Source organism: Pristiophorus japonicus, chromosome 12, assembly GCF_044704955.1.
Source record: "Pristiophorus japonicus isolate sPriJap1 chromosome 12, sPriJap1.hap1, whole genome shotgun sequence".
NCBI classification, from domain to species: domain Eukaryota; kingdom Metazoa; phylum Chordata; class Chondrichthyes; family Pristiophoridae; genus Pristiophorus; species Pristiophorus japonicus.
The window spans coordinates 3,112,169-3,184,257 of record NC_091988.1 but is presented as its reverse complement, the minus strand read 5'-3'; positions in this window follow the sequence as shown (position 1 = coordinate 3,184,257).

The following is a 72,089-nucleotide window of genomic DNA, read 5'->3' as shown; positions in this document are numbered from 1 at the left end:
ATTGCTGTTTGTGGGATCTTGCTGTGTAGACATGGCTGCTGTGCTTCCCACAGTACAACTTCAAGCACTTCGGAACATCCTGAGGTGCCGAATGGTGCGATACAAATGCAACTTATTTCTTTATGCTAAGCAAGACTTACTCTCAAGCTAGCGAACATTCTTCTGTTATGGGCTATTTGTATCTGGGCATATCTATAGCTTTCTGTCAGTCTGTGACTGACCTGAGTGAGACACAGAGAGAGAGAGAGAGAGAGACATACAGACAGAAGGACAGAGAGAAAAACAATGATAATTATCTGACTCCTCCTTCATCTGTAGGTTGAGGATAGTCTGCCATGCTGCCAATCAAAGTTACCGCCTTGAATAAAATGCCCCCCTGCCATCTAAGTCTAAGGATAAGGGGTAAGCCATTTAGGACCGAGATGAGGAGAAATTTCTTCACCCAGAGAGTGGTGAACCTGTGGAATTCTCTATGTGGGAACTCATGGTATCTGTATGTCATGTTCAGTTAAGCCCCCTGCCAATCACATGGAATGAAATAATTCTGTCACACTGGTGAGAAATGCTGAAAATTACTGAGTCATCTTACTTGACTTTAAAAGACAATCACTCCAACTAAAATCTTGTATTCTCTTTCTGAGCCTGGCCACATGTGACTTTGCCACGTTTATTTGCCACTTGACTAACTGCCTCTGTCTTTATCTAAATTTGTATCTCGTTCTGTTCACAGTCAGAAAGGAACAAAGACTTCCTAACATAATGGGTGTAAGATATTTATCGACTATCAAGACAGACTATGAAATTATTTATTAATTAAGGACTATGGGCAAACAGCATCCAAAATTGCTCATTAGTATTTGAGCCACCTATCATCCCAGTTCCTTTCTTTAACTTTACACTTTGTTTAAGAAAAATGTAAAAGTAGCTCTTTTATCCAAATCCTTCCTGTGGAAAACTGTCAAAAGGATGCTATGAGGCTACAGAGTGACTTGGATAGGTTAGGTGAGTGGGCAAATGCATGACAGATGAAGTATAATGTGAATAAATGTGAGGTTATCCACTTTGGTGGTAAAAATAGAGAGACAGACTATTATCTGAATGGTGACAGATTAGGAAAAGGGAAGGTGCAACGGGACCTGGGTGTCATGGTACATCAGTCATTGAAGGTTGGCATGCAGGTACAGCAGGCGGTTAAGAAACCAAATGGCATGTTGGCCTTCATAGCGAGGGGATTTGAGTACAGGGGCAGGGAGGTGTTACTACAGTTGTACAGGGCCTTGGTGAGGCCACATCTGGAGTATTGTGTACAGTTTTGGTCTCCTAACACGAGGAAGGACATTCTTGCTATTGAGGGAGTGCAGCGAAGGCTCACCAGACTGATTCCCGGGATGGCGGGACTGACATATCAAGAAAGACTGGATCAACTGGGCTTGTATTCACTGGAGTTCAGAAGAATGAGAGGGGATCTCATAGAAACGTTTAAAATTCTGACGGATTTAGACAGGTAAGATGCAGGAAGAATGTTCCCAATGTTGGGGAAGTCCAGAACCAGGGGACACAGTCTAAGGATAAGGGGTAAGCCATTTAGGACCGAGATGAGGAGAAACTTCTTCACCCAGAGAGTGGTGAACCTGTGGAATTCTCAATCACAGAAAGTTGTTGAGGTCAATTCACTAAATATATTCAAAAAGGAGATAGATGTAGTCCTTACTACTAGGGGGATCAAGGGGTATGGCGAGAAAGCAGGAATGGGGTACGGAAGTTGCATGAACTCATTGAATGGCGGTGCAGGCTCGAAGGGCCGAATGGCCTACTCCTGCACCTATTTTCTATGTTTCTAATCCCAAAGCATGACATGAATTCAAACAAACTCTCTTGCAGGCCATATAGCTAAAAATCACAAAATGTTAGAGATGGGCATCCAAATATTGGAGGAATATTCTATATTCCTAAAAAGACAAGTTTGATTCTAATATTTTGCTTTAAAAAATCTTAATTACAGTGGAACAAATATCATTTAAATGAATTTCTGTTCTGAGAAATCAATCATAATTTAAACCCAAACTTGAAAGGTACCAACCGTTATGTAATTTAGCTGGATGAGGTAATTATATCGTAGAAAGTCTCGGAACGTACTTGCATGCAGGTCACACCATCGTGCTTCCGAGAGCTCCTTATACGCAGGCTCTCCCTGTTTACGATACAAATTCAATTCTGAAGGAAAGTAATGAAATATTCTGTGTTTGACAAAAAAGTTAGTGAAATAGTTTTATCCAAATGGAAACGGCAGCTGCTAATCAGTTTTGAAAGACTGCCACGTTACTGATGGATTTCATAAAAGCTGATCTGCAGTGAACCATTTATTAAACAGGGAGCTCAAAGTAGACATTACGAGTGATTATGATTATGCATCACTTGCAGCAGAATATGGTACATCATACATTTGATGTGCAATAAAAGTGTCAGAGGAATAATGATTTATCGTCAGAGTATTGAATCACATTTCTCTTTCACCTGATTTATGGGTCAAATCACCACAATTTTCACAATTATTTTTGTGATTGCAATTAATTTCTCTGTCATTGGTCGTATGGTGCCTAGATGCATTCCTTTTTTTAAATCCAGAAACCTTGGAATTGCAGTGCATTTGACAGACTAATTTAAATAGCAAGGACCGAGGGATTTGATATGAACACATTAAGCTTTTAGACAATAATACTGAACAGCGTAATTTGCAGGCTAATGTATTTTCATTTTGAAATGAATAAGAAACGTGAAAATGTTCTCCCCCTCTGCACCAGGTTGTGTTAGTTCTCGGTAAAACCATCTTCTGGCAAGCTTCCCGATGATTCAGCAAATTGATCCAGTGCGTAGCTGAGCCGGCAGATTCAATCCCCAATCTGTACCAAATCTCAGTGTGGGTGATGGTCGAGACATTGCATTTGGCCTTGGTGCCCAAGGTCAGGGAGAGGGAAAATCAGCCATTGTTCCTGCTTCTAACTGCTTTCAGCAATTCCTGCTGGCTGGACATGTGTGAACATTGTGTGAGAACAGGAATGGCTTTATTCGCAAAGAGCTACCAGCCCACTCGTGCGCAGGCACTCACCATCAATGTTCATGCATGATCTTATCGAAACGTATAAGATTATGAGGGGGTTTAACAAGGTGGATGCAGAGAGGATGTTTCCACTGATGGGGAGACTAGAACTAGGAGGCATGATCTTAGAATAAGGGGCTGCCCATTTAAAACTGAGATGAGGAGAAATTTCTTCTCTCAGAGGGTTGAAAATCTGTGGAATTCGCTGCCTCAGAGAGCTGTGGAAGCCGGGACATTGAATAAATTTCAGACAGAAATAGACAGTTTCTTAAATGATAAGGGAATAAGGGGTTATGGGGAGTGGGCGGGGAAGTGGAGCTGAGTCCATGATCAGATCAGCCATGATCGTATTAAATGGCGGAGCAGGCTCGAGGGGCCGTTTGGCCGACTCCTGCTCCTATTTCTTATGTTTATGTTCTTATGAATAATAACTGTTAGGGAGAATAATGGTGGCCAAACCAGTAGCAGTGGGATCGTACCCCAGCATAAAGATAGACAAGAAGGGAAAGGAGGTGGTGTAGCTCTGTTAATAAAGGATGATATCAGGGCAGTTGTGAGAGACGATATTGGCTCCAATGAACAAAATGTTGAATCATTGTGGGTGGAGATTAGAGATAGTAAGGGGAAAAAGTCACTGGTGGGCGTAGTTTATAGGCCCCCAAATAATAACTTCACGGTGGGGCGGACAATAATCAAGGGAATAATGGAGGCATGTGAAAAAGGAAAGGCAGCTGCTCTAGTGTCAGCACAGGTAGGAAAAACAAGACAAAACAGTACCTGCCACCCCCCGTTTGCCCGAACTCACCCACTTACCAAACTCACAAATGCCACTCTATGCTGCTGCACTCCGTGCTCTGCACGGGCTGTCTCCCGGGAGGGGGGGGGAGACCCACGGGGAGAGACCTGGGGGGGAGATCCAAGGGGGGGAGGGAACAAGAGAGGAGAGACCCAGGGGGGGTAGACCCAGGGGGTGGGGAGACCTGGGCGGGGAGAGACCCAGGGGGGAGAGACGCGGGGGGAGACCCAGGTGGGAGAGTCCTGGGGGGGAGACCCGGGGGGCGGGGGAGGAAGACCCAGGGGGGAGAGAGACCCAGGAGGGGACACCCAGGGGGGGAGACCCGGGGGGAGAGACCGGGGGCGGGGGGAGACCCGGGGGGGGGGAGACCCGGGGGGGAGACTCGGGGAGGGGAGACCCAGGGGGGGAGACCTGGCGGGGGGAGACGCAGATGGGGGAAACCCAGGGGGGAGACCTGGGGGGTGGGAGACCTGGGGGGGGGTGTTGAGGGGGGAGACCGGGGGGGGAGAGACCCGGGGTTGGGGGGGGGTGGCGGTGGAGACACACAAGGAAAGACCAACAGACGAGCCATGGTCATACAGGTCAACACAAAGTGCACCAGATACCTGGCTTGTCCTTCCGCATGATCTTGTTGTAAGATCGTTGTATGTCGAATCTAGCACAGCGATCGTTCCTCGAAATGTATCCTTGGCTACGCGATGCTGGACGACCAATCAAATGCCTGTTTCGGAGACCCCAAAATCTTCGATGCTTTAGATGTCCCAGATCGAGTCTTCCCGTATGAGCAAGCCATCTGTGGCAGAGACAGGATCACGGCCAAGGGGAGACGAGCAGGCGGTCTAATCGTAGAAGCGGCAGATGGGAAGACAGAATAGCTGCTACCATCCTCGAGAATACCCACACCCCCGGAGACAGAAGCGAGATCCCACATCCCGATTTCTGCGAGAAGTTCCCCCACCTCAGGTCAGCGGCGAATAAGATACCCGAGCCGAGGGAAGATGTCCCCATCACCTTCCTCATTGAGTCTCGCAACGAGCCGAGAGGAACACCGTGGGCACAACGTACGGACCAAGGCTGGACCATCTCCGGACAGGTTGGCCCAAGCGGGGCAAATGAGACAGTCCAGGCCTCCGTCAATGGTACTATCCTTCAGGCCCCGAAGACTATGTCCATCCGACACCAACACTCAGTGAAGAGCATGACAGAAGGTGCTCACCTCAACTCGGAGGGAAATTCGGAGTTCCCTCCACTCCTCCACAATGAATCTCAGGCGCTCACTCCCGCCACGCTCATGGCTCTGAAAACTCAGCCCCTCCAGGCACCAGCTGGCAACTTGGCGCAACCGGATCCGTACGGACGACAATAACGGCGACAGGCCCAACGACCTGCAGGTTGAATCCGGATTCGACGGCGGAAGAAACACCGGATGGGCCAGCAGCCTCGACACAAGACGAACAAGACTGAGCCAGACACCGCTGTCGGGGATGCCGTTCTCCTCCGGCAGAACCAACTTCCCCGGGATGACTGGCCACTTGCACGCGTCACTAAGTGCTACCCCACCGATGACGGAAGGGTACATAAGGTGTATGGTACAGTCTGCAGCAATCGCATGCATTGCAGCTACCCGAGACTGAACACGCACTCATACAGACGATGCCTGCCTCGAAGCCACCGCACAAACTAAGAGGAACTGAACTCTAACGAGTAAAAATTTCACTCCGTGTTATTTTTAGACGGGGAGTGTAATGGTCGGAGCTTTCTGACGGTTTGTGGCCACCGTATGCTGTCTTACTGTTTTCCTGCCACTAGGTGGCATTTTCCGATTGGACACAGACAGGCAGAAAGACAGGGAGAGAGAGAGCGGAAGCAAGGACCTGCCTCCATTTTAGCTAGAACTATCTTTAACTTTTGTTAATCAGAAATTGATCTTCGGTGTTTGTGAACCTTCCTAGAAGTACATTTATGTAAGTACTTCTCCTTATCTAATCGCTCTAGAATTATTGTACTTTATCTTTGATGTACAGTAAGAGATAATTAATTTCTCTTTATTGCTGTTTTTATTCGATTGTTGCTGTTACAAGAATTCTAGATCTGTCTTTATTCTTTACCAACAGTGTTACACTGCATTTATTAAAGGATTTGGATTCTGAGGCTCTGATCTTTAGCTATATTTCTTGGTGTAGTATTGAAGCTAGCTGGGGAATCAGAGTTATCGCTCGCCATACGCTACACTCTGACAGAAACAGTACAATAAGTTTAGTACCAGAAACTAAAAAACAAAGTGAAACCATCAGTGAGTACATTGTAACTCTGAAGAACCTATCTTTGCATTGTAACTTTGGCACATTTTTGGATTGTGCGTTGCGAGATAAGTTTGTGTGTGAACTGGTGGATAGCGCACACAGTCCTAGTTACTGAACACTTTGAACCTAGCGTTTGACATAGCATGCAAAATTACCCTATCAATGGCAATGGTGTCTAAGAATTCTAGGGAGCTCCATCCAACTCAAGTGACGAGTGCAGCTGAGGTCTACAATTAAAAGCCACAGCTAGACCTAAAGCCCTGAGACCGAGATAAAATCATGTTGGTGAGAGCAGTTCAGTGAATTGTTATTGTTGCAATGGAAATCACTCACCACAGTCCTGCCAACTCAGAATTGCAAGTGTTTTCACTGTCAGAAGTGAAGCCATATTTCAACAGCTTGCAGAGCGAGATCTAACGCAGGAAGTAAGAACCATTCTAGTGGCTATGCAAAACAGCAACAACAAAAGGGAGGAGTTCACAATATTGAAGTGAACACACCTGATGTTGAAGAACTCAGCATCTACAGTATCTAAGCTACTAGCAGCAATGTTAGCATGGTCCAGTATTACGCACATTCCTTACCTGAGTTAGCGACCATATTATGTAAATCATATTATGTAAATATATTATGTAAACCATATTAGCTCCATTGCAGCAGCTCCCCAAGAAAGATGTCTAGTGGAAATGGACAAAAACGCAACAGGAAGCTTACGACATTTGTAAGAGAAGTCTTTTTAGCGATGCTCTACTTGTGCACTGTGACACAGAGCGTGAGCTTAAGTTAGCGTGTGATGCTTCCAGCTCGGGTGTGGGAGCTGTTATAAGACACGTAATGGATGATGGCCAAGAGAAATCAATTGTGTTCACATCACGAACCCTCACACGGAACGAAAGCAAATTGAAAAGGTATTACTCGCCATTGTATTTGGAATCAAGAAATTCCAACACTTCCTGATTGGCAAAAAGTTTACCCGGATAACCGATCACAAACCGCTCCTGGCAATATTTTGGCCCAGATCTGCCATACCCTGCAATGGCTCCATCAGAAATGCAATGTTGTGCAGTGCTGTTGTCACAATATGACTACGCGATTAAATATCGCACTTCAGAGAAAAACGCAATTGCAAATGCTGTGTGCAGGTTGCCATATGAGGACTCATGTTGGGAGTGAAGGTGAGGTTTTCACGCTAGGTGCAGCTGACAAAGACTTTCCCGTGAATGCGACTGAGATTGCAGATGAGACTCAAAAGGACTCGGTACTGACGAGAGTGTATGTAAACACCTTGAATGGAGAGACTGATCAGTGTATTAAAACCATTCCATAACTGTCATATTCAATTACCTTGTGAGCAAGTTTGTATCGTGGATAAACAGTGTGATGGTAAGAGATAGAATTCTGGCTGAACTTCATACTGAACATCTAGGGATCATCAGTATGAAATCAATTGCAAGAAGCTTTGTTTACTGGCCTGGATTGGGCCGCGATCGTGAGTCACCTGTTAGTAAAGGCAGCGTTTGCCAAAATTGCGGAAAGAAACCGCCCAACACTCCACTACACCCCTGGTCATGGTCAAATAGACCTTTTCAGAGAGTCTATATAGCCCTCTGTGAGAAAGCAAATGATTTCCTGGTACTTGTAGATAGTCATTCAAAGTGGATTGAAGTGAAACACATGGGTTCAAATACTACAACTGAATGTACCATCGATGAGTTGAGGTCTACCTTTGTACGTCAAGACTTACCTGAAGAGCTTGGGGCCAAAATTGCCCCTCTCCTTAAAGCCTGTTACCCCCGCAAATCGGCAGGCCCGCTGCGGAGTGGAGTGGCTGCCGACTTTTCGTGGAATGGCCGCTGATAGGCCAATTGTCTTTCCGAGGTTTCCCGGCGAATCTCCCCCACCGCTCCACTGCTGCCAATTGGTGTGTCACCACCGTGCGCACCGGCGATCTACCCCCACCACGGCGAAATTCCCCTCGGAAAATCTTCAGCCCGCCCGGTGGTGACAAAACATGTTTTTCCCCAGTGGTCCGGTGAGGTTGCGGCCTTCTGCAATGGTGGGGTGGCTTCCCTTAAAGGGGCGGGCGCACTGCCACTGCCGCCATGTTTTTTTTTGTCGGCCGAGTGCCATGTCGGCTAAACAATTATGCCCCCGAGTTCAACCAGGCTGCCAACAAGCGGCCTGGCACCCCATCTTGGGTGCCAGGCCGCTGGCCCAGCCGAAACCCTCCCTAGTGGACCAGTGGACTGAAGTTTTAAAATCGTAAAGGCCCTTTAACTGAAGGGGAGAGCCGTGGTGACACGGCGCTGTGATGATGTCATCGCGGTGGTCAGTCTGCTCTGCCCCAAAATTCCATCTCTCTCGTGTCGTCACCACCCTGTATCCACTTCCTATGTAGTCACCACCCTGTATCTGCCCCTCTCGTGTAGTCACCGCCCTGTATCTGCCCCTCTCGCGTAGTCACCACCCTGTATCCACTTCCTATGTAGTCACCACCCTGTATCTGCCCCTCTCGTGTAGTCACCACCCTGTATCTGCCCCTCGCGTGTAGTCACCACCCTGTATCCACTTCCTATGTAGTCACCACCCTGTATCTGCCCCTCTCGTGTAGTCACCACCCTGTATCTGCCCCTCGCGTGTAGTCACCACCCTGTATCTGCCCCTCTCGTGTAGTCACCACCCTGTATCCACTTCCTATGTAGTCACCACCCTGTATCTGCCCCTCGCGTGTAGTCACCACCCTGTATCTGCCCCTCGCGTGTAGTCACCACCCTGTATCTGCCCCTCACGTGTAGTCACCACCCTGTATCCACTTCCTATGTAGTCACCACCCTGTATCTGCCCCTCGCGTGTAGTCACCACCCTGTATCTGCCCCTCACGTGTAGTCACCACCCTGTATCCACTTCCTATGTCGTCACCACCCTGTATCCACTTCCTATGTAGTCACCACCCTGTATCTGCCCCTTGCGTGTAGTCACCACCCTGTATCTGCCCCTCACGTGTAGTCACCACCCTGTATCCACTTCCTATGTAGTCACCACCCTGTATCTGCCCCTCTCGTGTCGTCACCACCCTGTATCCGCCCCTCTCGTGTAGCCACCGCCCCGTATTACCTCCTCTCTTGTACTCACTGCCCCGTGTCCGCCCCTCTCGTGTAGTCACCGCCCTGTATCTGCCCCTTGCCTGTAGTCACCGCCCGTATCCGCCCCTCTCGTGTAGTCACCGCCCTGTATCTGCCCCTCTCGTGTAGTCACTGCCCGTATCCGCCCCTCTCGTGTAGTCACCACCCCGTATTACCTCCTCTCGTGTAGTCACCGCCCTGTATCTGCCCCTTGCGTGTAGTCACCGCCCTGTATCTGCCCCTCTTGTGTAGTCACCGCCCTGTATCTGCCCCTCTTGTGTAGTCACCGCCCTGTATCTGCCCCTCTCGTGTAGTCACTGCCCTGTATATGCCCCTCTCGTGTAGTCACTGCCCTGTATATGCCCCTCTCGTGTAGTCACCACCCTGTATCTGCCCCTTGCGTGTAGTCACCACCCTGTATTACCTCCTCTCGTGTACTCACTGCCCCGTGTCCGTCCGTCGCGTGTAGTCACCGCCCTGTATCTGCCCCTCTTGTGTAGTCACCACCCTGTATCCACTTCCCATGTCGTCACCGCTCCCATTAAGAACGACTTCTGGATCCAATTTTTTTAAAACACCATTTTGCTGAAGAGGCGACCTCAACCACAGTTGCGGTAAAAACCATTGAACTGGGGTGCATGCGCCTTGATTTGGGCGGGGATCCATTTCTACACCCTTGTTTCTGACAATGGCCCTCAGTTCCGTTTTGCTCTATTCCAAGAATTTATGAAACGGAATGGTATCAAACTCACTCACATTCCACCATATCATCCAGCTTCATACAGAGCAGCCGATAGGTCAGCCAGAATCGTGAAAGAAGCTCTCAAACAGCAAGTGTTGCTGGGTTGTTCGGGATTCAGCATGAAGCAACGTTTAGCAAATTTCTTGCTGAAGTACAGAAGTACTCTAAACCCTACAACTGGACATACCCCAGCAGAACTCTTGATGAAGAGTAGATTGAGAACACGATTGAGTCTTGTTCAACCAGAGTTGAACAGAAACAGTTGAGTCAGAAACATTATTATGACACCAATCAGAAAGAACACAGTTTCAATCTAAAACGTGTGTTTGTGTTCTCAGTCCCACAGCAAGTCGAGTTTGCACGAGGGGGATGTAGGAACCATAGTAGAGGTTGGTGGAACCAAAAAATATTTGATTGAAATAGATGACAGAATCCAAAGTGATCATGTAGATCAAATGATCTCAGCGAGAGATGAACCATGGTATGATTGAGAACCAATCGATCACGAACACATACATGGGTTTGACTAAGTTCAGACTTCAATAACTGAGGTCCAAGGTTCAAACAAGTCCGAGATAGAAACACGATCGTCTTTGAGTTCAGAACCAAAGCAAAGCAGCTTGCAAATTGGTTCAATACCGAAACCTTCAGCAGAGAGATCAGGACAGCTCTGCAAACCTGTCATTAAACTGGATTTGTAGATCATTTAAAAGAAAAAAAGCCAAGAGTTTTTGTTATGTGGTACATGTAATGCTGGGAAAAGTGGGACCATAGTTTTGTTGTATTTGAGAATGGAATACATACATTTTTCTAAAGCAGTGTAATGTATCATCACATGATTTGTTATGAGCATGCTCAGTTCGCTCTGGCCGAATAAAGCAAGCACCTGGACTTGCAACTCACCGTGTCTCTGTCCTCCATTTGCTCTAGCCATGTATACTACAACCACCTTCTAAACAATGAACAAACCCATCTCATCGCTGAATTGGAGTGGGGTCAGTCAGAAATGATAAGCTTTTCTCATCCCTAATTCTCATGTGTTCTTCCCATCACTGAGACGTCAGGCATTCTCCACCCTCTCTTCCCGCTTCTCCGCTCGGGAGCATTCCGATCTGTCCCAACACACGGCAAGCGTTCCGGGCAATTACTCTTCTCCACATCATCCAGATTGCTCTGGCTCTTTTGTGTTCTTTATATCACAATTTAACTAACAGACGGAATACAGAAAATATGGCAAACATTAAAAAATTGTTTCAAAAATTAACAATGTCATTGTTCAGAGATGACCATGTGGTAGGCAACTCTATAGTTTTTTAATACTCTGCTTTGTATTCCTCACTTGTTCTTTGCTGTTATAATCTATTGGTAACAACAGTCAATCTTATTCAAGTAGCGGAAATAATATCCATTTTCTTCACGCTTATTGATATGAGGCACTGGATACATGAGAGGGATCTATTGCATCTTATTATGAGGATACTTAGATTCTATCTTTCAAATTGCCTCTTATGTATGCTAATAGCTAAAACGATTAACTGGGGGAACTGTGTGTAAACTTCCATTCATTGTCTTCATTTTATGGTATTTTTCTTATATATTGGAAAAACAGCCAAATTTTAAATGTACTTGAAAAGCAGGCCTCTCCATTAGCGTAGTTTTCCTAAATCCCTTCTCTTTACAAAGTTCGACTTCACCAGATGCAGCATCTGTTATTTTTTAATCCATCTGAACTGCAAGGATAATGTATTATATGAATTGTATCGACCAGCCTGAAGAAATGTATTCAGAATTATAATTGTCAGTGGGCTTCACGGTATAATTTCGTAATCCTGTCTGCTTGTGATTGTGGAACCTTTCTGACAGCTTGGTGACAAGAACAAACACCATATTTTTGACGAAACATCTTTTATTAATGTAGAGCAACAAATCTCCCTGTGAGGCAACAAGCAGCTTTTGACAGGATAGGCTTTAAAATGTTAGCAAACGAGTTGGAAGAATTGTTACTAGTTTGGCTGGATCAGCACTGACAAAGGATGAATTATTTAGAAAATCTACAGGAATATTTTTAATTACCAATGACAGGGATAGTGTTGAATCCAAGGAGGTGGGACCAGTACAAACCGGACGGTCTGCACCTAGGCAGGACCGGAACCAATGTCCTAGGGGGAGTGTTTGCTAGTGCTGTTGGGGAGGAGTTAAACTAATATGGCAGGAGGATGGGAACCAATGCAGGGAGACAGAGGGAGACAAAAAGGAGGCAAAAGCAAAAGACAGAAAGGAGATGAGGAAAAGTGGAGGGCAGAGAAACCCAAGGCAAAGAACAAAAAGGGCCACTGCACAGCAAAATTCTAAAAGGACAAAGGGTGTTAAAAAAACAAGCCTGAAGGCTTTGTGTTTTAATGCAAGGAGTATCTGCAATAAGGTGGATGAATGAACTGTGCAAATAGATGTTAACAAATATGATGTGAATGGGATTACGGAGACGTGGCTCCAGGATGATCAGGGCTGGGAACTCAACATCCAGGACTATTCAACATTCAGGAAGGATAGAATAAAAGGAAAAGGAGGTGGGGTAGCATTGCTGGTTAAAGAGGAGATTAATGCAATAGTTAGGAAGGACATTAGCTTGGATGATGTGGAATCTATATGGGTAGAGCTGCAGAACACCAAAGGGCAAAAAACGTCAGTGGGAGTTGTGTACAGACCTCCAAACAGTAGTAGTGATGCTGGGGAGGGTATCAAACAGGAAATTAGGGGTGCATGCAATAAAGGTGCAGCAGTTATAATGGGTGACTTTAATATGCACATAGATTGGGCTAACCAAACTGGAAGCAATACGGTGGAGGAGGATTTCCTGGAGTGCATAAGAGATGGTTTTCTAGACCAATATGTCGAGGAACCAACTAGGGGGGAGGCCATCTTAGACTGGGTATTGTGTAATGAGAGAGGATTAATTAGCAATCTCATTGTGCGAGGCCCCTTGGGGAAGAGTGACCATAATATGGTGGAATTCTGCATTAGGATGGAGAATGAAACAGTTAATTCAGAGACCATGGTCCAGAACTTAAAGAAGGGTAACTTTGAAGGTATGAGGCGTGAATTGGCTAGGATAGATTGGCGAATGATACTTAAGGGGTTGACTGTGGATGGGCAATGGCAGATATTTAGAGACCGCATGGATGAACTACAACAATTGTACATTCCTGTCTGGCGTAAAAATAAAAAAGGGAAGGTGGCTCAACCGTGGCTATCTAGGGAAATCAGGGATAGTATTAAAGCCAAGGAGGTGGCATACAAATTGGCCAGAAATAGCAGTGAACCCGGGGACTGGGAGAAGTTTAGAACTCAGCAGAGGAGGACAAAGTGTTTGATTAGGGCAGGGAAAATGGAGTACGAGAAGAAGCTTGCAGGGAACATTAAGGCGGATTGCAAAAGTTTCTATAGGTATGTAAAGAGAAAAAGGTTAGTAAAGACAAATGTAGGTCCCCTGCAGTCAGAATCAGGGGAAGTCATAATGGGGAACAAAGAAATGGCAGACCAATTGAACAAGTACTTTGGTTCGGTATTCACTAAGGAGGACACCAACAACCTTCCGGATATAAAAGGGGTCAGAGGGTCTAGTAAGGAGGAGGAACTGAGGGAAATCTTTATTAGTCAGGAAATTGTGTTGGGGAAATTGATGGGATTGAAGGGCGATAAATCCCCAGGGCCTGATGGACTGCATCCCAGAGTACTTAAGGAGGTGGCCTTGGAAATAGTGGATGCATTGACAGTCATTTTCCAACATTCCATTGACTATGGATCAGTTCCTATCGAGTGGAGGGTAGCCAATGTAACCCCACTTTTTAAAAAAGGAGGGAGAGAGAAAACAGGGAATTATAGACCGGTCAGCCTGACCTCAGTAGTGGGTAAAATGATGGAATCAATTATTAAGGATGTCATAGCAGTGCATTTGGAAAATGGTGACATGATAGGTCCAAGTCAGCATGGATTTGTGAAAGGGAAATCATGCTTGACAAACCTTCTGGAATTTTTTGAGGATGTTTCCAGTAAAGTGGACAAGGGAGAACCAGTTGATGTGGTATATTTGGACTTTCAGAAGGCTTTCGACAAGGTCCCACACAAGAGATTAATGTGCAAAGTTAAAGCACATGGGATTGGGGGTAGTGTGCTGACGTGGATTGAGAACTGGTTGTCAGACAGGAAGCAAAGAGTAGGAGTAAATGGGTACTTTTCCGAATGGCAGGCAGTGACTAGTGGGGTACCTCAAGGTTCTGTGCTGGGCCCCCAGCTGTTTACATTGTACATTAATGATTTAGACGAGGGGATTAAATGTAGTATCTCCAAATTTGCGGATGACACTAAGTTGGATGGCAGTGTGAGCTGCGAGGAGGATGCTATGAGGCTGCAGAGTGACTTGGATAGGTTAGGTGAGTGGGCAAATGCATGGCAGATGAAGTATAATGTGGATAAATGTGAGGTTATCCACTTTGGTGGTAAAAACAGAGAGACAGACTATTATCTGAATGGTGACAGATTAGGAAAAGGAGAGGTGCAACGAGACCTGGGTGTCATGGTACATCAGTCATTGAAGGTTGGCATGCAGGTACAGCAGGTGGTTAAGAAAGCAAATGGCATTTTGGCCTTCATAGCGAGGGGATTTGAGTACAGGGGCAGGGAGGTGTTGCTACAGTTGTACAGGGCCTTGGTGAGGCCATACCTGGGGTATTGTGTCCAGTTTTGGTCTCCTAACTTGAGGAAGGACATTCTTGCTATTGAGGGAGTGCAGCGAAGATTCACCAGACTGATTCCCGGGATGGTGGGACTGACCTATCAAGAAAGACTGGATCAACTGGGCTTGTATTCACTGGAATTCAGAAGAATGAGAGGGGACCTCATAGAAACGTTTAAAATTCTGACGGGTTTAGACAGGTTAGATGCAGGAAGAATGTTCCCAATGTTGGGGAAGTCCAGAACCAGTGGTCACAGTCTAAGGATAAGGGGTAAGCCATTTAGGACCGAGATGAAGAGAAACTTCTTCACCCAGAGAGTGGTGAACCTGTGGAATTCTCGACCACAGAAAGTAGTTGAGGCCAATTCACTAAATATATTCAAAAGTGAGTTCGATGAAGTCCTTACTACTCGGGGGATCAAGGGGTATGGCGAGACAGCAGGAAGAGGGTACTGAAGTTGCATGTTCAGCCATGAACTCATTGAATGGCGGTGCAGGCTGGAAGGGCTGAATGGCCTACTCCTGCACCTATTAAACTATGTTTCTATGTTTCTATGAAGAGGCATATAAATTGGCCAGAAAAAGCAGCAAACCTGAGGACTGGGAGAAATTTAGAATTCAACAGAGGAGGACTAAGGGTTCAATTAGGAGGGGGGAAATAGAGTATGAGAGGAAGCTTGCAGAGAACATAAAAACTGATTGCAAAAGCTTCTGTAGATATGTGAAAAGAAAAAGATTAGTGAAAAACGTAGGTCCCTTGCAGTCAGAATCAGGTGAATTTATTGAAACATGGAAACATAGAAAATAGGTGCAGGAATAGGCCATTCAGCCCTTCGAGCCTGCACCACCATTCGATAAGATCATGGCTGATCATTCACCTCAGTACCCCTTTCCTGCTTTCTCTCCATACCCTATTGATCCCTTTAGCTGTAAGGGCCATATCTAACTCCCTCTTGAATATATCCAATGAACTGCCATCAACAACTCTCTGCGGTAGGGAATTCCACAGGTGAACAACTCTCTGAGTGAAGAAGTTTCTCCTCATCTCAGTCCTAAATGGCTTACCCATTATCCTTCGACTGTGACCCTGGTTCTGGACTTCCCCAACATCGGGAACATTCTTCCTGTATCTAACCTGTCCAGTCCCGTCAGAATTTTATATGTTTCTATGTACCATGACACCCAGGTCTCGTTGCACCTTCCATTTTCCTAATCTGCCGCCATTCAGATAATATTCTGCCTTCGTATTTTTGCCCCCAAAGTGGATAACCTCACATTTATCCACATTATACTGCATCTGCCATGCATTTGCCCACTCACCTAACCTGTCCAAGTCACCTTGCAGCCTCTTAACGTCCTCCTCACAGCTCACACCGCCACCCAGCTTAGTGTCATCTGCAAATTTGGAGATATTACACTCAATTCCTTCATCCAAATCATTGATGTATATTGTAAATAGCTGTGCTCCCAGCACTGAGCCCTGCGGCACCCCACTAATCACTGCCTGCCATTCTGAAAAGGACCCGTTTACCCCGACTTTCTGCTTCCTGTCTGCCAACCAGTCCTTGATCCACGTCAATACATTACCCCCAATACCAAGTGCTTTAATTTTGCACACCAATATCTTGTGTGGGACCTTGTCAAAAGCCTTTTGAAAGTCCAAATACACCACATCCACTGTCGTTGTCCACTCTGTAGTTACATCCTCAAAAAATTCCAGAAGACTTGTCAAGCATGATTTCCCTTTCATAAATCCATAAAGGGGAACAAAGAAATCGTAGAACAATTGAACAAATACTTTGGTTCTATCTTCACTAAGGAAGACACAAATAACCTTCCGGAAATACTCGGGGACCGAGGGTCTAGCGAGAAGGAGGAACTGAAGGAAATCCTTTTTAGACAGGATATTGTGTAAGGAAAATTGATGGGATTGAAGGCCGATAAATCCCCGGGGCCTGATAATCTGCATCCCAGAGTACTTAAGGAAGTGGCCCTAGAAATAGTGGATGCTTTGGTGGTCATTTTCCAACATTCTATCGACTCTGGATCAGTTCCTATGGATTGGACTGTAGATAATGTAACCCCACTTTTTAAAAAAGGAGGGAGAGGGAAAACAAAGAATTTTAGACCGGTTAGCGAAAACATCGGTGGTGGGGAAAATGTTGGAATCAATTATAAGAACATAAGAACATAAGAATTAGGAACAGGAGGAGGCCATCTAGCCCCTCGAGCCTGCTCCGCCATTCAACAAGATCATGGCTGATCTGGCCGTGACTCAGCTCCACTTACCCGCCCTCTCCCCATAACCCTTAATTCTCTTACTGGTTAAAAATCTATCTATCTGTGACTTGAATACATTCAATGAGCTAGCCTCAACTGCTTTCTTGGGCAGAGATTTCCACAGATTCACAACCCTCTGGGAGAAGAAATTCCTTCTCAACTCGGATTTAAATTGGCTCCCCTGCATTTTGAGGCTGTGCCCCCTAGTTCTAGTCTCCCCTACCAGTGGAAACAACCTCTTTGCCTCTATCTTGTCTATCCCTTTCATTATTTAAAATGTTTCTATAAGATCACCCCTCATCCTTCTGAACTCCAACGAGTCAAGACCCAGTCTACTCAATCTATCATCATAAGGTAGCCCCCTTATCTCCGGAATCAGCCGAGTGAATCGTCTCTGTACCCCCTCCAAAGCTGGTCTATCCTTCCTTAAGTAAGGTGACCAAAACTGCACGCAGTACTCCAGGTGCGGCCTCACCAATACCCTGTACAGTTGCAGCAGGACCTCCCTGCTTTTGTACTCCATCCCTCTCGCAATGAAGGCCAACATTCCATTCGCCTTCCTGATTACCTGCTGCACCTGCAAACTAACTTTTTGGGATTCATGCACAAGGACCCCCAGGTCCCTCTGCACCTCAGCATGTTGTAATTTCTCCCCATTCAAATAATATTCCCTTTTACTGTTTATTTTCCCAAGGTGGATGACCTCACACTTTCCGACATTGTATTCCATCTGCCAAACCTTAGCCCATTCGCTTAACCTATCAAAATCTCTTTGCAGCCTCTCTGTGTCCTCTACACAACCCGCTTTCCCAATAATCTTAGTATCATCTGCAAATTGTGTTACACTACACTCTGTCCCCTCTTCCAGGTCATCTATGTATATTGTAAACAGTTGTGGTTCCAGCACCGATCCCTGTGGCACACCACTAACCACCGATTTCCAACCTGAAAAGACCCATTTATCCCGACTCTCTGCTTTCTGTTAGCCAGCCAATTCTCTATCCATGCTAATACATTTCCTCTGACTCTGCGTACCTCTATCTTCTGCAGTAACCTTTTGTGTGGCACCTTATAGAATGCCTTTTGGAAATCTAAATACACCACATTCATCGGTACACCTCTATCCACCATGCTCGTTATATCCTCAAAGAATTCCAGTAAATTAGTTAAACATGATTTCCCCTTCATGAATCCATGCTGCGTCTGCTTGATTGCACTATTCCTATCTAGATGTCCCGCTATTTCTTCCTTAATGATAGTTTCAAGCATTTTCCCCACGACAGATGTTAAACTAATTGGCCTATAGTTACCTGCCTTTTGTCTGCCCCCTTTTTTTAAACAGAGGCGTTACATTAGCTGCTTTCCAATCCGCTGGTACCTCCCCAGAGTCCAGAGAATTTTGGTAGATTATAACGAATGCATCTGTTATAACTTCCGCCGTCTCTTTTAATACCCTGGGATGTATTTCATCAGGTCCAGGGGACTTGTCTACCTTGAGTCCCATTAGCCTGTCCAGCATTACCCCCCTAGTGATAGTGATTGTCTCAAGGTCATCCCTTCCCACATTCCCGTGACCAGCAATTTTTGGCATGGTTTTTGTGTCTTCCACTGTGAAGACCGAAGCAAAATAATTGTTTAAGGTCTCAGCCATTTCCACATTTCCCATTATTAAATCCCCCTTCTCATCTTCTAAGGGACCAACATTTACTTTAGTCACTCTTTTCCGTTTTATATATCTGTAAAAGCTTTTACCATCTGTTTTTATGTTTTGCGCAAGTTTATCTTCGTAATCTATTTTTCCTTTCTTTGTTGCTTTTTTAGTCATTCTTTGCTGTTGTTTAAAATTTTCTCAAAGCTCTAGTTTCCCACTAACCTTGGCCACCTTATACGTATTGGTCTTTGTTTTGATACTTGTGAAAGATGGAATAGCCAAATATTTGGAAAGCAGTGACAGGATCGGTCCAAGTCTGCATGGATTTATGAAAGGAAAATCATGCTTGACAAATCTTCGAGAATTTTTTGAGGATGTAACGAGTAGAGTGGACAAGGGGGAGCCAGTGGATGTGGTGTATTTGGACTTTCAAAAGACTTTTGACAAGATCCCACACAAGAGATTGGTGTGCAAAATTAAAGCACATGGTATTGGGGGTAATGTATTGATGTGGATAGAGAACTGGTTGGCAGACAGGAAGCAAAGAATAGGAATAAACGGTCCTTTTCAGAATGGCAGGGAGTGACTAGTGGGGTACCGCAAGGTTCAGTGCTGTGACCCCAGCTATTTACAATATACATTAATGATTTATACAAACAAATTGAATGAAATATTTCCAAGTTTGCAGATGGCATTAAACTGGGTGGTGGTGTGAGCTGTGAGGAGGATGCTAAGAGACTGCAGGGTGATTTGGACAGGTTAGGTGAGTGGGCAAATGCATGGCAGATGCAGTATAATGTAGATAAATGTGAGGTTATTCACTTTGGTGGCAAAAACAGGAAGGCAGAATATTATCTGAATGGTGACAGATTAGGAAAAGGGGAGGTGCAACGAGACCTGGGTGTCATGGTACATCAGTCATTGAAAGTTGGCATGCAGGTACAACAGGCGGTGAAGAAGGCAAATGACATGTTGGCCTTCATAGCGAGAGGATTTGAATATAAGAGTTGTACAGGGCCTTGGTGAGGCCACACCTTGAATATTGTGTATAGTTTTGGTCTCCTAATCTGAGGAAGGATGTTCTTGCTATTGAGGGAGTGCAGCGAAGGTTCACCAGACTGATTCGCGGGATGGCAGGACTGACATATGAAGAAAGACTGGATCGACTAGGCTTATATTTAGAATAATGAGAGGGGATCTCATAGAAACATATAAAATTCTGACGGGATTGGACAAGTTAGATGCAGGAATAATGTTCCCAATTTTGGAGAAGTCCAGAACCAGGGGTCACAGTCTAAGGATAAGGGGTAAGCCATTTAGGACTGAGATGAGGGGAAACTTCTTCACTCAGAGAATTGTGAACCTGTGGAATTCCCTGCCGCAGAAAGTTGTTGAGGCCAGTTCGTTAGATCTATTCAAAAGGGAGTTAGATATGGCCCTTACGGCTAAAGGAATCAAGGGATATGGAGAGAAAGCAGGAAAGGGGTACTGAAGTTGCATGATCAGCCATGATCTTATTGAATGGTGGTGCAGGCTCGAAGGGCCGAATGGCCTACTCCTGCACCTATTTTCTGTGTTTCTGTGTTTCTATGTTGGAGGTGCTCATACCAAAGCACACTCAGTTTACAAAGATGGCGAAAATTTAGCGATAACTGTATGGTAAAAACATATATGGCTAACAATTCGGGTCCTTTGCGCCTTCTGATCGTGCTCCTGGGGGCACTAATGGGGCACAAACAACTTAACACCCAGGCACAGCGCGCTAAAGACTCCCACTAAATTCCTTGAGAGTTTAGCAGTGGCGGTAACTGGTGGCGTCCTGCTCCTCTGCACCGCCAATCATAAAGTCATCACCGTGCGCAGTGTCCCGTTTTCGCCCCGACACAAAAATTGGCCCTTGCCCCTTGGGGCTGCGCGGAGCGATGACAGCGGCAGGGAATGTGAACGGGGCGGCAGCAGGCTCGCGGGAGGGACGCTACTTAAAGGGGAGGTGTCGGCCATGTTGGAAAAAACTGTCGCCATTTTCCCGAACACCCCGCTGCAGCTTTGAACGCGATGTCCCTGCCGCGATCTGGCAACTCGGCACACCGCGTGAGTGGTGGGCTAATGGCACGGCACCCCGCTCCCCAGTGGTATAGGTGGGACCATGCAGAGTGGGCAGCTTGAGCTCTTACCTTTAATGAAGGGGTGAGCCCCTCCTACGCGGCCCAGTGTGTAGCGCCACGCCCGTCTCCCCACGCTTTTGTCTCATTAGCGCCCCAGGGAGGAAATGCAGCTCGTCACTTTGCTCCACTTCCTTTTGGGGGCGGTAATCCCAATTTAGAGAGCGGGGCAGGACTTCTGCACCAGCTGCAAACTGTCTCACCTCACGGATATTCGCATCGACAAATGAGGCGCAATGGAACTTTTTCCTGATGTACTTTAGTCCAAAGAAAATTACAAATGCAAGTAAGTCTGGAGTGTTTTCAGAAAATGCTAGATCACAACAGAAAACTGAATTCAAAGACCAGACAACTGTCCAAATTAAAATATGAATGCACCAGCGTCTTCTTTCACAGTAATGCAGCTCTGTGGTCCATACTTTCAGTGAGGCAAAGTAAAACAGAAACAAAGCACTGTGGATGCTGGAATCTGAACTAAAAACAGAGAACGCTGGAAATCTCAGCGGGTCAGGCAACATCTGTGGAGAGAAACAGTTAATGTTTCAGGTCGATGACCCATCGTTAGAACGTTCTGACCAAGGGTGATCGAGCTGAAATGTTAACTCTGTTTCTCTCCACAGATGCTGCCTAACCCGCTGAGATTTGCAGTATAAGAAGGGTATGAACTTGGCAGCCAGCACAAAGCCTGCTGAATCGTTGACACCAATTGGTGATGTGGACAGAAAAGTGGAGTATATGGCCATTCACATCATGGCTCATGCACTTCTATGTCAATATAAAGGAATGCTTTCATAAATAGACTGTCAGGTTGCTCCAACACTGGAACACTAACAGTTAATTTCATGTGTTTCCACTGTGACATGAGAGTGGAGGAAGGCACATTTCATTTTATAAATTGGGTCAATGACTCACGTAGGGAGGTATCAGGTGAAATGATTGATGCGCCCACCATCAATCATGCATCACATGCAATGTGGTGACGTTATTTGACTGATGTCCCACTACTTGGTGACTGCTGGGTTCATTATGATATAACTTCACGCCAGGAGCAATGTTGGTGCACGCACGGATCCATTGTCAAAAAATAAATCAAGATCAGTAATAGAAGCAGAACTAGTTCTTGTGAAGTGAATGGGGTGGAACCAAAGCCGAAGAAAAACCCTGGCGAATACACCGAATGTTCTATCTCTTCTAGTTTGATTTTATTGATGATCTCAGCAAGGTTAGTTTTATAATTTGCTATGTTCAAAACGTTCACACAATTCCACCTGAAACATGGTTGTAAATGTAAGAGTTGGTCTTTGCTGAGGTAGAGGAATAAGCATGATGCATGGATAAATCACAAATAACACATAATATTATACAAAAATAATTTGGAACCGCTCTTAAAAATAAAGTAATGCAAAATAATAATTTTGTTAAAAAGTTAAAGAAAGCTAATTGAAGAAAAATCATATAAGCAAATTTCAATTGCATAAAAAGCCCAATAGTATACTGTACCATCCTTATTTGTCACATAACTGCTACACTGGCCCTCCTTCCATTTTGGGGAGATTATTACCCATAGAAAATATGCTCCGTGAAATATTAATACTTGTTCTATGAACAGAATATACCAAATGTGAATTCACAAACTCAATACGTCCCCATATTTGAAATGTTTGAGATAAGTCTTTTTCTCCCCCCTTGACCAATTATTGAGGAAAATGCATTGGACGTCATCATTTCTGTCTACGGTTTCATATCTGATGCCCAGATTAGGCCACTTCTAACTATCTCTTACAAACTTTGGATATGCGCAATATATTCTCTCTGGTTCGGCAACATTGGTCGCTCTTGCAAATGGACCCTTGCATTGCATATAATCAGCAGTTATTGTTATTATTATTCATTCTTGAGATATGGGCGTCACTGGAAAGGGCAGCATTTATTGCTTATCCATAGTTGTCCTTGAGAAGGTGTTGGGCCCTTTTTGACCCACTGCAGTTCATGTGGTGAAGGTACTCCCACAATATTGTTTGGTGGAGAGTTCCAGGATTTTGACCCAAACTTCAATTAGTAACATCATAGGTCGGAATTTTCTGGGGTCTGTGCAGGCGGGAATGGAGGTGGGTTGGGTGGTAAATTTGAGAAAAGTGTGAGTGGGTCGGAAATCCATCGTCATCCCGTTCCCACGCGCCTTTCCTGCGGGCACGTTTGCCGGTACGACAGCGACCTGATCGGCAAAGGCGGGTGGCCTAATTGAAATCATTAACACCTTGTTTACAGACACTAAAGAACCTTTTCCCCCCGCTACATTTTAAATTTCCCTGGATGGCCAGGGGAACCACTCTGCTCAGGAACCACATCTGTCAGCCTGAGGCAGAAGGTCAGTGGCCATTGCTCCAGCTGATTACCCGACAGCTTGAAATGTACTGTAAAAACTCCCACCTGACAGATGGTACTGTCCTCAGTAGAACCTGTTGCTCAATCCATTCCCAGTCCATTCTGCAGGCTGTAATCTTTCCAGCAAAGTCCCCATCCAGTGTCACCTCATTGGAAGAAGCTCTCCAACCATTGACAGGTTGCATCTCTCATCACAACTACATTTACCATCTATGGTGAGAAAGCAGGAATGGGGTACTGAAGTTGCATGTTCAGCCATGAACTTATTGAATGGCGGTGCAGGCTAGAAGGGCCAAATGGCCTACTCCTGCACCTATTTTCTATGTTTCTATGTTTCTATGTTTCTATTCCATCGATAAAGGTGCCGTTTATATTGTTTCACCTTGGTCCTCAGAATCCGACCACGATGAGCCCCAACACCAGCAGCACCAACAACAATACCACCAACCTTCTCCTTAACCATCTAATGTTGCACAGGACACAGGACATCAGCCCGACCACATTGCTGCCTGGGAGACCGAGGATAGCCTCACCTTGGCCACATTTACTTCACTTGACGCTGTACACCCTGGCTGCCACATGATGCACCAGGTTGTCACCACGCCAGACTAACACCCTAAAGCATCCCTGCAATGACCAAGCCATTCCTTTCACATTCACCACTATTGCTGGAAGTATGTGACACCATTCACTGCAACTCACTAGGCCACTTCCAAAGGTGCACACAGATCTGTTCAAGTGTTGAAAAGATTTTAATGTTATTTTTATTCGTTAGTGGGATGTGGGTGTTGCTGGCAAGGCCAGCATTTATTGCCCATCCCTAACTGGCCTTGAGAAGGTGGTGGTGAGCCGCCTTCTTGAACCGCTGCAGTCCGTGTGTTGAAGGTACTCCCACAGTGCTGTTAGGGAGGGAGTTCCAGGATTTTGAGCCAGCGACGATGAAGGAGTGGCTGATATATTTCCAAGTCAGGATGGTGTGTGACTGGGAGGGGAACGTGGAGGTGGTGGTGGGTGTTCCCATGCGCCTGCTGCCCTTGTCCTTCTAGGTGGTAGAGGTTGTGGTTTGGGAGGTGCTGCTGAAGAAGCCTTGGTGAGTTGCTGCAGTGCATCTTGTAGATGGTGCACACTGCAGCCACGGTGCGCCGGTGGTGGAGGGAGTGAGTGTTGAAGGTGGTGGATGGGGGGGCCGATCAAGAGTGATGGGGAATCAAGGGGTATAGCGAGAAAGCAGGAATGGGGTACTGAGGTTGCATGTTCAGCCATGAACTCATTGAATGGCGGTGCAGGCTCGAAGGGCCGAATGGCCTACTCCTGCACCTATTTTCTATGTCTATGTCTAAGAGGGCTGCTTTGTCCTGGATGGTGTTGAGCTTCTTGAGTGTTGTTGGAGCTGCACTCATCCAGGCAAGTGGAGAGTGTTCCATCACACTCCTGACTTGTGCCTTGTAGATGGTGGAAAGGCTTTGGAGAGTCAGGAGGTGAGGCACTCTAGAAATGAGTGACTATAATATGGTTGAATTTCAAATTCAGTTGGAGGGTGAGAAAGTTGGATCTCAAATCAGTGTCCTACGCTTAAATAAAGGAGACTATAAAGGTATGTAGGCAGAGTTGGCTAAAGTGGACTGGGAAAATAGATTAGTGTGGGACGGTTGATGAGCAGTGGCAGACATTTAAGGAGATATTTAATAACGCGCAACAAAAATATATCCCAATGAGAAGGAAAGACTGTAAGAGAAGGGATAACCATCCGTGGCTAATGAAAGAAATAAAGGATTCAAATTGAAAACAAGGGCATACAATGTGGCCAAGATTAGTGGGAGGACAAAGGATTGGAAAATGTCTAAAAGCCAGCAAAGAACGACTCAAAAAATAATAAAGAGAGGGAAGATAGATTATGAAAGTAAACTAGCACGAAATATAAAAACATAGTAAGAGTTTCTGCAGGTACATAAAAAGGAAAAGAGTGGCTAAAGTAAATGTTGGTCCCCTGGAGGATGAGACTGGGGAATTAATAATGGGGAACAGGGAAATGGCAGAGACGTTGAACAAATATTTTGTATCGGTCTTCACAGTAGAAAACACAAAAACATCCCAATAGTGGATAATCAAGGGGCTATAGGGAGGGAGGAACTTAATACAATCACTATCACTAAAGAAGTAGTACTCGGTAAAATAATGGGACTAAAAGCCGACAAGTCCCCTGGACCTGATGGCTTACATCCTGGGGTCCTAAAAGAAGTGGCTGCAGAGATAATGGATGCAATTGTTGTAATCTACCAAAATTCCCTAGATTCTGGGAAGATCCCAGCAGATTGGGAATCCGCAAATGTAATGCCCCTATTTAAAAAAGGAGACAGACAGAATGCAGGAAACTATAGCTTAACATCTGTCTTTGGGTAAATGCTGGTGTCCATTATTAAGGAATTAGTAGCAGGACATTTGGAAAAGCATAATTCAATCAAGCAGAGTCAGTATGGTTTTATGAAAGGGAAATCATGTTTGACAAATTTGCTGGAGTTCTTTGAGGATGTAATGAACAGGGTGGATAAATAATGTTATATATGCAGGCTATAGATATACTCTCTGTGTAGTCACTGTATAGTTGCTTAAGATGGAGACTTGTTACCTGATGTACTTTCAAGAAGGTTTACACTGTGTATATACTATGCTGGTAACAATAGAGGGTGCAACTGGTGGAGACCGGGGTTTCCTGCCCCTGTGGCAGAGGCTGTCCATCAGAGGGCATTGTGGTGGGAGACCTGAGGGTCACCTGTATAGGTATGCAGGACCCAGTATAAAAGTCTGCTCACCATGCTTGTGCCTCACTCTGGAGTTACAAATAAAGGACCAAGGTCACTACAGTTTGAGTACAACACATTGCCTCGTGGAGTCATTCATAAGTGCATTACAGATATAATAAAGGGGAACCAGTGGATGTGGTGTATTTGGATTTCCAGAAGGCGCCACATTATTCGATAAGGTGCCACATAAAAGGTTACTTCACAAGATAAAAGTTCATGGAATTAGAGGTAATATATTAGCATGGATAGAGGATTGGTTAACTAACAGAAAACAAAGAGTCGGGATAAATGGATCATTTCTGGTTGGCAAACAGTAACTCGTGGGGTGCCGCAGGGATCGGTGCTGGGTCCTCAACTATTTACAATCTATAAACTATTTACAATCTATATCAATGACTTGCATGAAGGGACCGAGTGTAATGTAGCCAGGTTTGTTGATGATACAAAGATGGGTGGGAAAGCAAATTGTGAGGAGGACACAAGAAATCTGCAAAGGGATATAGACAGGGTCAGTGAGTGGCCAAAAATTTGGCACATGGAGTATAATGTGGGAAAATGTGAGGTTATCCACTTTGGCAAAAAAAATAGAAAGCAAATTATAATTTAAATGGAGAAAAATTGCAAAGTGTTGCAGTACAGAGGGACCTGGGGGTCCTTGTGCATGAAACACAAAAAGTTAGTATGTAGGTACAGCAAGTAATCAGGAAGGCTAATGGAATGTTGGCCTTTATTGAAAGGAGATAGAGTAGAAAAGCAGAGAAGTCCTGCTACAACTGTACAACATCATCATAGGCAGTCCCTCGGAATCGAGGAAGACTTGCTTCCACACTTAACATGAGTTCTTAGGTGGCTGTACAGTCCAATATGAGAACCACAGTCTCTGTCACAGGTGGGACAGATAGTCGTTGAGGGAAAGGGTGGGTGGGGCAGGTTTGCCGCACGCTCCTTCTGCTGCCTGCGCTGGTTTCTGCATGCTCTCGGCGACGAGACTCGAGGAGTTCAGCACCCTCCCGGACGCACTTCCTCCACTTAGGGCGGTCTTTGGCCAGGGACTCCCAGGTGTCAGTGGGGATGTTGCACTTTATCAAGGAGGCTTTGAGGGTGTCCTTGTAACGTTTCCTCTGCCTACCTTTGGCTCGTTTGCCGTGAAGGAGTTCCGAGTAGAGTGCTTGCTTTGGGTGTCCGTGTCTGGTATGCGAACGATGAGGCCTGCCCAGTGGAGCTGATCAAGTGTGGTCAGTACTTCAATGCTGAGAATGTTGGCCTGGTCGAGGACGATAACGTTGGTGAGCCGGTCCTCCCAGGGAATTTGTAGGATCTTGCAGAGACAACGTTGGTGGTATTTTTCCAGCGACTTGAGGTATCTGCTGTACATGGTCCAAGTTTCTGAGCCATACAGGAGGGCGGGTATTACTACAGCCCTATAGACCATGAGCTTGGTACAACTGTACAGGGTATTGGTGGGCCCACACCTAGAGTACTGCGTACAGTTTTGGTCTCCGTATTGAAGGAAGGATATACTTGCATTGGAGGCTGTTCAGAGAAGGTTCACTGGTAGATTCTGGAGATAAGGGGTTGACTGATGAAGATAGGTTGAGTAGGTTGGGTTTATACTCATTGAAGTTCAGAAGAATGAGAGGTGATCTGATCAAAACATATAAGATAGTGAGGGGGCTCGATAAGGTGGATGCGGAGAGGATGTTTCCACTGATGGGGGAAACTAAGACTAGGGGATATGGTCTTAGAATAAGGGGCCGCCCATTTAAAACTGAGATGAGGAGGAATTTCTTTTCTCAGAGGGTTGTGAATCTGTAGAATTCGCTGCCTCAGAGAGTTGTGGAAGCTGGGACATTGAATAAAATTAAGGTGGAGACAGACAGATTTTTGAGTGATGAGGGAATAAAGGGCGTAGTCAGGGAAGTGGAGCTGAGTCCATGATCAGATCAGCCATGATCTTATTGAATGGCAGAGCAGGCTTGAGGGGCCAAATGGACGACTCCTGTTCCTATTTCTTATGTTCTCATGTTGACAGCACATTAACGGAAACTCTATATAAACATTGGAGAAAACACCCACGATGCCACCTTTGTGGATCTACTTGTGTGTCATCTCTCTCTTCCATGTGATCCCACCAGGTGCAACCCCTGTGGCTGCAGCAGCGGTAGAGACAACCTGCTCACTGCCCTGTTAGTGAGGAGCTGGAGAGCATCTTGCTGCACATCGGTGGGGCCCTGAGCACCCATGTCTACGCTGACATCCCTCCCAGAGAGGAGGTGTATGAACCTCTACCATCTATTCCCCATACATGGCCATCTATTCCCCATCGAGACCATGTGCTCCTGTGAGTGGTGCATTAGCTGCTCCAGGCAGGGGGCCATCCTTTCCATGGAGAAGCCTACAGTCGCCATCGCCTGCGACACGGTGGGGCTCATGTTGGAGATGGTCTCCTCCATTCTCTGCACATTTGCAGACATCACGGTCACAAAACCTGTCACCGCCCCCTGCACTTGCTGCCCCTCCAGGATCGGCCTCTCTCTGGATGGCCCCCGAGTCTCAGCGTCTGCATGCAGCTGAACCGAGCTGGGAGGGTCCTGAGCCCCCCAGCGAGAACTCTCCACTGCTGTCCCTGTCTCCAGCCTCTGCTCTTGCTCATTGGCGAGTTGTGACGGACCCAGTGATGACACTACTCTATCTCGCGTGGGACCCACCGAGCTGTGTGTCTCTGCGCTGGTGCTGGGTGTGTTTATGTCAGGTGACGGTGCGCCCTCAGAGGCTGGAGGCTCCTCTGTGGTGTCGCCTTCCTCGTCCTTCTGGACAGTGGGGGGTGGCGGGGGGTGGGGGGGGGCTCTTGATGGAGCTGTGGGAGAGTGAAGAGATGAGTTAGACACGTCATATGTAGATTGGGTAGAGACACCATTCTGCACATGATGACCATTCAGTGGCTGCTGACATCGGTCACCAGATGAGTGTCTGATGTACACCATGTAGCTGTATGAGATGTAATTCTGTCACCAGGTTGCTGTGATGTCCCCCTCTCTCCATCTCCCACCTCCAGCTGCTTGGAGGCTCCAGATATTTCTAAAGCAGCTCCTCTGCTGTCGTAAGGTTTGCAAATGATGGAGAGCCACGGCCGGTTCTTCCCCTCTCCCTCTTATTGTGGGCTGTCTTTTCCTGCAAGGAGCAAATGATGAGATGTTTGAGTGAGAGTGATGGAATGAGTGTAAAGAATGGATGGGTTACATCTGTAGAGGGAGACTATGCTGGTGAGGTATGTTAGTTGGTATGATTTCATTAGGATGAGGGTGGCTAGTGAGATGGGGATATGATAATATAGATAGAGAGAGAGGGATGGGTGGATGAGCAAGGTATGTTGGTGTGAGTAAGGATAGGCAGGAGTAGGGTAGGGTAGGGGATATGATGAGAGGCACAATAGGATGAATTTGAGTGGGACTTTGCACTCACGTTTCCTGATCTAATAAGATAATTGATATGTCTGCAGCACTGCACCCAGATTCTCCTGACCACATCCCTGCTGGTCACCTCCTCTGCACTCACCAACCAGGCTGTCTTGGTCTTTTGGGAAAAGGACCTCCCTGCATATGGAGGGAGTCATTGGAGGGTGCAGCCTTCTGCCTCTGTGTGGTCATTGTCAATGTGTATGCAGCACTCCAATACTCTTGTTACATTAATCTTCAAATGAAATGTGGCCATGGCCCCTTTAAAGATCCCATCTGTAAACGTGTCACGACTGATGTCACCAGACCTGCACCATTAAAGTGGGCGGGGTAACCCACAGGGCAGGCTCAATAGGCCCTATTAACCTAAAGTCATTCTATTGAGTGGCATGGAGCCAGCAACATGGTCGTGACCCCCCATCACCACTGCCCGTACTGGAGCCGCCGAGTTAGGGGAAATTACGGCCATAATGTTTAAAATCAGAGATGAGAGAAAAGGTAACGCTTGCTGAATCTAAAATTACAGATCTAAATTATCATAAGCGTAAGAATTGTAGGGCAGGATGTCCCTCTTTGCAGTGGCATCGTGGCAGGATTGTACATCCACCTAACCCTCTGACCCTTCCATAACCGCAACCTATTTTCCAGGGTCGGAGTTCATTTGTCATGCACGGTAGGCTCCCAGTAATATTTCTGCCAGCAAGGTGGAGCAGACCACTGCCAACAAGGAAAGTCCTGGTGGTGTCCCAGCTTGACTTCTGCTGAAGTCCCTAAAGTGGTGTAGCGCCAGATTAAAGTGGTATAAGGTTGTCGAAGATATCAGCCAAATGTTCATTGGAAGCTTGGCTAAAACTGAGGCTTTCAATAAATAGGTGTTTCAGCTGAAATGGAGGGAGAGGAGGCCTCTACTCAGCTCTCTCCCTCCAGTTACAAAATTTGGAATCATTACTGCTGAGACTTCGTGCCAGTCACCATCGTTCAACTGCTGGCCTTGCAGCTCGGCAATAGGAGAGACGAACAGGAGGGGAATCGGCTGTAAAGTCGAGCTCCTCGCAGATAATCCCTCAATCCAGCCAACAGCATTTACATGTGGCAGCAGTCCCTGCAAGGACTGGGGCTCATGGTGGAGACAGTGGTGAGCTTCGCTGCTGAGTTTGGCTGTTATCCTGCCTGACTTTGAAAATCCATAATATGTAACACTAGCTGGACTTTACTTAATAACATAACAGCATTCAATGCCTTTGAATGCAGCACAGACTTGGAAAGGTTCATAGTCCACGTTCGAAGTGGTGCTGATAGCCAGTTGGTTCAGTTAATGGCATCAATACCAATGTCCGAGGGGGAGTTTTTGCTAGTGCTGTTGGGGAGGAGTTAAACTAATATGGCAGGGGGATGGGAACCAATGCAGGGAGACAGAGGGAGACAAAAAGGAGGCAAAAGCAAAAGACAGAAAGGAGATGAGGAAAAGTGGAGGGCAGAGAAACCCAAGGCAAATAACAAAAAGGGCCACTGTACAGCAAAATTCTAAAAGGACAAAGGGTGTTAAAAAAACAAGCCTGAAGGCTTTGTGTCTTAATGCAAGGAGTATCCGCAATAAGGTGGATGAATTAACTGTGCAAATAGATGTTAACAAATATGATGTGATTGGGATTACGGAGACGTGGCTCCAGGATGATCAGGGCTAGGAACTCAACATCCAGGGGTATTCAACATTCAGGAAGGATAGAATGAAAGGAAAAGGAGGTGGGGTAGCATTGCTGGTTAAAGAGGAGATTAATGCAATAGTTAGGAAAGACATTAGCTTGGATGATGTGGAATCTATATGGGTAGAGCTGCAGAACACCAAAGGGCAAAAAACGTTAGTGGGAGTTGTGCACAGACCTCCAAACAGTAGTAGTGATGTTGGGGAGGGTATCAAACAGGAAATTAGGGGTGCATGCAATAAAGGTGCAGCAGTTATAATGGGTGACTTTAATATGCACATAGATTGGGCTAGCCAAACTGGAAGCAATACGGTGGAGGAGGATTTGCTGGAGTGCATAAGAGATGGTTTTCTAGACCAATATGTCAAGGAACCAACTAAGGGGGAGGCCATCTTAGACTGGGTGTTGTGTAATGAGAGAGGATTAATTAGCAATCTCATTGTGCGAGGCCCCTTGGGGAAGAGTGACCATAATATGGTGGAATTCTGCATTAGGATGGAGAATGAAACAGTTAATTCAGAGACCATGGTCCAGAACTTAAAGAAGGGTAACTTTGAAGGTATGAGGCGTGAATTGGCTAGGATAGATTGGCGAATGATACTTAAGGGGTTGACTGTGGATGGGCAATGGCAGACATTTAGAGACCGCATGGATGAATTACAACAATTGTACATTCCTGTCTGGTGTAAAAATAAAAAAGGGAAGGTGGCTCAACCGTGGCTATCTAGGGAAATCAGGGAAAGTATTAAAGCCAAGGAAGTGGCATACAAATTGGCCAGAAATAGCAGCGAACCCAGGGACTGGGAGAAATTTAGAACTCAGCAGAGGAGGACAAAGGGTTTGATTAGGGCAGGGAAAATGGAGTACGAGGAGAAGCTTGCAGGGAACATTAAGGTGGATTGCAAAAGTTTCTATAGGTATGTAAAGAGAAAAAGGTTAGTAAAGACAAACGTAGGTCCCCTGCAGTCAGAATCAGGGGAAGTCATAACGGGGAACAAAGAAATGGCAGACCAATTGAACAAGTACTTTGGTTAGGTATTCACGAAGGAGGACACAAACAACCTTCCGGATATAAAAGGGGTCAGAGGGTCTAGTAAGGAGGAGGAACTGAGGGAAATCTTTATTAGTCGGGAAATTGTGTTGGGGAAATTGATGGGATTGAAGGCCGATAAATCCCCAGGGCCTGATGGACTGCATCCCAGAGTACTTAAGGAGGTGGCCTTGGAAATAGCGGATGCATTGACAGTCATTTTCCAACATTCCATTGACTCTGGATCAGTTCCTATCGAGTGGAGGGTAGCCAATGTAACCCCACTTTTTAAAAAAGGAGGGAGAGAGAAAACAGTGAATTGTAGACCGGTCAGCCTGACCTCAGTAGTGGGTAAAATGATGGAATCAATTATTAAGGATGTCATAGCAGCGCATTTGGAAAATGGTGACATGATAGGTCCAAGTCAGCATGGATTTGTGAAGGGGAAATCATGCTTGACAAATCTTCTGGAATTTTTTGAGGATGTTTCCAGTAAAGTGGACAAAGGAGAACCAGTTGATGTGGTATATTTGGACTTTCAGAAGGCTTTCGACAAGGTCCCACACAAGAGATTAATGTGCAAAGTTAAAGCACATGGGATTGGGGGTAGTGTGCTGACGTGGATTGAGAACTGGTTGTCAGACAGGAAGCAAAGAGTAGGAGTAAATGGGTACTTTTCAGAATGGCAGGCAGTGACTAGTGGGGTACCGCAAGGTTCTGTGCTGGGGCCCCAGCTGTTTACATTGTACATTAATGATTTAGACGAGGGGATTAAATGTAGTATCTCCAAATTTGTGGATGACACTAAGTTGGGTGGCAGTGTGAGCTGCGAGGAGGATGCTATGAGGCTGCAGAGTGACTTGGATAGGTTAGGTGAGTGGGCAAATGAGTGGCAGATGAAGTATAATGTGGATAAATGTGAGGTTATCCACTTTGGTGGTAAAAACAGAGAGACAGACTATTATCTGAATGGTGACAGATTAGGAAAAGGGAAGGTGCAACGAGACCTGGGTGTCATGGTACATCAGTCATTGAAGGTTGGCATGCAGGTACAGCAGGCGGTTAAGAAAGCAAATGGCATGTTGGCCTTCATAGCGAGGGGATTTGAGTACAGGGGCAGGGAGGTGTTGCTACAGTTGTACAGGGCCTTGGTGAGGCCACACCTGGAGTATTGTGTACAGTTTTGGTCTCCTAACTTGAGGAAGGACATTCTTGCTATTGAGGGAGTGCAGCGAAGATTCACCAGATTGATTCCCGGGATGGTGGGACTGACCTATCAAGAAAGACTGGATCAACTGGGCTTGTATTCACTGGAGTTCAGAAGAATGAGAGGGGACCTCATAGAAATGTTTAAAATTCTGACGGGTTTAGACAGGTTAGATGCAGGAAGAATGTTCCCAATGTTGGGGAAGTCCAGAACCAGGGGTCACAGTCTAAGGATAAGGGGTAAGCCATTTAGGACCGAGATGAGGAGAAACTTCTTCACCCAGAGAGTAGTGAACCTATGGAATTCTCTACCACAGAAAGTAGTTGAGGCCAATTCACTAAATATATTCAAAAGGGCGTTAGATGAAATCCTTACTACTCGGGGGATCAAGGGGTATGGCGAGAAAGCAGGAAGGGAGTACTGAAGTTTCATGTTCAGCCATGAACTCATTGAATGGTGGTGCAGGCTAGAAGGGCTGAATGGCCTACTCCTGCACCTATTTTCTATGTTTCTATGTTTCTATCAACTCCTCTTTCATCTCTTTAGCTTATCTTGCATCGACTATTCTTTTCACTTGCTCTGTTGAGTGTTGCAATGTTTCTTCCTGTGCTTTGAAACTTATTCTGTTGAACTAATTGTTGGAATGCACTTTGAATTTTCTACAATCTATCTACTTTTGATTTAACTACTTATGGCATGGGATACGAATGCATTTGTCTCTAATAATTCTCCGCTACTTTAATGGATAGACTCACCTATTTTAAATTAACTGGGTAAATGGCTCCATTAAAATGATGGACAAGCGAATTTCAGACAATGTTTGCCTGCATGTTGTCAAAGAAACTGTTATGTCTTGAATAATGAATCTGACCAGATACTGTAAGCTCAAAGTAATGTGTGACCGCAGTCCTTTATTACAGATCTCCAGAGTGCCCCTCCAGCCTCTGACGCCTCCTTTTGTACAGGTGCTCCCAAGGAATTGTGGGATCCCTTGGGACTCCAGGGGATAAACCCTCTGGTGGTTAAACAAGGTACTTACAGGTTTACATGCATAACACCACTCCCCCCCCCCCCCCGCCAAAGTCAATAGTGTAACTATTTACAAGGTGAGTCAATCTGGGGCCTTCCTTTCCCTGGTTGATTGTCTCGATGCAAATGCTGGTTTTGGTGAGTCGTTTGGTGAGTCCTGCTGGGCTGCTGCGGGTGATGGGTTCTGCTTCGTGGTCAACCGCTGGGTCGGTTGCCACTTGTGTGTGTGTTGGGGGGTCGAAAAAGATAGAGTCTATTGTGGGTTGTTCTGGATAGTCCGTGAATCTGAGTTTGGTTTGGTCCAAGTGTTTTCTGCAGGTGAGTCCATTTGAAAGTTTGACCAGAAACATCCTACTCCCCTCTTTGGCCACGACAGTTCCGGGAAGCCACTTGGGACTTTGTCCACAGTTCAACACAATTACAGGATCATTAATCTCGATTTCGCGTGACACATTTGCGCAATCATGATATGTATTCTGTTGAAGCCGCCTGCTCTCTACATGTTTGTGTAGATCAGGTTGGATTAAGAAGAGCCTTGTCTTAAGTGCCCTTTTCATGAGCAGTTAGCGGGGGGAACCCCAATGAGCAAGTGGGGTCTTGTGCAGGACTCGGGATAGGCGAGTCTACAGTGAACCTTCAGTTACCCTCTTCAAGCTCTGCTTGATTGTTTGCACTGCTCGCTCGGCCTGACCATTGGACGCTGGTTTAAACGGGGCAGATGTGACATGTTTGATCCCATTGCGGGTCATGAACTCTTTGAACTCAGCACCGGTAAAGCACACCCCATTGCCACTCACAAGGACATCAGGCAGGCCGTGCGTGGCAAAAGCAGCGGACGTGCTTGCCAACATTATCTCACATTCAATCCATTTGGAATACGCATCTACAACCACAAGGAACATTTTTCCCAAGAATGGGCCTGCATAGTCGACATGGACCCTGGACCACGGTTTGGAGGGCCAAGACCCTAAACTTAGTGGCGCCTCGCTGGGTGCATTGCTTAAATGTGAACATGTGTTACATTTGTGCATGCAGGACTCTTAAGTCTGCATCGATACCGGGCCACCACACGTGGGATCTGGCTATCGCTTTCATCATTACAATGCCTGGGTGGGTACTGTGGAGATCACTGATGAAAGTGTCCCTGTCCTTTTTTGGCACCGCTACCCGATTACCCCATAGGAGGCAGTCTGCCTGTATGGACATTTCATCTCTGCACCACTGGTACAGCTTTATTTCTTCCTGCATCTCCAATGGGACACTAGACCAAATCCCATGGAGCAAACAGTTTTTTACTAAGGACAGTAAGGGGTCCTGGTTTGTCCAGTTTCTAATCTGTCGGGTGGTATAGTTGATTACTCAATCTCAAATGCTTCCATTACCATAACTAAATCTGCGGGTTGTGCCATCTCCACCCCTGTGGTGGGCAATGGCAGCCTACTGAGAGCATCGGCACAGTTTTCTGTACCTGGCCTGTGGCGGATGGCGTAGTTGTATGCGAACAACGTGAGCGCCCATCCCTGGATGCGAGCCGATGCATTCGTATTTATCCCCTTACTTTCAGAAAAGAGGAATATAAGTGGCTTATGGTCGGTTTCCAATTCAAATGTGAGCCCAAACAGATATTGATGCATTTTCTTTACCCCATAAACACATGTTAACGCTTCTTTTTCGATCATGCTATAGGCCCTCTAAGCCTTAGACTGACGTTTGGATGCATAAGCAACTGGTTGCAATTTCCCAGTTCATTAGCTTGGCCCTACAAGTAGTGGATGCATTGGTGATCATTTTCCAACAGTCTATCGATTCTGGATCAGTTCCTATGGACTGGAGAGTAGCTAATGTAACACCATTTTTTAAAAAAGGAGGGAGAGAGAAAACGGGTAATTAACGGGACATCAGTAGTGGAGAAAATGCTGAAATCAATTATTAAGGATGAAATAGCAGCGCATTTGGAAAGCAGTGACAGGATCGGTCCAAGTCAGCATGGATTTGTGAAAGGGAAATCATGCTTGACAAATCTTCTGGAATTTTTTGAGGATATAACTAGTAGAGTGGACAAGGGGGAACCAGTGGATGTGGTGTATTTGGACTTTCAAAAGGCTTTTGACAAGGTCCCACACAAGAGATTAATGTGCAAAATTAAAGCACATGTTATCGGGGGTAATATATTGACGTGGATAGAGAACTGGTTGGCAGACAGGAAGCAGAGAGTGGGAATAAACGGGTCCTTCTCAGAATGGCAAGCAGTGACTAGTGGAGTGGTGCAGGGCTCAGTGCTGGGACCCCAGCTAGTTACAATATACATCAATGATTTAGATGAAGGAGTTGAGTGTAATATCATAAGAACATAAGAATTAGGAATAGGAGTAGGCCATCTAGCCCCTCGAGACTGCTCCGCCATTCAATAAGATCATGGCTGATCTGGCCGTGGATTCAGCTCCACTTACCCGCCCGCTCCCCATAACCCTTAATTCCCTTATTGGTTAAAAATCTATCTATCTGTGATTTGAATACATTCAATGAGCTAGCCTCAACTGCTTCCCTGGGCAGAGAATTCCACAGATTCACAACCCTCTGGGAGAAGAAATTCCTTCTCAACTCGGTTTTAAATTGGCTCCCCCATATTTTGAGGCTGTGCCCCCTAGTTCTAGTCTCCCCGAATAGTGGAAACAACCTCTCTGCCTCTATCTCGTCTATCCCTTTCATTATTTTAAATGTTTCTATAAGATCACCCCTCATCCTTCTGAACTCCAACGAGTCAAGACCCAGTCTACTCAATCTATCATCATAAGGTAACCCCCTCATCTCCGGAATCAGCCGAGTGAATCGTCTCTGTACCCCCTCCAAAGCTAGTATATCCTTCCTTAAGTAAGGTGACCAAAACTGCACGCAGTACTCCAGGTGTGGCCTCACCATTACCCTGTACAGTTGCAGCAGGACCTCCGTGCTTTTGTACTCTATCCCTCTTGCAATGAACAACATTCCATTCGCCTTCCTGATTACCTGCTGCACCTGCAAACTAACTTTTTGGGATTCATGCACAAGGACCCCCAGGTCCCTCTGCACCACAGCATGTTGTAATTTCTCCCCATTCAAATAATATTCCCGTTTACTGTTTTTTTTCCCAAGGTGGATGACCTCACACTTTCTGACATTGTATTCCATCTGCCAAACCTTAGCCCATTCACTTAACCTATCTAAATCTCTTTGCAGCCTCTCTGTGTCCTCTACACAACCCGTTTCCCCGCTAATCTTTGTGTCATCTGCAAATTTTGTTACACTACACTCTGTCCCTTCCTCCAGGTCATCTATGTATATTGTAAACAGTTGTGGTCCCAGCACCGATCCCTGTGGCACACCACTAACCACCGATTTCCAACCTGAAAAGGACCCATTTATCCCAACTCTCTGCTTTCTGTTAGCCAACCAATTCTCTATCCATGCTAATACATTTCCGCTGACTCCGCGTACCTTTATCCTCTGCAGTGACCTTTTGTGTGGCACCTTATTGAATGCCTTTTGGAAATCTAAATACACCACATCCATCGGTACACCTCTATCCACCATGCTCGTTATATCCTCAAAGAATTCCAGTAAATTAGTTAAACATGATTTCCCCTTCATGAACCCATGTTGCGTCTGCTTGATTGCACTATTCCTATCTAGATGTCCCGCTATTTCTTCCTTAATGATAGCTTCAAGCATTTTCCCCACTACAGATGTTAAACTATCTCCAAGTTTGCAGATGATACTAAGCTGGGTGTCGGTGTGAGCAGTGAGGCAGATGCTAAGAGGCTGCAGGGTGTCTTGGACAGGTTAGGTGAGTGGGCAAATGCGTAGCAAATGCAGTATAATGTGGATAAATGTGAGGTTATCCACTTTGGTGGCAAAAACACGAAGGCAGAATATTATCTGAATGGTGACAGATTAGGAAAAGGGGAGGTGCAACGAGACCTGGTTATCATGGTACATCAGTCATTGAAAGTTGGCATGCAGGTACGGCAGGCAGTGAAGAAGGCAAATGCTATGTTGGCCTTCATAGCTAGGGGATTTGAGTATAGGAGCAGAGAGGTCTTATTGCAGTTGTACAGGGCCTTGAATATTGTGTTCAGTTTTGGTCTCCTAATCTGAAGAAGGACATTCTTGCTATTGAGGGAATATAGCGAAGGTTCACCAGACTGATTCCCGGGATGGCAGGACTGACATATGAGGAGAGACTGGATCGACTGGACCTGTATTCACTAGAGTTTAGAAGGATGAGAGGGGACCTTATAGAAACATATAAAATTCTGACAGGACTGGACAGGTTAGATGCAGGAAGAATGTTGCCGATGTTGATGAAGTCCAGAACCAGGGATCACAGTCTAAGGATTAGTGGTAAGCCATTTAGGACTGAGATGAGGAGAAACTTCTTCACTCAAAGAATTGTTAACCTCTGGAATTCTCTACCGCAGAGAGTTGTTGATGCCAGTTCGTTAGATATATTCAAGAGGGAGTTAGATATGGCCCTTACGGCTAAAGGGATCAAGGGGTATGGAGAGAAAGCAGGAAAGGGGTACTGAGGTGAATGATCAGCCATGATCTTATTGAATGGTGGTGCAGGCTAGAAGGACAGAATGGCCTACTCCTGCACATATTTGATATATTTCTGTACACACCCGACACCGTATGATGACGCATCACTTGCTAGTACCAAACGCTTCCATGGATCATACAACACAAGCAATTTGTTTGAGCATAACAGTTTCCTAGCTTTCTCAAAGGCATTTTCTTGGCTTTTACCCCATACCCATTCATCTCCTTTACGCAGTTAATAGTGCAATGGCTCTAACAGTGTGCTAAGCACCGATAAGTCACCAAAGTAGTTCAGCAGTCCTAGAAACGACCGCAGCTCTGTCACGTTTTGTGGTCTCAGTGCGTTCTTGATTGCCTCTGTCTTCGAATTGGTGCCTTCCGCTGCGATTCTTCTCCCCGGGAACTCCACTTCAGGCGCCAGGAAAATGCACTTCGAGCGTTTTAGCCTGAGCCCCACACGATTAAGCCGACTACGAACCTCCTCCAGGTTCAGCAGGTGCTCGACGGTGTCCCGACCTGTAACCAAGATGTCGTTCTGGAAGACCACGGTGCGCGGGACCGACTTCAGCAAGCTTTCCATGTTCCTCTGGAATATCGCCGCGGCTGATCGAATCCCAAACGGACATCTGTTGTAAATGAAGAGACCTTTGTGTGTTGATGCAGGTGAGGCCCTTCAATGATTCCTCCAACTCCTGCGTCATGTCGGCCGAGGTCAAATCCAGCTTCGTGAACGTTTTTTCTCCCGCCAGTGTTGCAAATTGGTCGTCTGTCTTTGGTAGCAGGTATTGATCCTGCAGGGAGAAATGATTGCTAGTTACTTTGTAATCACCACAGATTCCGACGGTGCCGTCTTCCTTGAGGACTGGAACAATCGGACTGGCCCACTTGTTGAATTTGATCGGTGAAATGATGCCCTCTCGTTGCAGCCTGTCCAACTCGATCTCCACCCTCGCTCTCATTATGTAAGGTACAGCTCTCGCCGAGTGATGGATGGGTCACGCCCCCGGAATCAAGTGAATCTGCACTTTTGCTCCTTGGAACTTCCCGATGCCTGGTTCGAACAGCGAGGGGAACTTGTTTAGGACCTGGGCACATGAAGTATCATCAACAGACGAGAGCGCTTTGATGTCGTCTCAGTTCCAGCGTATCTTTCCCAGCCAGCTCCTGCCGAACAGCGTGGGGCCATCGCCCGGTACCATCCAGAGTGGTAAATTGTGCACCGCTCCATCGTAGGAGACCTTTACGGTACCACTGCCAATTACGGGAATCAGTTCCTTTGTGTACGTTCTCAGTTTAGTAAGAATGGGAGTCAGGACTGGTTTTGAGGCCTTGCTGCACCACAATTTATCGAAAGTCTTTTTGCTCTTTTTAGACTTGCTCGTGCCCGTGTCCAGCTCCATTGATACCGGAAGTCCATTTAATTCAACCTTCAGCATTATCGGGGGACACGTTGTGGTAAATGTGTGCACCCCATATACCTCTGCCTCCTCGGTCTGAGGCTCTGGTTCGTCGTGATCCGCTGTGGATCTGTCCTCCTCTGCAACATGGTGGTTTGCAGGATTAGCAGGGTTTGTAGCTTGCCTGCACATACGTTGGAGGTGTCCCATTGTTCCACAACCCTTGAAAACTTATCCTTTGAAGCAGCATGAATGGAAACGATGATCACCCCCGCAACGCCAACAAGGTGTTAATGGCCTTACATTCACCACCCTTGATGGTGGACTCTAAGATATCTGCGGACGTGCAGCTGCAGGTATGTGAGGCCTGCCCTGTACATTGTGATTCGAAAACAACATTACTTTGTTCACAGTACTTGCAACAGCACTCGTGTGCTGAGAGATTTGCTTGCTATTGTCACTGGTGGAGATTAAAACCTGGGCTATCGCTATGGCTTTACTCAAGGTTGGGGTCTCTAAGTCAAAAGTTTGCGAAGTATTACTTCATGGTCAATGTCAAGTACAAAGAAGTCCCTAAACATATGCTCCAAGTATCCTTCAAATTCACAATGTCCTGCAAGGCGCCTTAGCTTGGTGACGTAGCTCGCCACTTCCTGGCCTTCAGACCTCCTGTACGTGTAGAACCAGTACCTTGCCGTCAGAACGATTTCCTTTGGGTTTAGATGCTCCCGTACCAGTTTTCAAAAATCATCGGATGACTTTTCTGTGGGTTTCGCTGGGGCTAGCAGATTTTTCATGAGGCCATACGTTGGTGCCCCGTAAACGGTGAGGAGGATCGCCCTTCGTTTGGCAGCATTCGCTTCTCATCCAGCTCGTTGGACATGGGGTATTGGTCGAGTGGCTCCACAAAGGTTTTCCAATCATCTCCCTCCAAAAATTTCTCCAGGATGCCCACGGTTCTCTGCATTGTTGCAATGGGGTTCGTTATCTATATCTCATCGCCAGTTGTGATGTCTTGAATAAAATTTTGACCAGATATTGTAAGCTCAAAGTCATGTGTGACTGTAGTCCTTTGTTACAGGTCTCCAGAGTGCCTCTCCTGCCTGTGAGGCCTCCTTATGTACAGGTGCTCCCAAGGGATTGTGAGCACCTGTAACTATCTTGTTTAACCACCAAGGAATGAGCCCTCTTGTGGTTAAACAAGGTATTTACAGGTTTACATATATAACAGGAATAATTTCAGGGCCCGATCCCTACTTTCAACTTTCCAGAACCTTTTAGAAACTTGTAAAACAATCTGCTTTAGATGAATGATGGTTGACTTTGAATACTTTCAATTGCTACAGCGAACATTGTAGCAACAAATTAACTTGTGTAAATGATGTAAAAAAATGCTACTCCAATAAAGAAACATGCCTGAGTTCTGCCAAGTTCCAATCACTGTTATTAAAGTTGTTTTTAATTAAGTTATTTCTCCTCCTTTGTGTCTAGGAATGTGACACTGACCATACATTCTCAAGGACATTTATTGGCCCATTGAACATAAATCTATATTTTTGCTGTACTGAGAGACTCTTGCTCTGGTAGGTAATTCATCATTATTGGCACCAAAGCATCAATATATAGTGGAAGACAATATATAGTGGAAGAATTAACCCTTTAACCCGAGGGCATATTGCATACCCTTTGAAGTTCTACCTGCTGCCTGATTATCATCCTAAACATGTTCCAATGACACGGATTTTGTGACCAGCGGTGAAGTGATGTGATCACCGCTGCCCACAAAGATTTAATGATCTCTGCAGCGTGGATTTCACTTTTCCCAACATTGATTTGATTCTGGAATCAACACACAGGGATCTCCAGCATCCAGCAACAGTGATGTCTAAGCAGCCAATCATGTTGAAGTCTCACAGATAGCAAACCAGGAAGTAAAATGCAGCGATTATCATTCACTTTTTATAAATGTTATGGAGAGCAAAATAAAGATTGTGACATACACATAGGTTTAAGATAGAAGCTGAAATATCATTAAAAAAACTTTTTAAAAGTGATTGCATGTGTCAGCTATGGCTCAGTGGGTAGCACTCTCGCCTCTGAATCAGAAGGTTGTGGATTCAAGTCCCATTCCAGAGACTTGAGCATAACAATCTAGGCTGACACTCCAGTGCAGTACTGAGGGAGTGCTGTACTGTCGGAGGTGCCGTCTTTTGGATGAGACATTAAACCAAGACCCTATCTGCTCTCTCGGGTGGATGTAAAAGATCCCAAGGCACTATTTCAAAGATCCCAAGACTCTATTGTTATCCCTCAATCATCGTCACTAAAAAATTATCTGGTCATAATCACGTTTCGATTTGTGCGCAAATTGGCTGCCACGTTTCCCACATTACAACAGTGACTGCACTCCAAAAGTACTTCATTGGCTGCAAAGTGGTTTTGGACATCCGGTGGTCATGAAAGGTGCTGTATAAATGCAAGTCTTTCTTTCGTTCTTCCATTAAAGACCGATGGAATTTTTGATCATAATGGTAAAATTTGACATTGCACAAATTTAAAATCAGTTTTTCAGGGCCACAGAGGTTGTTCAGCAATAGTTATGACTTAGTATGACATTAAAAGCCCAGTTACACCTCATTTGAATGGTTTAACATTTTCGGGGGGAGTATAAGCAAGATATTACAGCGTAAAAGGGGAAGTTCATGTTAGTTCAATAAACCTCTAAAGATTGCAGTCTGCGGAGAATTCAACAGCGCCCCCCATGGAGGAGCAGGGAGTCACTGACAGCGACGTCTGGATTTCTGCGTTTAACTGCGCATGTGCGGATTGCAGAAATTGCTGTCAGTTTCACTTTATTACGACTGCGAAACGCAGGCCAATCTGCTGATGGTGGAACGCAGGGCTCATAGCCACCAAACATTAAGTCATATTTCCTTTTGAAAGGTTTTAAAACCTAAATATTTTACTTAACATTCACAACTGACCCACCCCGCACTAAATAAATCAAGGACCCCCAGCATGGGATTGTTAAAGGAAAGTCCTGTTTAACAAATTAAAATAGATTTTTTTGAAGAAGTCACTGGTTATACATATGAAGGGAATACAGTAGATGTTATGAGTATGGATTTTCAGAAGGAGTTCAATAAGGTGTTATAGTAGATCGGGTTAATTGTTAAAATAATTAAGACAGGTTTCAGTTATTTCACAGTAATTGAGCTGTAACTGTTTGCTGATTATAAAATTACAATTGAGATCAATTTCTGAGTTTGTTATAAGTTAGTGTATAAATTTAAAATTAGACACCTCAGAAAGCTGACAAATTAACAGCATTATCTAGCCAGTCTATTGCTTCTTCTTCTTCATAGACAATCCCCCGGAGTCAAGGATGACTTGCTTCCACACTAATACCAGTTCTCAGGTGACTGCTGAGACCAACCTGGGACCTACAGACTCTGTCACAGGTGGGGTAGACGGTGGTTGGAGGGACGGGTGGGTGGGGGGGCTTGGGTTGTCATGCGCTCCTTCCGCTGTTTGTGCTTGGCTTCCACGTGCTCCCGGCGAAGAGACTCAAAGTGTTCAGCGCCTTCATAGATGCTTCTTCTCCACTTTGAGAGGTCTTGGGCCAGGGATTCATAATAACATAAGAACATAAGAATTAGGAACAGGAGTAGGCCATCTAGCCCCTCGAGCCTGCTCCGCCACTCAACAAGATCATGGCTGATCTGGCCATGGACTCAGCTCCACTTACCCGCCCGCTCCCCGTAACCCTTAATTCCCTTATTGGTTAAAAATCTATCTATCTGTGATTTGAATACATTCAATGAGCTAGCCTCAACTGCTTCCTTGGGCAGAGAATTCCATAGATTCACAACCCTCTGGGAGAAGAAAGTCCTTCTCAACTCGGTTTTAAATTGGCTCCCCCATATTTTGAGGCTGTGTCCCCTAGTTCTAATCTCCCGACCAGTGGAAACAACCTCTCTGCCTCTATCTTGTCTATCCCTTTCATGATTTTAAATGTTTCTATAAGATCACCCCTCATCCTTCTGAACTCCAACGAGTAAAGACCCAGTCTACTCAATCTATCATCATAAGGTAACCCCCTCATCTCCGGAATCAGCTGAGTGAATCATCTCTGTACCCCCTCCAAAGCTAGTATATCCTTCCTTAAGTAAGGTGACCAAAACTGCACGCAGTACTCCAGGTGCGGCCTCACTAATACCCTGTACAGTTGCAGCAGGACCTCCCTGCTTTTGTACTCCATCCCTCTCGCAATGAAGGCCAACATTCCATTCGCCTTCCTGATTACCTGCTGTACCTGCAAACTAACTTTTTGGGATTCATGCACAAGGACCCCCAGGTCCCTCAGCATGTTGTAATTTCTCCCCATTCAAATAATATTCCCTTTTACTGTTTTTTTTTCCAAGGTGGATGACCTCACATTTTCCGACATTGTATTCCATCTGCCAAACCTGAGCCCATTCGCTTAAGCTATCTAAATCTCTTTGCAGCCTCTCTGTGTCCTCTACACAACCCGCTTTCCCACTAATCTTTGTGTCATCTGCAAATTTTGTTACACTACACTCTGTCCCCTCTTCCAGGTCATCTATGTATATTGTAAACAGTTGTGGTCCCAGCACCGATCCCGGTGGCACACCACTAACCACCGATTTCCAACCCGAAAAGGACGCATTTATCCCGACTCTCTGCTTTCTGTTAGCCAGCCAATTCTCGATCCATGCTAATACATTTCTCCTGACTCCGCGTACCTTTATCTTCTGCAGTAACCTTTTGTGTGGCACCTTATCGAATGCCTTTTGGAAATCTAAATACACCACATCCATCGGTACACCTCTATCCACCATGCTCGTTATATCCTCAAAGAATTCCAGTAAATTATGTAAACATGATTTCCCCTTCATGAATCCATGTTGCGTCTACTTGATTGCCCTATTCTTATCTAGATGTCCTGCTATTTCTTCCTTAATGATAGCTTCAAGCATTTTCCCCACTACAGATGTTAAACTAACTGGCCTATAGTTGCCTGCCTTTTGTCTGCCCCCTTTTTTAAACAGAGGCATTACATTAGCTGCTTTCCAATCCATTGGTACCTCCCCAGAGTCCAGAGAATTTTGGTAGATTATAACCAATGCATCTGCTATAACTTCTGCCATCTCTTTTAATACCCTGGGATCCATTTCATCAGGACCAGGGGACTTGTCTACCTTGAGTCCCATTAGCCTGTCCAGCACTACCCCCCTAGTGATAGTGATTGTCTCAAGGTCCTCACTTCCCACATTCCCGTGACCAGCAATTTTTGGCATGGTTTTTGTGTCTTCCACTGTGAAGATCGAAGCAAAATAATTGTTTAAGTTCTCAGCCATTTCCACATTTCCCATTATTAAATCCCCCTTCTCATCTTCTAAGGGTCCAACATTTACTTTAGTCACTCTTTTCTGTTTTATTTCTTCCCAAGATTCGATGTGGATGTTGCACTTTTTCAAGGAGGCTTTGAGGGTGTTCTTGTAGCATTTTCTTTGCCTTCCCGGGGCTCGCCTGCCGTGACATACCTCCGGGTGGAGTGCTTGTTTCGGGAGTCTAGCATCTATATGCTGGTCGTTAGCAATGTTTCTGGAACTTATACAACCCTGTCATGAGTTGGAGCAGATGAGCTGGTTGCCTCACCTCCCTGTCTGTTGTGCTCCAGAACTAGCCGTGCCTCTAGCCAAGCTGTTCCAGTATGGCTACAACACTGGTATATATTCAACAGGTATGCCCAGGTATGTCCTGTCCAGAAAAAGCAGGACAAATCCAATCCGGCCAATTACCACCCCATCAGTCTACTCTGAATCATCAGCAAAGTGATGGAAGGTGTCATCGATAGTGCTATCAAGCAGTACTTCCTCACCAATAACCTGCTCAGTTGGGTTCCGCCAGGACCAATCAGCTTCAGACCTCATTACAGCCTTGGTCCAAACATGGACAAAAGAGCTGAATACCAGAGGTGAGATGAGAGTGACTGCCCTCGATATCAAGGCAACATTTGACTGAGTGTGGCATCAAGGAGCGCTAGTAAAACTGAAGTCAATGGGAATCAGGGGGAAAATTCTCCACTGGCTGGAGTCATACCCAGCACAAAGGAAGATGGTTGTGGTGGTTGGAGGTTAATCATCCCAGCCCCAGGACATCACAGCAGGAGTTCCTCAGGGCAGTGTCCTGGGCCCAACCATCTTCAGCTGCTTCATCAATGACCTTTCCTCCATCATAAGGTCAAAAGTGGGGATGTTCGCTGATGATTGCACAGTGTTCAGTGCCATTCACAACTCCTCAGATAATGGAGCAGTCCGTGCCCACATGCAGCAAGGCCTGGACAGCATTCATAGAAACATAGAAAATAGGTGCAGGAGTAGGCCATTCGGCCCTTAGAGCCTGCACCACCATTCAATAAGATCATGGCTGATCATTCCTTCAGTACCCCTTTCCTGCTTTCTCTCCATACCCCTTGATCCCTTTAGCCGTAAGGGCCATATCTAACTCCCTCTTGAATATATCCAATGAACTGGCATCAACAACTCTCTGTGGCAGGGAATTCCACAGGTTAACAACTCTATGAGTGAAGAAGTTTCTCCTCATCTCAGTCCCAAATGGCCTGCTCCTTATCCGAAGACTGTGTCCCCTGGTTCTGGACTTCCCCAACATCGGGAACATTCTACCCGCATCTCGCCTGTCCAGTCCCGTCAGAATCTTATATGTTTCTATGAGATCACCTCTCATCCTTCTAAACTCCAGTGTATAAAGGCCCAGTTGATCCAGTATCTCCTCATATGTCAGTCCAGCCATCCCAGGAATCAGTCTGGTGAACCTTTGCTGCACTCCCTCAATAGCAAGAACATCCTTCCTCAGATTAGGAGACCAAATCTGAACACAATATTCCAGGTGGGGCCTCACCAAGGCCCTATACAACTGCAGCAAGACTTCCCTGCTCCTATACTCAAATCCCCTAGCTATGAAGGCCAACATACCATTTGCCTTCTTCACCGCCTGCTGTACCTGTATGCCAACTTTCAATGACTGATGAACCATGACACCCAGGTCTCGCTGCACCTCCCCTTTTCCTAATCTGCCGCCATTCAGATAATATTCTGCCTTCGTGTTTTTGCCCCCAAAGTGAATAACCTCACAGTTATCCACATTATACTGCATCTGCCATGTATTTGCCCACTCACCTAACCTGCCCAAGTCACCCTGCAGCCTCTTAGCATCCTCCTCACAGCTCACACCGCCACCCAGTTTAGTGTCATCTGCAAACTTGGATATATTACATTCAATTCCATCATCTAAATCATTAATATATATTGTAAATAGCTGGGGTCCCAGCACTGAGCCCTGCAGCACTCCACTAGTCACTGCCAGCCATTCTGATAGGGACCCGTTAATCCCGACTCGCTGTTTCCTGTCTGCCAACCATTTCTCTATCTACGTCAGTATATCACCCCCAATACCATGTGCTTTGATTTTGCACACCAATCTCCTGTGTGGGACCTTGTCAAAAACTTTTTGAAAGTCCAAATACAGGACATCCACTGGTTCTCCCTTGTCCACTCTTCTAGTTACATCCTCAAAAAATTCTAGAAGATTTGTCAAGCATGATTTCCCTTTCATAAATCCATGCTGACTTGGACCGATCCTGTCACTGCTCTCCAAATGCGCTGCTATTTCATCCTTAATGATTGATTCCAACCTTTTCCCCACTACTGATGTCAAGCTAACCAGTCTATAATTACCGGCTTTCTCTCTCCCTCCTTTTTTAAAAAGTGGTGTTACATTAGCAACCCACCAGTTCATAGGAACTGATCCAGATTCGATAGACTGTTGGAAAATGATCACCAATGCATCCACTATTTCCAGCGCCACTTCCTTAAGTATTCTGGGATGTAGACTATCAGGCCCTGGGGATTTATCGGTCTTCAATCCCGTCAATTTCCCGAACACAATTTCCCGCCTAATAAGGATATCCTTCAGTTCCCCCTTCTCACTAGACCCTCGGTCCCCTAGTATTTCCGGAAGGTTATTTGTGTCTTCCTTTGTGAAGACAGAACCAAAGTACGCGTTCAATTGGTCTGCCATTTCTTTGTTCCTCATTATAAATTCACCCGAATCCGACTGCAAGGGACCTACGTTTGTCTTCACGAATCTTTTTCTCTTCACATATCTATAGAAGCTTTTGCAGTCAGTTTTTATGTTTCCGGCAAGCTTCCTCTCGTACTCTATTTTCCCTCTCCTAATTAAACCCTTTGTCCTCCTCTGCTGAATTCTAAATTTCTCCCAGTCCTCCGGTTTGCTGCTTTTTCTAGCTAATTTGTATGCCTCTTACTTGGATTTAACACTATCCTTAATTTCCCTTGTTAGCCACGGTTGAGCCACCTTCCCCATTTTACTTTTACTCCAGACAGGGATGTACAATTGCTGAAGTTTGTCCATATGATCTTTAAAGGTTTGCCATTGCCTATCCACCGTCAACCCTTTAAGTATCATTTGCCAGTCTAATCTAGCCAATTCGCGCCTTATAGCATCAAAGTTACCTTTCCTTAAGTTCAGGACCCTAGTTTCTGAATTAACTTTGTCACTCTCCATCTTAATAAAGAATTCTACCATATTATGGTCACTCTTCCCCAAGGGGCCTCGCACAACAAGATTGCTAATTAGTCCCTTCTCATCACACATCACCCAGTCTTGGATGGCCAGCTCTCTGGTTGGTTCCTCGACATATTGGTCCAGAAAACCATCCTTAATACACTCCAGGAAATCCTCCTCCACCGCATTGCTACCAGTTTGGTTAGACCAATCAATATGTAGATTAAAGTCGCCCATGATAACTGCTGTACCTTTATTGCACACATCCCTTATTTCTTGTTTGATGCTGTCCCCAACCTCACTACTACTATTTGGTGGCCTGTACACAACTCCTACTAGCGTTTTCTGCCCTTTGGTATGCCATAGCTCCACCCATACCGATTCCACCTCATCCAAGCTAATGTCCTTCCTTACAATTGCATTAATTTCCTCTTTAACCAGCAACGCCACCCCATCTCCTTTTCCTTTCTGTCTGTCCTTCCTAAATGCTGAATTCCCCTGGATGTTGAGTTCCCAGCCTTGGTCACCCTGGAGCCATGTCTCCGTGATGCCAATCACATCGTATCCATTAACTGCCATCTGCGCAGTTAATTCATCCACCTTATTCCGAATATTCCTCGCGTTGAGGCACAGAGCCTTCAGGCTTGTCTTTTTAACACACGTTGACCCTTTAGAATTTTGCTGTGAAGTGGCTCTTTTTGTTTTATGCCTTGGGTTTCTCTGCCCTCCACTTTTACTATTCTCCTTTCTAGCTTTTGCTTCTGTCTCCATTTTATTTCCCTCTGTCTCCCTGCATAGGTTCCCATCCCCCTGCCATATTAGTTTAACTCCTCCCGAAAAGCACCAGCAAACACTCCCCCTAGGGCATTGGTTCTGGTCCTGCCTAGGTGCAGGCCATCCAGTTTGTACTGGTCCCACCTCCCCCAGAACCGGTTCCAATGCCCGAGGAATTTCAATCCCTCCCTGCTGCACCACTGCTCAAGCCACATATTCATCTGAGCTATCCTGCGATTCCTACTCTGATTAGCACGTGGCACTGGTCGCAATCCTGAGATTACTACCTTTGAGGTCCTGCTTTTTAATTTAACTCCTAGCTCCCTAAATTCGTCTCGTATGACCTCATCCCGTTTTTTACCTATATCGTTGGTACCTATATGTACCACGACAACTGGCTGTTCACCCTCCCTTTTCAGAATGTCCTGCACCCGCTCCGAGACATCCTTGACCCTTGCACCAGGGAGGCAACATACCATCCTGGAGTCTCGGTTGCGGCCACAGAAACGCCGATCTATTCCCCTTACAATTGAATCCCCTATCACTATCGTGCTCCCACTCTTTTTCCTGCCCTCCTGTGCAGCAGAGCCACCCATGGTGCCATGAACTTGGCTGCTGCTGCCCTCCCCTGATGAGTTATCCTCCTCAACAGTACCCAAAGCGGTGTATCTGTTTTGCAGGGGGATGACCGCAGGGGACCCCTGCACTACCTTCCTTACACTGCTCTTCCTGCTGGTCTTCCATTCCCTAGCTGGCTGTGGACCCTTCTCCTGCGGTAAGACCAACTCACTAAACATGCTATTCACGTCATTCTCAGCATCGTGGATGCTCCAGAGTAAATCCACCCTCAGCTCCAACTCCGCAACGCGGTCCGTCAGGAGCTGCAGGCGGATGCACTTCCCGCACACGTAGTCGTCAGGGACACCGGAAGTGTTCCAGACTTCCCACTTAGTACAGGTGGAGAATAACACGTGTCCGAGCTGTCCTGCCATGACTTAACCCTTAGATAAACTTAATGTGGCAAAAACAAGGTTAAAGGTTAGTTACTGATAGAGAAAAGGAAAAAGAAAAGCTACTTAACAATCACCAGCCAATCACTTACCCCCTTGGCTGTGATGACACCTTTCGATTTCTTTCTACTTCTTTTTTGCCTTCTCTCCCCGCTGCAGCTGCACCGGCTGGGCCTTTATAGGCCTCCCGACACCACGCACTCCCGCCTCTTGGACTGCCGCCGCCTCTCCTCGATGCTGGGCCTTTATAGGCCTCCCGACACCACGCACTCCCGCCTCTCGCTTCAAGCCTCGGCTGCTAAGTGGCAAGTAACATTCTGTGCAACAAAAGTGCCAGGCAATGACCATCTCCAACAAGCGAGAGTCTAACCACCGTCCCATGGTATTCAACAACATTACTATCGCCAAATCCCCCACCATCAACATGCTGGGGGTCACCATTGACCAGAAACTTAACTGGACCACATAAATACTGTGGTCACAAGAGCAGGTCAGAGGCTGGGTATTCTGTGGTGAGTCTCACCTCCTGACTTCCCAAAGCCTTTCCACCATCTCCAAGGCACAAGTCAGGAGTGTGATGGAATACTCTCCACTTGCCTGGATGAGTGCAGCTCCAACAACACTCAAGAAGCTCGACACCATCCAGGACAAAGCAGCCGCTTGATTGGCACCCCATCCACCACCTTCAACACTCACTCCCTCCACCACTGGCGCACTGTGGCTGCGGTGTGTACCATCTACAAGATGCACTGCAGCAACTCGCCAAGGCTTCTTCGACAGCACCTCCCAAACCCGTGACCTCTACTGCCTAGAAGGACAAGGGCAGCAGGCGCATGGGAACACCACCACCTCCACGTTCCCCTCCCAGTCACACACCATCCTGACTTGGAAATATATCGGCCGTTCCTTCATCGTCGCTGGGTCACAATCCTGGAACTCCCTCCCTAACAGCACTGTGGGAGCACCTTCACCACACGGACTGCAGCAGTTCAAGAAGGCGGCTCACCACCACCTTCTCAAGGGAAAGATGGGCAATAAATGCTGGCCTTTCCAGCGATGCCCACAGCCCAGGAATGAATAAAAATAATATATACTTTGGAACAAGGCTGCTTCTAGTCTGTGTATCGCAGATTGGATCTAATATAAACCACTTACAACAACTATGGGAGGCAGTTGGAAAGTGGAGGCTAAAATGTTTTTAAATCATTATGACATGACTTGAATAAAATGTGATGATGGATTTTTCTGCAGTTTGTTTCATTTTGTTTCATCACATCATATGTCTGCAAACAAATGAAAACGTGTTTGGTCATTTTTCCTGGTGACAGTGCCCCTTTAAACTGTAAAGTGTGTCACCTCAGTAATGATCTAATCTTTGTTTCTGTTTGGACATTTGTGTCAAAAGGAAGACTCAATTGAAGCAGACTGTTGGCAGCTTAAAAAAACCTGTAGGAAAGAGCAATCAGCATGATTCATATACTTTTTAAAGATCTTTGTTGCTATATGTCAGTAAAAGCTTTCACAAAAACTTTATTTTATGTTTATTATTTTGTTGATGACTAGAACATAAAAGGTAGTGATGGGAACCGTTATGAGAGGTCTATGTAAAAGCATTATCATCAAAAGGCCAAGTGTGAGAAGCAGTTATGGTTTATTACATGTATATGAGATTGAAAACAAATTGTTCGATAGATTCACTTGATAATTTTATTTTATGTAAGAATATATCTAACTTTCAGGATTCTGCTGCATTACATACGTATTTCATTTTTATTTATTCATTCCTGGGATGTGGGCATCGCTGGCAAGGGCTGGCATTTTTTGCCCATCCCTAATTGCCCCTTGAGAAGATGGTGGTGAGCCGCCTTGAACCACTGCAGTCTGCGGGGTGAAGGTGCTCCCACAGTGCTGTTAGGGAGGGGGGGTGTGACTTCGAGGGGAATGTGTAGGTGTTCCCATGCACCTACTGAGGCGGGAGATGTCGTGGGTTTGGAAGGGGCTGTTGAAGAAGCCTTGGCGAGTTGCTGCAGTGCAGTGCAGTTCCGGTGGGACAGGACATACACAGAGATTGTGATGGAGGAGTCTGGGACAGTGGCTGAAAGGTATGATTCTGTGAGTAGGACTATGTCAGGCTCTTGCTTGACCAGTCTGTGGGACAGCTCTCCCAATGTTGTCCCCAGAAGCTAGTGAAGAAGACGTAGCAGGGTCGACTTTGTCCTGTCCGAAGCCAGTGCCCAATAGAATATGGAATGAGCAGAGAACTGGAAAACAAAATGGAAAGTAGAAAATGATCACATAATGTGAATTATAAAAGTGAAAAATACATCTGAATCCCAATGAAGAATGCTTCCCTATCGAAGCACTGAGTTATGACAGAGTTTGTAATGTGTAACTTCTCATGGAAATGTGAGAGATGTATACTAGAGTAAAACGACTGTTAGATCTTCATTCAGAGTGTCTGATCGCTGGCTGGGATCACTAATGTGGACTTAACAAGGCACAGAAAACAATTCAATTTATTCCAAGGGTGAAAGAATACCTAGCAATCGCCCCAAAACTCAATAAAACCTTTATTGGGAGCCACCAAGTGGAAATGAAACCTAATCTGTTTTCTTTTATATAAGTATTATAAGCTGAAAAAAAATTTATTACCAGACCAGGGACCGAGATGAGGCTGGGAGCAGACATAGTACAACGCCTCCAGCAGAATTGAAGCATTCAGGTGTGGCCATTTCCCAGGGCCACAAGGGTGCGTGTGAGGTAGATTTGTACTTTTGTTTGATCGGAACATAGGAACAGGAGTGGGCCATTCAGCCCCTCGAGCCTGCTCTGCCGTTCAATTAGATCATGGCTGATCCGCGACCTAACTCCGTACAACCGACTTTGGCCCGTATACCTTAATAGCTTTGGTTAACTCTCAGATTTTAAATTATCAATTGATCTAGCATCAATTGCTGTTTAGAGAAGAGATTTCTAAAATTCTACCACCGTTTGTGTGTAGAAGTGTTTCCTGATTTCACTCCTGGAAGGTCTGGCTCTAATATTTAGACTTTGCCCCTCGTCCTGGACTCCCCAACCAGTAGAAATAGTGTCTCTCCGTCTACCCTATCTGTTCCCCGTAATATCCTGAAAACTTTGATCAGATCACCCCTTAACCTTCTAAATTCTAGATTCACAGTGCTCCAGTTGTAGTCTAACCAGGGCTTTGTACAGCTGCAGCATAACTTCTACCCCCTTTGTACTCTAGTTCTCTAGATATAAAGACCAGCATTCCATTAGCCGTTTTGATTATTTTCTGTACCTGTTTGTGATATTTTAATGATCGGTGTACCTGGAAGCCCAGGCCTCTTTGGGCCTCCACAGTTTCTAGCTTTTCATCATTTAGAAAGTTCCGTGTTTTATCCTTTTTAGGTCCAAAATGGATGGCCTCACATGTTCCTACATTGCAATCCATTTGCCACAGTTTTGCCCATTCACTGAATCTCTCCATATCCCACTTTAATTTTATGTTCCATCCACACTGCCTGCAATTCCGCCTATCTTTGTGTCATCGGTAAATTTGGATATATGACTTTCTATGTCATCATCAAAGTCGTTAATAAATATTGTGAATAGTTGAAGCCCCAAAACAGATCCCTGTGGGACACCACTAGTCACATCCTGCCAATTTGAGTATCTACAAATCATCCCTACTTTCTGAATGTAAAACCTGCTTGTCCCTGCAGCTTTGCACTTTTTGAACCGGTTGGAATTTTCTCTTGAGGTCCCTTAAAAATAGATTTTTTAAGAGGAAAGATAGATTACGAAAGTAAACTTGCTCAAAACATAAAAACAGACAGTAAAAACTTTTACCGATATATAAAACAGAAAAGAGTGACTAAAGTACATGTTGGTCCTTTAGAAGATGAGAAGGGTGATTTAATAATGGGAAATGTAGAAATGGCTGAGACCTTAAACAATTATTTTGCTTCGGTCTTCACAGTGGAAGACACAAAAAGCATGCCAAAAATTGCTGGTCACGGGAATGTGGGAAGGGAGGACCTTGAGACAATCACTATCACTAGTGGGGTAATGCTGGACAGGCTAATGGGACTCAAGGTAGACAAGTCCCCTGGACATGATGAAACGCATCCCAGGGTATTAAAAGAGATGGCGGAAGTTATAGCAGATGCATTGGTTATAATCTACCAAAATTCTCTGGACTCTGGGGAGGTACCAGTGGATTGGAAAGCAGCTAATGTAACGCCTCTGTTTAAAAAAGGGGGCAGACAAAAGGCAGGTAACTATAGGCTGGTTAGTTTAACATCTGTAGTGGGGAAAATACTTGAAGCTATCATTAAGGAAGAAATAGCGGGACATCGAGATAGAAATAGTGCAATCAAGCAGACGCAACATGGATTCATGAAGGGGAAATCATGTTTACATAATTTACTGGAATTCTTTGAGGATATAACGAGCATGGTGGATAGAGGTGTACCGATGGATGTGGTGTATTTAGATTTCCAAAAGGCATTCGATAAGGTGCCACACAAAAGGTTACTGCAGAAGATAAAGGTACGCGGAGTCAGAGGAAATGTATTAGCATGGATAGAGAATTGGCTGGCGAACAGAAAGCAGAGAGTTGGGATAAATGGGTCCTTTTCAGGTTGGAAATCAGTGGTTAGTGGTGTGCCACAGGGATCGGTGCTGGGACCACAACTGTTTACAATATACATAGATGACCTGGAAGAGGGGACAGAGTGTAGTGTAACAAAATTTTCAGATGACACAAAGATTAGTGGGAAAGCGGGTTGTGTAGAGGACACAGAGAGGCTGCAAAGAGATTTAGATAGGTTAAGCGAATAGGCTAAGGTTTGGCAGATGGAATACAATGTCGGAAAATGTGAGGTCATCCACCTTGGAAACAAAAACAGAAAAGGGAATATTATTTGAATCGGGAGAAATTACAACATGCTGCAGTGCAGAGGGACCTGGGGGTCCTTGTGCATGAAACTCTTTTTGGAGTTCACCTGCAAAAACATAAAACATTAAACGGTGCCACCCGACCTGGGTGACACTCCAGACATTTACAAGGCCCTTTTTTTCCCCCCTTTTTTTTTTTTTTGTGTTTTTCTTTTTTTTTGGTTTTTTTTTTGGGCACTAAAATCACAATTTTCCCCAGTGCCCCCTATAAAAGGGAAGGGGGACACTAAAAGCACCGGCAATTAAAACAAATTAAACTTAAAAACGTAAAATCAAATTAAAATTTGGTTGCCGGGCGTGATGATGCACTCCAGTCCCTCCGGTGCCCACCTCTCGCGGAAGGCCGCGAGCGTACCGGTGGACACCGCGTGCTCCATCTCCAAGGACACCCTGGACCGGATGTAAGAGCGGAAGAGAGGCAGGCAGTCAGGTTGAACGACCCCCTCGACCGCCCGCTGCCTGGACCGGCTGATTCCTTGTGCATGAATCCCAAAAAGTTAGTTTGCAGGTGCAGCAGGTAATCAGGAAGGTGAATGGAATGTTGGCCTTCATTGCAAGAGGGATGGAATACAAAAGCAGGGAGGTCCTGTTGCAACTGTATAGGGTATTGGTGAGGCCGCACCTGGAGTACTGCGTGCAGTTTTGGTCACCTTACTTAAGGAAGGATATACTAGCTTTGGAGGGGGTACAGAGACGATTCACTAGGCTGATTCCGAAGATGAGGGGTTTACCTTACGATGATAGATTGAGTAGACTGGGTCTTTACTCATTGGAGTTCAGAAGAATGAGGGGTGATCTTATAGAAACATTTAAAATAATTAAAGGGATAGACAAGATAGAGGCAGAGAGGTTGTTTCCACTAGTCGGGGAAACTAGAACTCGGGGGCACAGCCTCAAAATACGGGGGAGCCAATTTAAAACCGAGTTGAGAAGGAATTTCTTCTCCCAGAGGGTTGTGAATCTGTGGAATTCTCTGCCCAAGGAAGCAGTTGAGGCTAGCTCATTGAATGTATTCAAGTCACAGATAGATAGATTTTTAACCAATAAGGGAATTAAGGGTTACGGGGAGCGGGCAGGTAAGTGGAGCTGAGTCCACGGCCAGATCAGCCATGATCTTGTTGAATGGTGGAGCAGGCTCGAGGGGCTAGATGGCCCACTCCTGTTCCTAATTCTTATGTTCTTATGTAAAAATAGACATTTCCCCACGCACTTTTGCAGACTCACCAATACATAAAAATTGTGACTGCTCATCTAGTACTGTGCAGAAAGAGGTCAAGGCAATACAGCTCTACTTTCACAGAGTTAACAGCTTGGTCAGTGACAATGTCAAACCACAGGCCTCAATTTTCACCGGTTATCTGCACCGTTATTTCGGCGCGCTCCGCTTTTTTTGGCCTAAATTAAAATATCCAAGTTTTCCCAAAGTTTCTGTGCCAGTGTAACTCAGTTAGTTACGATTTTTTTAGGTTAGTATTTTTTTGCGTAACCTGATGTCTGCCCAAGTGTTTGAGATTTATGCAAGTTTGGCTAACTTACATTTTCCCAGGACGGCATATGTAACCGCTCCCAAAAACCCTTCTGGCACTTAAGAAAAACCAGCTTAGAAAGTTTTGGAGGGAGTGAAGAAGACAAGTAATTTGCATCATGAAGCTTCATTTTTCAAATTTAAAACGGAGAAAATGGAGGTCTAATGCAATTCTTTAATTTTAGATTTTTTTTCAAGGTAGCACCCCACCACCAAATGTCTCCAAACCGGGCTCGAGGGTCGGAGCGTCGGCCGGCAGAATCACTCCCTCACCCGGACACACGGACTCGGGGCTCGGCTTCAAAAGGAGCCCGGGGGAGGGGGAGGGGGTAGAAACCAAACTGGAAGGATGAGAAGCATTATACTATGCAGCAGCTTTAAACGAAGCCGGGGTGGGGGAGGTGGGGCAGGTTTGGTGTTTGTCGAGCCCCTGTGTCCGGGTGAGGGAGTGATTCTGTCGGCCGACCCTCGAGTCTGGTGAGGGGATGTTCAGTCGGTGGTGAGGTGGTACTTTGAAAAAAATCTAAAATTAAAGAATTGCATTCGACTTTGTTGCCCCAAATGTCCTCATTGAATGGCGAGCTTCCCGTTCTAAGCAAGCCTATTGCGCATGCGCAGACCAGGGTGTGGTCCATACTGGGCCGTCGACCTTGGGGAGAGAGAGAGGAAAGAATCTTTAATTCCTTGTCCTGCTGTTTTGAGCTTCTTGCAAAGCTACAATTTAACTATGGGGACAATATTGACAGTGCCGTACCTTGTGCAAGCCTTCTGCATGATGGTGCTGTGAAGGAGACAATTGATTCGACGTCATTGCATGAGGAACCTCAGAGCACGTAGGGTAATGGGCAGGAGGCCTTACCCACGTTGGGTATATCGAGACAGGTGTTCATACCTGCACCTGAGTGATGCAGACTGTGTCAGATGGCTGCGTTTCCACAAAGAAGTTGTAACCGAGATCTGTGAGTTAGTAAAAGCAGACCTGCGACCTAGAAGCGTCAGGAGGACTGCTTTGTCAGTTGAAGTGAAGGTTACAGCTGCACTATCATTCTATGCATCTGGATCATTGCAGGCCACAACTGGGGATGTGTGCACCATTTCTCAACATGTAACACATATCTGCATTCGGCAGGTGACTGCTGCACTCTGTGCCCGGAAGAATGACAACATAAAGTTCCCCATCACCACCCAGGCAATGCGTGACAGGACTGTGGGCTTCTCCAGGATTTCTGGCTTCCCAAAGGTACAGAGCTGCATTGATTGTACCCACCTCACCTTGCAAGCACCTTTGGAGGATTCCGAGATGCACATGAACAGAAAAGGCTTCCACCCCATTAATGTGCAACTCGTGTGTGACACATACATCGCGTCATGTCAGTTAATGCAAGATACCCTGGGAGCACCCATGATGCGTTCATCCTACGGGACAGCGTTATATCTGCCATATTTCAGCAGCAGCCAGAAGGGCAGAGCTGGCTACTGGGAGACAAAGGGTACGGCCTCGCCACCTGACTTACGATGCCTCTACGCGTAACCCAGACGGAAGTTGACCAGGAATACATGTCGCACATTGCAATGCACAGCATAATAGAGAGGACCATTGGCATCTTGAAACAGCGTTTCCGATGCCTGGACCATTCCGGAGGCTCCTTGCAATACTCCCCTGAGATTGTCGGTCAGTTCACTGTTGTGTGCTGCATGCTGCATAACTTAGTCATCATGAGACAACAGCAGCTGGTCGTGGAAGACCACCTGAGGTGAGAGAGGCTGATGATGAGGAGGAAGATGCTATGGGCGCGCATACCCAGTACCTCCCGGTCTGCATTTGGCCATTTTTAAAGAGTCAGTTGTGTGTGAGAACTTTAATTCTCAGTGGAAAAATCGGAGCTACAATACAAGATGCAACGCGGCTTAAGGACCAAGAATTTCTCACAGGATGAAGTGGAGGCACTAGTTACTGTGATTGAGGCCGGGTGGCACGAGCTGGACACCAGAAGAGGTCACATAAAAGTTTCACCCAAAGAAATGAAATCTGGAACCAAGTTGCAGAAGATTACTGTGCAATGGTGATCACCCCGAGGTCTGGAGGCCAGTGCAAAAAGAAGTGGCAGGACCTTGGTCAAGTAGTTAGTGTAAGTAATATTTTCATTTATTCACTGGAATTGCAATTGTAAATGTGACCATCTGTATATGTCCCACCCAGCGGAAAGACACCCTCTCTAAAAAGTTACATTTTCAACTTTGTAGAGGAAGGTGGCACACAACAAAAGGGAAAGAACTCGAACAGGAGGAGGCCCGGTAAATCTGCACCCACTGACACCCTTGGACGAGAGGGTCGCTGCTTTGAGCCTGTCTGGAGAAAAGTAACCACCACTGCACAAGCTGGGCCCACACTCGAGGGAGAGGGTAAGTCCTGCATATTCCACAGTCTGACTTTGCTAAATGTTAAGTACTGCGCGGGCTAGCCAGGCTTCGGTTCATGGGGATGTCTCCATCAGCTACGCTTCGGTTGATGCAATGTGCTATCATTCATCATGGTCCTTCAAACCAGCCTGCTGCCTGTGCTGTGTGAGCCTACTCATACCACCCACCCTGGCCCCTCCCCTGCTGCTAACCATTTGTCTGTTCTGTTATATTTTGCAGAACTTGAGGCCAACCCTGACGAGGCTGAAACCGATGCAGAAGCGGGGGTGGGGGGCATCATTTTTTCGGCACAGACATTAGGCTCCACTCCCCCCCCCCCCGAAGCTAAAGGACATGCTGCACGGCGCCAATTTCAAAAAATAGAACTGGGAAACTTGCTAACTATTTTTTTGGAGTAGTCGGGGCCAAAAAACGGGTGTAACTCTGACAATACACCAAAAAATGGCATTGGGGAAAATTGAGCCCATACTATGTTTCGTTTTTCAAATATACCTCAGCTCTATTATTTTTATTTAAGTGTGTCATTTCATGTTGGCATTGTGTCTAGGGCTGGCTTAAGGTACCTGTGGTCACAGAAGACTCTCAACACAAGGTGGGCTCTCGATGCTGAGTCACATCGTTGTCATGGTGCACATTGGTACCAACGATATTGGTAAAAAAAGGGATGAGGTCTTACGAGACGAATTTAAGGAGCTTGGAGCTAAATTAAAAAGTAGGACCTCAAAAGTAGTAATCTCAGGATTGCTACCAGTGCCACGTGCTAGTCAGAGTAGGAATCGCAGGATAGCTCAGATGAATACATGGCTTGAGCAGTGGTGCAACAGGGAGGGATTCAAATTCCTGGGGCATTGGAACCGGTTCTGGGGGAGGTGGGACCAGTACAAACCGGACAGTCTGCACCTGGGCAGGAACGGAACCAATGTCCTAGGGGGAGTGTTTGCTAGTGCTGTTGGGGAGGAGTTAAACTAATATAGCAGGGGGATGGGAACCAATGCAGGGAGATAGAGGGAAACAAAATGGAGACAGAAGCAAAAGACAGAAAGGAGATGAGGAAAAGTGGAGGGCAGAGAAACCCAAGGCAAAAAACAAAAAGGGCCACTGTACAGCAAAATTCTAAAGGGTCAAAGTGTAATAAAAAGGCAAGCATGAAAGTTTGGTGCCTCAATGCGAGGAGTATTCGGAACCCAGGAGAGGGCTCTGAGCTAGTTAGAGTGGGTGAGAGCTCAGATGAACAGGACCCCAAGAAAGAATGAAAAAGGCAGGAGGCAACAGAGCAGAGTAGCACTGGGGTAAGTGTAAATCACAAGGTGATAGATAGGAAGGGACAATATGTACGAATATAAAAGGGCTGCAGGAGGGGTCAAAACTAAAAATCATGGTTTAAAAACTAATATTAAAATACTCTACCTAAACGCACGCAGCATTCAAACTAAAGTAAATGAGTTGACAGCACAAATCATTACAAATGGGTATGATTTGGTGGCCATTACAGAAACGTGGTTGCAGGGTGGCCAAGACTGGGAATTAAACATACAGGGGTATCTGACAATTCGGAGAGATAGACAAGAAGGGAAAGGAGGTGGGGTAGCTCTGTTAATAAAGGATGATATCAGGGCAGTTGTGAGAGATGATATTGGCTCTAATGAACAAAATGTTGAATCATTGTGGGTGGAGATTAGAGATAGTAAGGGGAAAAAGTCACTGGGTAGTTTATAGGCCCCCAAATAATAACTTCACGGTGGGGCGGACAATAATCAAGGGAATAATGGAGGCATGTGATATAGGAATGGCAGTACCTACATATCGATTGGTCAAATCAAATCGCACGGGGTAGCCTGGAGGAGGAATTCATAGAATGCATACGGGATTGTTTCTTAGAACAGCATGTTGCAGAACCTACAAGGGAGCAAGCTATCTTAGATCTGGTCCTGTGTAATGAGACAGGAATAATAAATGATTTCCTAGTAAAAGATCCTCTCGGAATGATTGATCACAGTAAGGATGAATTTGTAATACAGATTGAGGGTGAGGAAGTAGTGTCTCAAATGAGCATACTATGCTTAAACAAAGGGGACTACAGTGGGATGAGGGCAGAGTTGGCTAAAGTAGACTGGAAACACAAACTAAACGGTGGCACAATTGAGGAACAGTGGAGGATTTTTAAGGAGCTCTTTCACAGTGTGCAACAAAAATATATTCCAGTGAAAAAGAAGGGCGGTAAGAGAAGGGATACCAGCCGTGGATAACCAAGGAAATAAAGGAGAGTATCAAATTAAAAAACCAATGCGTATAAGGTGGCCAAGGTTAGTGGGAAACTGATTTGGAAAATGTTAAATGGCAGCAAAGAATGACTAAGAAAGCAATAAAGAAAGGAAAGACAGAATACGAAAGTAAACTTGCGCAAAACATAAAAACAGATAGTAAAAGCTTTTACCGATATATAAAATGGAAAAGAGTGACTAAAGTAAATGTTGGTCCCTTAGAAGATGAGAAGGGGGATTTAATAATGGGAAATGTGGAAATGGCTGAGACCTTAAACAATTATTTTGCTTTGGTCTTCTCAGTGGAAGACACAAAAACCATGCCAAAAATTGCTGGTCACGGGAATGTGGGAAGGGAGGACCTTGAGACAATCACTATCACTAGCGGGGTAGTGCTGGACAGGCTAATGGGACTCAAGGTAGACAAGTCCCCTGGTCCTGATGAAATGCATCCCAGGGTATTAAAAGAGATGGCGGAAGTTATAGCAGATGCATTCGTTATAATCTACCAAAATTCTCTGGACTCTGGGGAGGTACCAGTGGATTGGAAAGCAGCTAATGTAACGCCTCTGTTTAAAAAAGGTGGCAGGCAAAAGGCAGGTAACTATAGGCCGGTTAGTTTAACATCTGTACTGGGGAAAATGCTTGAAACTATCATTAAGGAAGAAATAGCAGGACATCTAGATAGGAATAGGGCAATCAAGTAGACGCAACATGGATTCATGAAGGGGAAATCATGTTTAACTAATTTAGTGGAATTCTTTGAGGATATAACGAGCATGGTGGATAGAGGTGTACCGATGGATGTGGTGTATTTAGATTTCCAAAAGGCATTTAATAAGGTGCCACACAAAAGGTTACTGCAAAAGATAAAGGTATGCAGAGTCAGAGGAAATGTATTAGCATGGATCGAGAATTGTCTGGCTAACAGAAAGCAGAGAGTCGGGATAAATGGGTCCTTTTCGGGTTGGAAATCGGTGGTTCGTGGTGTGCCACAGGGATCGGTGCTGGGACCACAACTGTTTACAATATTCATAGATGACCTGGAAGAGGGGACAGAGTGTAGTGTAACAAAATTTGCAGATGACACAAAGATTAGTGGGAAAGCAGGTTGTGCAGAGGACACAGAGAGGCTGCAAAGAGATTTAGATAGGTTAAGCGAATGGGCTAAGGTTTGGCAGATGGAATACAATGTCGGAAAATGTGAGGTCATCCACCTTGAAAACAAAAACAGTAAAAGGGAATATTATTTGAATGGGGAGAAATTACAACATGCTGCAGTGCAGAGGGACCTGGGGGTCCTTGTGCATGAATCCCAAAAAGTTAGTTTGCAGGTGCAGCAGGTAATCAGGAAGGCGAATGGAATGTTGGCCTTCATTGCAAGAGGGATTGGAGTACATAAGCAGGGAGGTCTTGCTGCAACTGTACAGGGTATTGGTGAGGCCGCACCTGGAGTACTGCGTGCAGTTTTGGTCACCTTACTTAAGGAAGGATATACTAGCTTTGGAGGGGGTACAGAGACGATTCACTAGGCTGATTCCGGAGATGAGGGGGTTACCTTATGATGATAGATTGAGTAGACTGTGTCTTTACTCGTTGGAGTTCAGAAGGATGAGGGTTGATCTGATAGAAACATTTAAAATAATGAAAGGGATAGACAAGATAGAGGCAGAGAGGTTGTTTCCACTGGTCGGGGAGACTAGAACTAGGGGGCACAGCCGCAAAATACGGGGGAGCCAATTTAAAACTGAGTTGAGAAGGAATTACTTCTCCCAGAGGGTTGTGAATCTGTGGAATTCTCTGCCCAAGGAAGCAGTTGAGGCTAGCTCATTGAATGTATCCAAATCACAGATGGATAGATATTTAACCAATAAGGGAATTAAGGGTTATGGGGAGCGGGCGGGTAAGTGGAGCTGAGTCCACGGCCAGATCAGCCATGATCTTGTTGAATGGCGGAGCAGGCTCGAGGAGCTAGATGGCCTACTCCTGATCCTAATTCTTATGTTCTTAAGGTCTTACATCACCCGCGCACAGCTTGGATTTATCTTTGCAATCTTACTAAATTGCTAAATGATTCTAACTGCTGTTGGCTGAGATCACATACACTCAATCAAACTCTCATCCCGTATTTCCCAGATCTGGAAAATGTCCTCACCTGGGTGGGTCTGCTGGCACTCCATGTTTTATTTTATTCATTCTCGGGATATGTGCATTTCTGGTAAGACCACCATTTATTGCCCATTCCTAGTTGCTCTTGCAAAAGTGATGGTGGGCCTCCTTCTTGAACCGCTGCAGTCCGTGTGCTGAATGTGCTCCCACAATGCTTTTAGGTCGGGAGTTCCATGTTATTGACACAGCGACAGTGAAGAAACGGTGATATATGTCTCAGTCAGGATGATGTGTGACTTGGAGGAGAATGTGGAGGCGATGGTGTTCCCATGCGCCTGCTGCCCTTGTCCTTCTAGCTAGTGGAGGCCGAAGGTTTGGGAGGTGATGCCGAAGAAGCCTTGGGATATAATATTATATAAATACAGGTTATTGGTGGCAAGTTGTTGTAGTGCATCGTGTAGATAGTACACACTGCAGTCACAGTGGAAGGGGTAGATGTTTAAGCCGGTGACCGAGTTGCCGATCAAGTGGACTACTTTCTCCTGGATGGTGTTGAGTCCCGTGGCTGTTGTTGGATACCTCATTTCATGCATTGATTGGCTATTCAGTGGGATTTTGAAAAAAACGTCCACTCAGCACAAGTGAGACGTACATGAGTAACCAAACTAAGACATTTGTTTGTGTTTGTGCTGCTGCATGAAGGAGAAACTTGACATTGTGGTGTCACAGACAATATTTACTTTGCATTACACCTTCTGGAATTCTTTTTACGAATACATCTTGAAAGCACTTGACAGATCTACAGCAATCCTTCATAAATAAACTATCTACACCATCCTAATAGTTCATTCTCGGGTTGGCAACCAGTAACTAGTGGGGTGCCGCAGGGATCAGTGCTGGGACCCCAACTATTTACAATCTATATTAACGACTTCGATGAAAGGACCGAGTGTAACGTAGCCAAGTTTGCTGATGATACAAAGATGGGAGGAAAAGCAATGTGTGAGGAGGACACAACAAATCTGTAAAAGGACATCGACAGGCTAAGTGAGTGGGCAAACATTTGGCAGATGGAGTATAATGTTGGAAAGTGTGAGGTCATGCACTTTGGCAGAAAAAAAATCAAGAGTAAGTTATTATTTAAATGGAGAAAGATTACAAAGTGCTGCAGTACAGTGGGACCTGGGGGTACTTGTGCATGAAACACAAAAGTTTAGTATGCAGGTGCAGTAAGTGATCAGGAAGACAAATGGAATGTTGGCCTTTATTGCAAAGGGGATGGAGTATAAAAGCAGGGAAGTCTTGCTACAATTATACAGGGTATTGGTGAGGCCACACCTGGAATACTGCGTATAGTTTTGGTTTCCATATTTACAAAAGGATATACTTGCTTTGGAGGAGAAGGTTCACTCGGTTGATTCCAGGGATGAGGGGGTTGACTTATGAGGAAAGGTTGAGTAGTTTGGGCCTCTACTCATTGGAGTTCAGAAAAATGAGTGGTGATCTTATCAAAACGTATAAGATTATGAGGGGGTTTGACAGGGTGGATGCAGAGAGGATGTTTCCACTGATGGGGGAGACTAGAACTAGGGGGCATGATCTTAGAATAAGGGGCCACCTATTTAAAACAGAGATGAGGAGAAATTTCTTCTCTGAGTGTTGTAAATCTGTGGAATTTGCTGCCTCAGAGAGCTGTGGAAGCTGGGACATTGAATACATTTAAGACAGAAATAGACAGTTTCTTAACCGATAAGGGAATAAGGGGTTATGGGGAACAGGCGGGGAAGTGGAGCTGAGTCCATGATTGGATCAGCCATGATATTGAATGGCGGAGCAGGCTCGAGGGGCCGTATGGCCTACTCCTGCTCCTATTTCTTATGTTCTTAAACGGAGGATCTTTGGGGGTACTTTGGAGTTATATTAATGCGCAATGATTCATTGCAGAATCTGCTGTAAATCTCCTGTGATTTTTATTGTACTGGTGCCCCATTGTGTTATCTTTGAGCTTTATTCCTCCAATCACAGAGAAGGAGATAATAAATATGTTCTCTTTTTCTACCCCCGTCATCCGCCTGATCCTCCTTCGCCCAGTCACCTTGAGACGGGATGAAAGTCGGCAAAGTTTTAAAGCTTACTGACAAACTCACTTTGAAAAGCAGACACTTCCCTCTGAACTTCCCATCGCTCACTAGGGAAGTGAAATTCCTATCAAAGATAGTTGTGTAGAAGTCTGAAATGATTTTGACAGCATTGTTAAATGATGCTTGTGCTGTGCATGTTTAATTAGGCTCAGACAGAGAATGTGACAGTTTCACTAACTTTAAAGAGGAGCAAATTGTCATTTCTAAAATTGCTTGTCTCAAAAAGCTTTTAATCGTTTTTTTTCCTTGTTATAACATCACAAAAGGAACATTCAAAAAAACAGTTTTGCCAACCCATTTTATACTTCAGATCATTTAATAATGTGCGGTTATACATTCCATTAGCAAAGGGTCGCAACATAGCTATCTTCTTCACTGAAAAAATCAGCAAACAGTTACCATCTCCATTGAATTTATTTATTTTTCACTTTCTACTGTGATTGAGCCAATATAACATAAACCAAAAGATATTAGGAAAAGCACATGAGAAGGCGGAAAGAGAAAGAGGGATCGAATTGTCAAATTCTGCAATTGTTGAGGGCAACACGTACCTCAGTGGAGAAAAGTTCACAATAAGCAGGTTGAATTTTTGCTGTTTTAGTAGTGCACGATATAAATCAGTGTTCTCAATGGTAGTAACAGCCATTAAGCAGCACAGCTCCCATTACAGCTCCTATTGGCACACAGGAGAGGAATACTTTTGTATTGATGAGCTTCAGTAACCAAGACAGTAATATAGTGATTTAGACATTATCCTTTGAAGACTTAACTCCTTTGCAGAAATTTGTGTTGTGTGTCTAGAGTGTACCCTCAGTGTGTGTGTATACACATTTGTTAAAAATGTGTTCATGGGATGTGGGTGTCGCTGGCAAAGCCAGCATTTATTGCCCATCCCCAATTTCCCTGCATTTATATAATACCATACTGCGTGGAGAACACCAGCGGCAGGTTGGGCCCATAAAAGGAGCGGTGAGCAGCGGCCATGGGCAGCGTGGAGGGCGCTACAAGGTACAGCGCGAGATGGTGCAGGAGGGCAACGGCTGCGAAGAGTGACGTCATCAAGATCCAGGTCGGTGATTGGAGCGTGGGCAGACACAGCAGGAGCGGCGAGAGACTGTAGAGGGCTGTGATCGGGGCCCAGGGGAGGCGTGAGTTCGGGGCCAGGGACCAGGGGCCCAGGGGCAGCACGGGCCAGCCCACACTGCGATATGTGAGCGCACTAGGTCCGTGCAGCAGAGCTGGTCTCCAGTTGTCCTGGTTAACCCTTGCCACTGGACCAAGACCTAGCTCTGTCAAGCCCGTGTGGTGGCTGGTGTGCAACGGTCACCCCACGTTAAATAAATCCACACACAGGCATCTTCCACCCTTCAGGATGTAGTTCGGATCCTTCATTGAAACACCTGTGAACTCATCCTTTTTTTGGCGTGGAAGCAAGTCATCCTCGTTTCCAGGGACTGCCTATGATTGGGGATTGATGATGATTGACTATGAAATTTAATAGCAGGTTATATCCTAATTGTTGGGGACCTTGTGCTTCCAAAGAAGGGAATATCTTAAAGCTATAGTGGGGACCGACGATGTCAATGTAGCTACAAAATTCTTCAGGTGGCATAAGCAAGCTGATTGGTTAGGTTGGCAGCAGGAGACCACGTCACTGATCAGATCTGTTAATTAGCTGCCATTAATGGACTGCAATGTGCTATAAGTCCTGCCACTCTGGCGGGGAGGAGTGAAAGGGTTCCCAAGCCTTCCAGCCACATGCAATTAGCCCAGCTATCAGACTAAGCCAGTGTTTGCATCAACATGCATCAGACAGTTCTACTCTAAGTTGTTTTCATCAAGTTATTTGGCAAAGTTATACTACCCAGGACTAATACAAATATATGGGGCACGCAGTTATTCTTTGACAATGTCAAATATGTAATCAAACATGGTCTAGGTCTACACCTCAAGAAACAACCAAGAAGGTGGGTAAAATGCCCATAGTTAGTAAATCCAGCTATCTGTCCAGTACGACACAATACCCTGAACAAGGAATATTAGGTTCTCTCCCAGCATATTTAGTCATGGGTCTGGCTCCCGGCACCTTGGTGGATTCAGAGACCAGCACAGTGAGAGAAGTAGCAGAAAGTCAGAACCAAACCCAAAAGTGAGAGCAACAGCTATCCGCATATTTTTTAATTCGTACTGGGATGTGAGCGTGGCTGGCAAGGCCGGCAATTATTGCCCATCCTTAATAGCTCTTGGGAAAGTGATGGTGAGCCACCTTCTTGAACCGCTGCAGTCCGTGTGGTGAAGGTGCTCCCACAGTGCTGTTAGGGAGGGAGTTCCAGGATTGTGATCCAGCGACGATGAAGGAATGGAGCTACATTTCCAAGTCAGGATGGTGTGTGACTGGGAGGGAAACGTGGAGATGGTGGTGTTCCCATGCGCCTGCTGCCCTTGTCCTTCTAGGCGGTAGAGGTCGCGGGTTGGGAGGTGCTGCTGAAGAAGCCTTGGCGAGTTGCTGCAGTGCATCTTTTAGATGGTGCACACTGCAGCCACGGTGCGCCGGTGGTGGAGGGAGTGAATGTTGAAGGTGGTGGGTGGGGTGCCAATCAAGCGGCTGCTTTGTCCTGGATGGTGTCGAGCTTCTTGAGTGTTGTTGGAGCTGCACTCATCCAGGCAAGTGGAGAGTGTTCCATCACACTCCTGACTTGTGCCTTGTAGATGGTGGAAAGGCTTTAGGGAGTCAGGAGGTGAGACACTTGCCACAGAATACCCAGCCTCTGACCTGCTCTTGTAGCCACAGTATTTATGTGGCTGGTCCAGTTAAGTTTCTGGTCAATGGTAACACCCAGGATGTTGATGGTGGGGGATTCGGCGATGGTAATGCCGTTGAATGTCAAGGGGCGGTGATTGTGTGGCGTGAATGTTACTTGCCACTTATCAGCCCAAGCCTGAATGTTGTCCAGGTCTTGCTGTATGTGGGGTGTTTCGGAGATGTGATGAGCGGCAATATTAAACTGGAGTTGTGTGCCGCTCACCCGCTCAACGACCTGCTCTAGCGGCCCGAGTTCGGCCGGCGGGAGCTGGACAGTCTGTGCCGGAGGACGCGGCCCAACCTCAGCAGCTGAGCCAGAGACTGACTGTATCCTTCTGCCTCTGGCCGAAGGGACTCTGCACCGGCCCGGACTGGGGGGACTCTGCGCCGGATATGGAGGGCATCTGGCCGGCTGGGGGGACTCCGGGACGACCTGCCGGCGGGATTCGAGGACGTGGGGCCGGCCGAAGGAACCGAGGCATGGCGACATCTCATACTCCCAACCAACTTTTAATTAATTTTTAAACTTTTAGCCAACTTTTAAACTTTTTAAACAATTTGGAAGAACTTTTAAAACTTACATTTTAGACTCTTAACTGAAATACTTTTAAACATCTATTATTAACTTCCATCTTTGACATTTAACAACTTATAGAAACTTTTTAAATTGGGGAAACTTTTAAAATCCATTATTGATTTACATCTTAGATTTTTAACAACTTTAGAAACTTTTGAAATAATTGGGAACCTTTATCAACTTTTAATCTTTTAAATAACTTTGGAAGTCACCCTCCTAACACCTGCCCCCCAACCCAGCCTCGGGCCATCTACCATCAATGGCTCTACCCAGCGTCGAGCTTGTGGCCAACACTTCGCCGTAGACAATTAGGCTTATCGAGCTGTGCCTGGTCTCCAGGTGTCTTGGGGCCCCCTTGCCACTGGACCAAGACCTCGCTCAGCTAAGCCCATGTAGTTGCCAGTGTGCAGCAGCCACCCCACGTTAAAAGAACTCACGCAAAGGCATCTTCCACTCCGTCAGTGTGAAGTTCGGGACCTGGACCGTCAGGACCCTCATGGACAATCCCAACAGCAACAGGCCGGAACGCCGCACCACTATAGTTGCCCGGGAACTCAGACGTTTTGACATTGACATCACCGCCCTAAGCGAGACCCGGCGGGCAGGGGAAGGCCAGTTGAAGGAACATGGTGGAGGTTACACCTTCTTCTGGAAAAGGAAACCAGAGGCAGAACGCCGCCTTCATGGAGTCGGCTTTGCCGCAAGAATGAGCTGGTCGACTGCCTCAAAGACTCCCCCTGTGGGGTCAACGAACGCCTCATGACCCTTCGCCTTACCCTATCCCGGAACCAATGTGCCACAGTCATCAGTGCGTACGCCCCTACACTCGATGCAATGGATGAGGCTAAAGAGGGTTTTTATTCCAACCTCGAGACATCCTTGTCCCATGTCCCGTGGCGACAAATTGATCCTCCTGGGTGATTTTAATGCCAGGGTTGGCAAAGACACAGCCCTCTGGGGAGGTGTGATTGGCAGAGAGGGGGTAAGGAAAGCCAATTCCAGCGGTACCCTACTCCTGACAAAATGTCTAGAACATGAACTCCTCCACCAACATCCTGTTCCGCCAGAGGGACAAATACAAGACATCGTGGCAACACCCTTGCTCCAAACACTGGCACGTGCTTGACTATGTCATCGTCCGAGCCAGGGATCACAAGGATGTGCGCATCACCCGCACCATGACAGGAGCTGACGACTGCTGGATGGACCACCACCTAATCCGATCCATCATCGACATTAACATTGCCACAAAGCAGAGGGGACAGCAGAAGCAGTTCCACAAAAAAGTTAATGTCGGGGCACTTCGAAACCCAGCTAAGAGAGCCCTATACAGCCAGCGCCTCACAGTCAGTCTGGCGTGGCTTGATGACCCTAAGATGCTGAATGCCTACAGTGCTTGGTCTGCCCTCCAGGCCTCTATAACCAGTGCCTGTGAAGAGACACTTGGTCACTCAACCAGAAAACATCAGGACTGGTTTGATGAAAATGATCAGGAGATCGAAGAACTAATAGATCGCAAGCGCAAAGCATTTCTGAGCCTCAAGCAACAGCCCAACTCGGGAGCTGCAAAACAACATTACAGACGGCTCAAGGGTCAGGTCCAACAAAAAACTTGGGACCTAAAGAACAGGAGGTGGATGGAGAATGCACAGGAGATACAACAACGGGTCATGATATGCGAGGATTCTTCACTGCAGTCAAGGCCACCTACGGCCCAAACTCCCAAGGCCCCACGTCACTCCTGGCCAAGAACGGGGAAACACTCAACAAGGACACCGAGGCTGTCGGGGCCCGCTGTAAGGAGCACTTTGAAGATCTCCTCAATAGAGACTCTGCCTTTGACTCGAGTTTTCTCAATTCCATCTCGCAGCATGCGACCCACCACCAACTCAGTGAAACCCCAACGTTGCACGGGGTAGGCAAAGCCATAAAACAGCTTAAGAATTACAAGGCTACGGGTGTGGATGGAATCCCTGCTGAGGCGCTAAAATATGGTGGAGAGGCACTGTTGGCGCGGATACACGACCTCATCTCTCTCATCTGGAGGGAGGAGAGCATGCTGGGAGATCTCAGAGATGCAGTGATTGTGACCATTTTTAAAAAGGGGGACAAGTCCGACTGCAGCAACTACAGGGGAATCTCCCTGCTTTCAGCCATTGGGAAAGTTGTCGCTCGGGTTCTCCTCAGTTGTCTTCTCCCAGTGGCCGAGGAGCTCCTCCCGGAATCACAATGCGGATTTCGTCACCTTCGGGGCACAACAGACATGATCTTTGCAGCACGCCAGGTGCAGGAAAAATGTAGAGAACAGCGCCAGCCCTTATACATGGCCTTCATCGATCTTACAAAGGCCTTTGACACTGTCAACCGCGAGGGTCTATGGAGCGTCCTCCTCCGTTTCGGATGCC